A 61804-nucleotide genomic window follows, 5' to 3' on the forward strand; every position below is an offset into this window, starting at 1 on the left:
GAAACCAGAGTCAATAACTGTAACATCAAGATGTCAGACGGTGACACAGCAGTGTCTCGGTGTGTAAAATAAAAAATCTGCCAGAATAAGTTTGTTGTTTTGAAAAACACCACAAAATATAAATTAAAACTATATCCAAAATACATCTCAAAATCTTATTTCATTATTCTTATTACATACATTTTCACTCAAAGACCTGTATTTCAGGTTCCATTGAAATATGTAATAACGGCCCCAAATCTCTTTAAAAAAGCCTGATTCATACTGGATTTTTTGAATCTGATACTGATATCAATATATATATATTTTTAAATCCTACCATCAGCCAAAATGCACGCACATAACATTTTTTACAAGGATTCCTTAAATTTGTGTGTTAAAGAATTGTGATAGTTAGTGAATAGTTTTATATTAACTTAATATAAAATAAATATAGTTGAAAAATAAACTCCTTGTGCACAAAATATGTAATAGCGTCACTGTTTTTATATATTTGCCATCTCTTGTTATTTATTGGTTAGCCTACCAATTACGTTAGTGTCAATACATATCAATATACAATTATACTGACCAATATTAGCTTATTGCAGATATATCAGTCAGGCTGATGGATAAAAGTCAAGCTCTTCAGTTTGAAGGCAGAATTAAAGAAATGCTATTCTAGATGAGAAGATAGAGATAACGCTTTCATGTCTGTATGGTAAATGTAGCTAGTGGCTGGTTAGCATAGCTTAGCACAAATACTGTAAACAGTATTCCCCGTTGTCAGTCTTACTGCTAAGCTAAGCTAACTGGCTGCTGGCTGTAGCTGTATATTTGATGGACTGACAGTGGTTCTTCAACGGTGTCAATCTTCTCATTTAACCAAAACAAATAAATAAGTTTATTTTGAAAAATGTTGAATTATTTAACACAACCCATTCTTTCTCTCTTGCTGCCACTGCCTCTGTCTCCCCCAGTCTCTTTCGGAGGTCCTGCTATCAGGTGGTCTGCAGACTCATGTCCTCAACACCATCTCTGTCCCGCTGACAAGATTGCCCTTTGCCACAGGCATGCCCCACATGCCCTTCAGCTTCAGATCAGTTGGCAGCTATGGTAGAGCTAAGGTAAAGTGGACAGTCAGATTGTTTACATGAGCAAAAGTTTTTGCATTTTCCGTGCAAACACATCATGAGCTCTGGAAGAAACACTGTCCTCATGTCCATGAGCGTGTGCACGTGTTCTTTTGTATGTATATCCAGGAGCGGAGCTTTGGCTGCAAGGTGTGTGGAAAGGTGTTCAAGCGCTCGTCCACCCTGTCGACGCACCTCCTCATCCACTCAGACACAAGACCCTACCCCTGCCAGTACTGCGGCAAAAGGTTCCACCAGAAATCAGACATGAAGAAACACACATTCATACACACAGGTGAGTCAGCACAACAGTGAATAAACTATACTGTTAAATGCTCAAACTCCTTCTCTGAAACACTGAGTACTTTTTTCACGCTGGTCCTCCCTCAGGTGAGAAACCACACATTTGCAAGGTGTGCGGTAAAGGATTCAGCCAAAGCTCCAACCTCATCACCCACAGTCGAAAGCACAGCAGTTACCAGCCCTTCAGCTGCCCCCACTGTCAGCGCACCTTCCAGCGCAGGGTTGACCTACAGCACCACCAAGAGACACAGTGTGGCTATGGAAACATGTACACTCAAAACTGAGGCCACAAAGCAATGAAGTAATGGCAAAACTCAGTGAAATTGGAATTTGTAAATAATTCTAAATAATTCATAATTGTAAAAGGCTGAAAGATATGCATTAAATCATGTCATGCATGCTTAAAAATTTTCAATAAAACTGGACTGGTTTGCTTAAAAAAATGTATCCTCTTTGTGCTTTTTTTCCATTTGAAAAACAATGACACATCCCTCAGGAAACTCATAACCAAAACTCATTCGTCAATGATAATTGGATAATTTTCCCAGTGTGTGCTGGGCAGCAGCGTAACATCATCCAGTGTAATTTTCAGAAACTATTTTCCCGAGAAAGTTGTATGTCATTTGTGTGTGTGTGTGCATGTGTGTCTGAGTGATTCTGCCATTACTGAGCAGAGCAGGCTTCCTTAATAAACTGCAGCTCGGTCCCCAACAGAGATAACTGATGATGATCCATTCACAGGATGTCCTTGTACTGCTGCACAAAACATGAGGCTTATTTTGAAATTACTTTCTAAAAATAAAAGTTGAAAAAGCATCCTTCATCTAGTTCAGTGGTTCCCAACCCGAGGGGCAGGCCCACTGATGGACCGTGAAGGTATTGCAAATGAGCCAGCAAATCATTTGTAAAACAGTACAATTTTGATGAAACAATGTAAAACATACGACATAAAACATAAATGATATTTTTAAAAGTTTTAAAACAAAATAATCTGAAAACTTCCTTTTATTATTATTTTTCTTGTATTAAGGCCTATCAATGTGATAAGCCAATGATAGGGGGTTTTATGTTGTCGTCACCACCACCTGTTTTAAATTCAGTCCTGAATGTTCACTTGTCATCATTAAAATAAAATACACTCTGGGCCTCCATATTGTAATGAGGTTGAATGTGGGCTGCCAACACTTTAAGATTGTCAAGCGGGCCATGAGTAGGGAACAGTTGGGAATGGCTCTTCTAGTTATTTTAATGGACACAACTTTAATGTTTTAGTTTACTCTTACTGTTCTCATTACGTTTGCTTCAAACACGCCCATACAAAAACAACTTACACCACACTAGCTATCCAGCACCAAATGATAGACAGATACAGTGAGCACTTAGCAGGTGAACATGCAGGTGAGCATTTAGCTGCTAAAGAGCATTTTTGTCAGGAGTCAGCAGAGACCAAAACCAGAGCTAAAACAAAACAAGTGAATATTGAGCCTATATCTGCATTCATCAGGTCATGAGCACCATGGCTCCAATTTAATAATACTGTTGCTGCTACATATGTACGCAGGCTTGGATCTGCTGCACTTCAGAGGCCAGAAATAATTTATTACTGCTTTAAACTAATGAATGAATATATTTCACAGCACCATAGATGTTTGACTTATTCATAACAGATCAACTTCCTTTGTTTTATTTGGGTCATGTGATGGACATGGATTTACAGCTCATTGTAAAACATCTTATTTGCCACATAAACACAAGAAAATTTACACACATAGATGTAGTTTTGATATTCAGCTGATTCACAGTTAAAAGACAAATAGTGAAAATGACTCTGTAAAACACAGACTCTTTGAACAGGCGCATGCAGTAACCTCTTAGATCCTGTTTGACCTTGTGTTCCGTCTCTAAAGGCGATGATAATGTGGTTTCTGTCTGAGTCACTCCAAGTTTAGATCCTTTTGAATCCAGATAAACGTCTCTCCATGTGATGATTTGCTGCCACTTTTGAAATGACTTGCTGTACAGTGGCTTTTAGCAACAAACAACAACGTTTCACTTTGACTCACACATCTGACTTGTCACAATGCAGCGATGAGTAGGTGCCACTGTACTCACAGGGTTTCAGCCCTCTTGCATTTCTGCTGCACAGCGATGAACGATAATCGCGAGAACTGCACAAACATGGCTCTGCACACACACACACACAAACACACACACACAGGCAGCTGTGCTTGCTCACACATAAGTTGTTAGAACCTCTGTCCCAGTTCTCCTTTCTCAGATTTGCTGGAGGAAATCCTGAGAGAGAGATAAAAGAAAAAACTGTTATCTGGCATGTCAGAGTTGAAATCAGCAGGTGCTTGCCCAATGCTGATATATTTTCTGGAACTGTCGGCGCTTCTAACCACCAAAGTTTATTTTAATATACAGCTTTAACATTAGGTTGGCTCTGTGCCGCCCAGCTGGAGTATGCTGCACAGTTTTACTTTGTAGGCTTATGGAAATGTGTTTAATTTGGACAAAGGGAACAGTGGCAGGCTTTTTTGACTGGCAATGACACAATTGACAGTAACTTTACATGCATTGCCCGTGTAGTACGCTACAACATACTGCTGACGTTTTGTTGAGTATTCCTTCGTTGGCCAAATGCTCTAATTTTATTTTGGTAGCACATCCAAAATTACTGTCAACCATGTGCTTGTTTGTTTGTATTTTACTGAATTGAATAGACATCATTTTTACTACAAGAACTGGCAGCAATGGACTTATATACAGAAATAAATACTCATGCCAAGAAACGAGGAATACTACATATAGTACATTAAAAAAATACTTTTAAGTAACAATATCATGACAAACAGACAAGTAAGCCACATAAACATAGACATGTCATATGAATTGGTTTAAATTTCACTCAATCACCAGTTTCATACATGAGGTTTTATTGCAACACAAGGTAAACGACAGAATTCAATAGGTCCAAAGGTTGGACCTATTAACAAACATATCTGTGAACAGCCTCAACAAAGACAAAGCTAGTATTTAAGATTGGACTGCAATGTACTGAATGTGTCAGTGGCAAATGTATGCTATGACCTAATGTTTGAGAGGCCCTCTGCAAAGGAGAAAAGTCTGATTAGTCATCATTCACACTCTTTCCCCAAGTCCGGATGAGGAGTCTTAGAGTTTCCATTATCTGTTCTGCAGTCAGCCAACACATATAAGATCATTTTATTTCCATTTTATTTTTATTTCTTCCAGGGTGATAGGTGTAGTTTCAAAACACCACAACTGAATCATAACACTCTCCTTGGCCTCAGCAGGTGCCTGAAATCTACCTGGTACTTTAAGAAATCCTGAAGTGCAATGGACAATGGACTAATGATAAGTTTATAATAATCAGCATTTGAAAATTATTTTACCAAAAATGGAAATGTGAAAAAAATGGCTTCATTTCATTTTTTTAAAGAGGACATATAACACCAGATGTGTTATATGTCCTCTTTAAGTAACCGTCATCATCAGATCTTACCTCTACACCGAGCTGGAGGACTGATCAGACTGTGACAGTGGATTCCAGGTGTCGTGGCCTCCATGGGTCTGGTCAGTTAAATGACCTTCTCCTCCAAGTAATGTTGGATATGCCGCTTCAAGAAATACACAAATTAATAGTTCCTTTATAATGTCTTTACAGAACCTCAGACTACACAGACTAACGGATAATGTTTTAAGTGGTAAATGCAAGATCATGATTTCCTTCATTTTTAAATGTTGGTTTCATCTTTGATACTAACTAGTGGTTGTTGTGATGTTTTAACCTTTTGCAACTGTCTGAACCGCTGTGTTTTTTTTACAATGCATATGACAATAAACCTCTTGAATCATGAATCTTGAATAAAACTTAGGTCAAATGGTGAAGGTTTTACGGTTATGTATTTTCTCTTGGATTTACTTTTCAAACAATATTTAACATTCAAAGGGATGTACCTCACTCACCAGTTATAGGGCTTTATTTGTACCATTTTAACTACTACTAGAAGTGTTTCCTTCCTCAGAGTGAAATGATTCATTTCTGTGCTCACAAGGTGAAAGTGTGCTGTTCCTGTTGTTGGTATATTACTGGATGTCTATGAGACCTGTAGCAGCTCCACTTAAATATAGAAAAAAATACCTTTACGTTCACAGCCTTGCAGGCAGCTCTGTGAGGCTGTACTCAAGCAGGGACCTGCTGTACTAAATGAAATAAAAATTTTGACCTGATGATTTTAATTTATCCAGCAGATAAACTAAAATAGCTGCACATTTCATAGCCATCCATTGACAGGACCACAGCGCTAGCAGGGCTAAAAAGGTGTTGTGTGTTTGTCTGACTCTGGATAAGTGGCCAGAACAATTTCCCAAAACCCAAATGATCCCTCTAGAATTTCAAAAGCTTTTATGAATCAGCTATGTGTTAAATCACTATTGTGTTATATTAATAAGTTATCAACAGCAGCAAAACAGATATTTATAGATGGAATGAGGTGATGTAACTCACACCATAGGAAAGGAAACTAATCTCATTACCAGTATAGTTATAGATGCACCACAGCCCACCCATCAGGCTGACACCCATCATAAAGGCAGCGAAGATAATTCCCAACACTGCTCCTGTCTGCACCACAGAGCCTGGACACAGGAGGAGTGACAGTCGGTTAAACAGTCTGACAGTAAAACCAAATAAAAATGACCAAACAAATGGTACTCACCGCTGTGCTTTGGGTCCGGACTGGCCAGTGGAGAAACGCTCAGTCTCTTGGTTCTTTGTCCAGCAGGGGGCCTCAGCAGTTTGGGTGCCAGTGAGCTGATAGACTGGGTGACCACCATGGGCCTGGACAGGTTTCTGATCTCACACTGAGATGTGAATACAGGAGAGGGGCTAGATGTTAATGAATGCTGTTACCACCTTGCAGGACTATAATAACAACAGACAAACATGAGGGTGTTACAAAGCACAACTTGTGGCGTAAAGACTAACTGGACAGGATCAATTCAAGACTTGTAATTGTGGCTTTTCACAATTTGGGCATTTACCTACAAATCCAATAACTTATATTTGGCTTTCACACATGAGAGTGGTAACAATCTGCTCATCTAAGTGGGCATGTTTCCCTGAATTATTATAAGTATTGCTTTACTGTCCAGGATGCTTTGTCCTACATTTGTTTTGTGCAATGAAACATAGCTCTGCAGTGTAATTTGTTCCTGTACCTGATGCTTGGGTGACTTAGATACAAGTGGTGGAATACGCAGTCTGCCCTGACAGTCCTTCCTTGCTGTTTCCTTCATGAGTTCCCCTCTGGTGGAGTCAGAGACACACATGCGAAGGCTGCAGTGGAGAAACTGCATAGAGTCATTATGAACTGGTCGCAGGATGAAACTAAATCTCAAGGGCTGTATCTCCTCCTCTCCTTCCATGCGTGTGCTATTCTTTTGCAACCGCCTCCTCACAACTTTGTGTCGGAGTGAGACATCTCCATCTCTGTGATAAATTCTGCCGTCTTCCATTCCCTCTATCTCTTCCTCTTCCAGTTCGCCGTCACCTTCAGCCTCTTCCTCTTCTTCATCTTTTGTCCTTGCACTGAGGGTCAGTGAGGGGTCTGATGAGCAGCCCTCACTTATCACGGTCCAGAAAGGAGATTTCTTTGGGTCTGACAGAGGAGAGACCACACATGACTTCACCTCCACCACATCTGTGAGGGGCCCTTTGGCAGATATCTGCAGTGCGACAGATAACGACTGATGAAGACGACAAACTGTGGTACATTTTTGGACAAGAATTCTGAGATGAACAGGATTTAATGATGCATAGTGTCATTTTCTCTCTGCTCTGCTCATACAAATATTTCGCTGTGATTGACATTATTTATTAGAGGTTAGAATAATGTGTAAAAAAAATTAAAAAAAAAAAAAAAAAAAATCAACACAGACCTCAACATAGACACGATGGCCTGCGGTGATGACACAGGGGCCAATCCGCCTCTCCTCATAATTCTCAGTGACAAAAAGTCTTAAAATAAGGACAGGCCCAGATCTGTGTCTGGGTGTCGGGAGGTGGCTCAGTCCTGGATCAAGCCCTGGATCCTCTGGTGCCCAGGGGATGAGCCCCGCCTGAGGAGTGTTTGCCTCGTCAATGTTACCTGCAGCAGGGCCAGAGGGGCTGGGGACTCCAGCCAGACAGCTAAACTGAGAGGAAAACCACAATATTAGATGGTGAATAGTACTGAATCAATAATGGTGAACACATATAGTATTTATGAGACAGACACACAAATGTCTCACATGTATGCCGAGAGGACTTTTGGACTTCCTCTCTGTCTCGTCGAGTGCTAGAATGGTCTGAGGCTTGTCTCTCCATAATAACATCTGGGCAGAAATGAGGGAACGGTCACACTGTATGGGATTATTCATTGCAAATACTGTCCAATTTTCTACATAGGCCCAAGATACACACATAAATGGTCAACAAGAGAGAACAGGTTAAGAAAATAACATGAAATGTTCTCTTTTGATATTGGAAATACTTCCTACTCTACTACTCATCTCATTTGTGGTGTGCCACAAGGCTCTGTTTTAGGTCCTCTAATGTTTTCTTTCTACATCAAAATCAATCACAAATAACATTAAGTTTCATTTTTGCTCTGTTGACACCCAATTGTTTGTACCAATAATACCTGCAGTCACATGACATTAAATCAGAGGTCATATAATTCAGTCCTCCCAACTCCACCCAGCTCATCTGTAACTACCTTGGAAATCTGTTAATGAACCTTCTTAAACCTGCAACCTTGTTATTGTCCTTTTGTAAACATATTTTTGTGCTTTGTAAACGCTTACGTTTCAAAATAAGAGTATTGTACAAATAAAGTTATTATTATTATTGAAATAATCATTATCAGGATAAAACAAGGTTGCTACATTCAACAATACAGAGGAAAGATACATATATTTTAACACTTTATAGATTATCACATACATCTGTTACATACGTCTGTTTATGTGCTTTTCACTCTCTCTGAAATCACCCTGCATCATCCTTTCTCCCAATGTGAAACTGAGGTTTAGGAAACAACAATAATTTGCCGTGTGCAGCATCCCATTTTTAGGCTTTGACTGAGCTGTTCTGGTTATGATGACCTAGGTCACGAGTATTACCGCGGACAATTTCTACTTACCACAATCTCACATATCCATAATGTGCCTTAAGTGTTTTTGTTTTTACCACAGTTTGAACAGACTCTGACCTTATTTTGAATTCATATATTTTCCCCTCTGCTTGCTCTAAAAGCTTCACTCATTCTGCTGTTTTCTCCTTCTCACCCCACCTCTCTCATTTTCTCTGGCTCTGTTTCTTTTGGGTGAGTCTTAATAAATCCCTGATAATAACAAACTTTAGTCCTAGAATTCAATGTCATTTGAATGATAAGTAAAAGGAAGTCTATTCATAAAATCATAAGAAGTAAGGTAAAGACAGAAACATGTAGGGGTTTAAGATATGGATAAATTAAGGGCAGTTTTCTTTTCCTTCTTTTCCCAAATTTCTTATCTCACCATGTTTTTGTACTGCACCCCTCTGGGCTGTCCCAGGAGCAGACCCTCAGTCCCACAGGAAATGACTGGGAACACTAACAGGAAATGGCTCCCATTGGACTGAGCCTGGCATGTCGGGTCCTGCAGAGTCACGACAGCCACTGGGACAGACAAGCTCTGCAGCAGAGAACTAATGTGAGACCACAACACTTCCAAACTGAATCATTTCTCTGTATCACTGGAGCAATGTTGTTAACCAACAGGTACTTGGTCAGTCCACAATTACGAGTGCTAGAGTAGTAAACATTGTCAGATACAGCAAAACAGAGCTACTTCAGCACATTACAGGCGACAGACACACCGAATATTTAGATTCATCATCATCAGTTGATTTTCTGCAGCAAACTGCCAACACAAAATATACATAAGACCAGCTAAAGTTGTTATGGCTAAAGTATTAGATTAGTTAGTTGCCTATACTATATTTTCATCCAGCCACATTAGCATTCATTTGGAGTTTTTTTTTTCTGACGACAGCTGAAGGATTGTAAAAAGCTCTGTTTTCTGTGGGTTTGTCACTGATACAAACACCTTTCTGATTACACATGGACATCTGATTCATTGTTAACTTAAAAATGTTGATTTATGCACTGTATCAACCTGCTGGCTACATATATAAGTAGCTAGCTTTTTTCTTTTTGAACTGTTTATATATATCACTGCATCTAATACTGAGGTATGAAGACCTGCAGGATGTGCTGATCGACGGTCACGCTGAGGCGTCCATCCTCACACTGCACTGTGAAACTCTCTGGGCCTCCTCCCGCTCTGCCTCCACCGTTCAGCCACTGCCTCAGCCTGCGCTCCTCGGCCCAAGGAGGCCTCACAACCAAAGGATTCATCTCTGCAAGCACGTCTGTGGTACAGACAGAGAGGAGACACAGAGACAGCCATGCAGGGACATTAAATACTCACACTTACACTTTAATACCCTTCATTCAACATATACTGGATGCCCCGATGGAAATATCCTGCTTTTATTTTGCATTCAGGGACACAGACGACAAAGCCAAAGTAACTTAAGTGGGTTAAAAAATAAAACAGAAATGATCAGTTCACTCACACTGTGATGGAAACAAGAGACACACAGGGGTCCTGACCTGTCCCGCCCCCAGCCAGCTGGATCACAAAGCGATTGGCCAGGTCAGCCTCAGTGTATGAGGTCACCTTGGTGTAGCCGCTTTCACTTGCCCAGGCGACAAGGTCAGATATGGTGGACAGGTCGGAGTTAAGTGCAGTGGACAGGGTGAGGTCAGGCTCAGGAGGGTAGGGTGCGGACACACTGTTGGAGGACTATGGAGAGACACAGAGGAGAGATACATACACACATTAAGAAGTACAAAAGTACAGTCAGGTAAAAGGCAAAAGATGAGCAACATGTGAAACATTAATATGAAATCTGTGCATGGCTGCATTAACCTGTTCGGAGGTCCCAGGGAAAATATAGGTTCTGGGCCACAAATACCCCCTCAGTTTGTGCTTTGTGTACAGTTTGAAAAGACTAAGACCAATTGTGTGTGAATATGTGTTACGATACTCTTTGACCTCCCGACCCTGTGAGTGGCTCTTAGCCTGAAGCCCATTTATTCCTGTAAATCATTACTGTAATTTCCTAAACAGATGGACACTGTAGTTTTTAGCACAAGTTACACAAGTTACTGGCCCCATCTTACATTTCTATGTTACTATGTCCACTGATTACGGGCAGGTCACTGAGGTCTACTGACCAGCACCTCCCTGCTGTCCCGAGGAGACCACACTTTTGTGGTCGTGGCCCCCACCCTCTGGAATCATCCTCCTCTAGCAGTAAAAAATGCCGACTCAGGCAACTATTTTAAGAAGCTGCTAAAAACTCACCTGTTTCTTATGCACTTTATGTAATGTGTAATTGCCCCCCGTGTAACTTTTATTGTTTTGATTATTTTTCTCTTATTGTTTTTATTTTCTCTCATGTTTTATGTATTTCTTAAATGTTTCTATTGTACAGCACCTTGTAACCCAGGTTTTGAAAGGTGCTCTATAAATAAAGTTTTACTTACTTACTTATACGTTGCTGAAACAGGAGTGCATGGTGTATTTGTTGGGAACTATTTTCAATAGTGTATTAATACAAATTTGGTGTGCTAATGAGTATTTACAGCAGTAGGATGGTGTCTTTGTGATTGAGTCACATAAACTACAGTCCCCATTTGCACTGTGATGAAGGAACATGTCACCAAGCGTGACAGCGTGGCTCATGATGTGTTTGATAATTTTAGACAACAATGGAGCTTATGACACTAAGTTATGAGATACTGTATATCAGGCCTTGGCCTCACAGGTGTGTGACTGACACAAAGAAAAATATGAAATATTTTATGATGGCAGTTGTTAGACATACAGTATAAATCTGATGACACATTCAGATACAAATTCTGGTGTCTAAAAAAGCATGTAAAAGTTGTGGCCCTTACATGTACAGAGATATGACCCCGGACGCCATGAGCAGTAATGGCCCAGTTGACTGGCACCGAGCTGCTGAGAATCAGTACAACTCTCTGTGCCTTTGAGTTGGCAACTGGGGGCACAAGAGAGACAATCACCTCTACCTGCAGAGAGCTAAAGAAGACAGAGAGAAAAAAACAAGATGTAACTTGCATGACTGTACAACAGCCACATATGCCAGGATGCTGCATGTTCTCACCCACAGAGCCCTGATCCTGCTGAATGGAGCTTGATCACATGGACTTCAGGGCTGATACCACCTGCTAGACTGTGGACACAGCCTTGCACTTCCTGTGGCTGCAGGTCAGAGGTCAAGTAGTTGTGAGAGAGGAACATGGACTGTAGCTGGCACACAGGAGGCAGTGTTGGATCTGCAATATGGACACAAAGCAAGAGCTTTTACTTTCACAAGTTTCACAAGATCCTTCTCCACTATCTGTCTGAGCCTAGAGTTGTATCTGCTGAGAGCAGAGAGAGGAGATGAGTGATTAGATAATATGACCTGAATCTTCCCCCACATTGTGCCAATTCAGTGCGCAGATGTTTAGGTTAAGAATTTGTACCCACGAACAAAGATAATATTTCTATTTTCTACTCTATTTGCAGTTATTGCGCTATCAAAGTTCCCACGTTGTAGAGAGAGAGATGTCCCTGTCTTTTTTCACTATAAAGTCATGAATAAAATACACACAGCCCGAGTTCAACTGTATCTTAAACTCAGCTGTCAGGACTTTAGTAACTTTGTGATGTAACAACAAAACAGTTACCACCTTCATCTATGCCCCTGGCATGGCCCACCTGGACCCAGCGTCTGACTTTGCAGGATTTAATTTCACCAAGTCTTACCCTGCAATCTACTATATTTTTATTTGATCATTCAGAAAACAGTCATCCAATCAGAAGGGAGGACCAGAGCCTGTCTTCTGATTGGCTAACCAACCTGTTGTAGCTAGAGCTCCAGGGAGATTTGAAACCATACTGAGATGGTTTTTGGTTCTAAAAACCCACAAGTATATCTGCTTATGAAAACTTGAGATAAAACATCAGAAAAGTGTAAAATATGGGACCTCTGATATACAGTAAACCTGTCTCTTAAAATGATACACATCATCTCTTCACATTATCTTATGTACATGTGTGAATGTTTGTAAAAATATTTAAGGAAAACTACCACTGATCATTGAATACAATTTGACATCACCATGAGGTGCAGTTCCTTGGTGGCTCACCCTCTCCCAGTCGGACGTACACTCGGTTTCCATGTGTTGTGTGTGTTAGAGAGGACAAGTTGCCGTAGTGTTTCAGAGCCCAGCGGTGCAGTGCGCGTGGACGAAAAGGTAACAAATGCACTGTGTGGACATGCAAACGCAGAGTGTGGGATTGTACGCTGGAGTTTGAGGACACCTAGCAGATGACGGCGAACAGGAAAAGAACGGGAGGGGAACTTAAAAATACAGCATGAGGTTTAAATCACATGAGAACTGGTTGAAGATGAGGGTAATCGATGGGCTCTGACGTGCACTCTGACTGACCTGCACCAGCACTGGGAGGTTGGGGGGCAGTCTCTCAGCCTCCAGCCACCAGCTGACTGGGAGCTTGGAGCTGAGCAGCAGGTGGAGAGCTCTGAGAGGTGAAGGGGACAGAGACAAAGGCTTCAGTAACACCATCACCTGTAGACAGAAGAAGAGAAGGGCTGCAATGTGGTGAAACTGCAAAGTGAGTTTTAAATTTCACCCATGTTCAGTCTGTATAACGTTTGTATTGTAGGCAGTTGTACTCTTATATGGAGCCCTGACAATTGACAAAATGTCATCAATGTTTATCAGACAAGTCAACAATATTATGAAATATATTGAAATAAATCAAAATTTTAATCATAGTACTTTTCTATTTGCCGTGCTTTTGGAGTCTTGTCATACATTCACACATTCATGATGATATGATAATGAGAAGGCAGCGTGTTTCTGTTTAACACCAGTGGAACGAATGAGAGCACTGTGAGGCTGATAGATTAAAACACTGGTACCTACACACTTTCAGTTTTACTTGTGCCAGTCTTATCAGCTCTACTAGCATTTTAGTAGCATTTTATCTGAAGCTGCCTTTAGTCATACATCTACACCAGTCAGTGCATGTAATGCTAATCTTCCGTAGCGCTGCAGTATCACTGTATAAACTGTTAAAATGGCTAAAAATGGCTAAAGCATTCTGGCTAGTCGGCAAAAAGTTAGCTGGCTAACGTCACTTAAAATCTGTTTATTTTAACGAGAAAGAATTAAGAGATTCAATAAAGTCTGAGATTCATTTCCATTGTGGCCTTGATGAAGACAGGAGACGTGCACCTAACGATAATATTTCAAGTTCCAAGTAGCAAAAGCTAATTCCCTTTGTTAGCATTAGCTTACCAACTAAAATGTTTGGGAGAAATGGGAAGTAGATGAATGACCTAAAATAACAGGTAAAGATAAAGGTAAATAGAAGGGCAAAAATATTTTTTAATAACTTTTTAATTAATTACTAAATTACTTGATTTGAATCAAGTTGATCAACTTATTGGTGGTTAAAGGACAAGGCTTTCTATTTCTTTTTCATTTTATTTTATGATCTACTTAAATTATTTAACTAACAATATGACCTTGTTCTCAGGGCTGTTTGTCACTCTCCCCACTGCAATGACATGAGTCTCCTTGTTCCCACGTTCTCGAGCAGCGCAGCCTGGACCTGCCTCGAACGTCTCCAGCAGACCCTGAACAGGGTGCAGCGCCCCCACTGCACCGGCCACAGAGCACTGCACCTCCTCACTTTGAGCTGAGGAGGAACAGCAGACGTTTGATTGTAAAGCGTGATAGAACTGAAACCAGAAATGTTGGTACGGAGTCATGACTGTGGTCTTCCTCTGTGTAAGATAACAATAACATGAGTTATGAGTGAGAACAGTGCTGTGCTTCAACATGCAGCCACACTGGTCCAAAACCTACATGACTGCTGTTTGTCGAGCCAAGTGTCATAATTTTCCCTCTGTTTTCTGCCGTCTCTCACCCTCCTCCTCTCTATGATGTGTGAGTTACACAATAGACAGACAGACTGATGAATGCATGCTGAGTTAAAATCCCTGCCAGAGGTCAATGGAAAAATTCCCAGAGGAATCTGTGTAACAATTTTCACTTTCACTCTGACACAATTAAAAACCTTTGGCCGCTTGAGCAGAAGACATGTCCCATTTGATACTTTTCTTCTCTTCACAACACAGTCGTCACTTTTCTTCGACTAAAGATAAACGGATGCAATGTTGAAAAGTGTCACCTGTGCTCTTACCTGCTGTTCTCGTCCAGAGCAAAAGGAGACAGAAAACAGTGCTCCCGATCCCTGACAGTGAAGGCATCATGACCTTTTCACTACTAGACTGACTTTATGTGATGGGCTCCCTTGCAGCAGCCTATGAAACAGAAACACAGTGATACAATTTAAACATTACTCAATCACCGCTTTCAAAATAGGCCCAGTCAAAGTTTTTTGGTGTGAGTCATTACAGCATCACATGTAGGTCTGTAAGCAGCATACAGCAAGATGATATGTGCCACGGCAGTAAATTATTTAGATTTTATCCCGTTATTAGAGCTGCAACAGTCAGTGGAGTAAACAATAAGTTGACTGACAGAAAATGAATCAGCAACTATTCTGATAATAATCATATAACAGTTTCCCAAATGCTTTTCTTTCTCATATATGATTGTGAGTTGAATATCTTTAGGTTTTGGACTGAATCACCTTGGACTATGGGAAACAGACTTTATAAAAAAATTTTATTTTCTTCAGACAAAATGATGACTCAACAAAATAAATAAAGACACTAATCAGCAGAACAATGACAGCGAACGTAGTTATTTAATAAGATAGTTGCAGCCCCACTCATCATTTTTAAAACAAGCTTACTCGCTGATATCCAAGCCTGGAAAAATAAATAAGTACATGTAAACTTAATTTAAAAAAAAAAGTCTTAATAAAAACTGAGTTATGGAGTCAAAAGATGAGATAAGAAGTCAGATTTACTGTCTGCTCTTCAAAATGTTTCCAAAAGTTTGAAATCTGTTCAACAAAAAGAAAATTATCAGCACCTAAGGACAAGCAGCAGATTTAATACAGGCCTAGTCTCATGAACTATGAGCTGATGAATAAAACAGAGGAGAGATCATGCGACAGACTCAGACCTGCAGCCTTTTGAAAACAAGCCTCACAACCTGCTGGAACAAACTGTGCATAAAGGAACAAAAGACAATCTCCCAACAACTTTAACTCCGGAGTGTTTCATGTACTGATCACACATCATGATGTCTGTGTTGTTCCCACGAAGCTTTAAGCACCCGGTCTGTGTGAGCCTGTATTCCCGTGTCAACACTTGAGCGTCTCTGAAAGTTTCTCCCCGGGTAAACACCGTGCAGGCTGGACTCACCTGCGGCGCGACGCAGAGGGACAGGCGGTCTGCTGCTCCAGCTGCTGCTCACAGGCTTCACTGCGAGCCCCGCTTTCACGGCCCGACGCACGCCCCCCTCATTTCCTAAACACACAACCACGCAGTCACACACACCCTCCACATCTTGAACCAGGCGAAATGCTCGTCTCTCAGCTGCGTGTCGCGTCAGGCGTCCTCATCCAGCTGAGGTGCGACCTGTGAGAAATATTTCTCAGGGGAAATTCATTTTACGCACCGAGTGGGACCGAAGGGGAGAGCGGTCGTGAAGGAGACAATTAAAGGGGCCATGGGAGGGACTGTGGGATGGTGTGACAGAGTGGAGAGAGAGATGGCGAGGAGAGGAATAAAAGGCTCTGAAAACGTCTCCATACGTAGATGGCAACAGGAAGGAGGGCTGGAGGGAGGGAAGGAGGGAAGGTGGGAGGGATGGAGGAGGAGAAGGGTGGACCTCAGGGGTTTGACTGGCGGGTGAAATGTCTGGGTAGATGCAAGGAGGGGACACACACACACACACTCTTAAACTTTTTATCTCTTTGGATCATGTTTCCCATATCTCTGCCTTTGACTTTACATGTTCCATGTTTCCACCCAGCTCTAAATGCAGCAGATATTCTCAACCAATAAAGAAAGTAAAAAACAAAAAGCACTGAAGATTGATTATCTGTAACCAGATTCACATCCACAGAGACTGAGAGGCTGTGTTTTTTGTTTTTATATGTGTATGTTTTATATGATGTGCCCCCCCCCTCCCCCCCCCTTTTAAACTTCCTGCCTGGACTCTGTTTTATTTTGAAAGTACTGTCCATATGTGCCAGTTGTGGTTTTACTTGTTTCACTTTTTCTGCTCCACCTGTGTCATTAGTTAACTTTCTCCCTGCTTCTGGCCGGGTGTTGCACCTCTTCAGTTCCTCAGTGTTTGGTGACTTGGTTCCTCGTGTTGCCTGTTTTACCTGTGTACTCACCCTTTTGCCTGTTTCCTGTTTTGGGTTCCTGCTGGATGGGGATTGGGATTGTTTGGACTGCCTTGTTGCCTTTGACCCTGGTTTTTATTAAATAACTTTTTCAATTGAACTTTTCAAAGCTGCAGTGACTTTTTTGGCCATGTGGGGGCAGAGGGAAAATGTGGTGAACACAACACTGACTTATCACCTTTTATGTCTATACAGTGACCCTGTTAGCAAGCAGTCATCCATCTACACGTTCAGCAGTGATGGAGAGACACCATCATTCTTCTGCAGTCATGTTTCTGCCCACCTGGTGAATTTAAATCCACTATTCACTCACTGTTTGCTCTGTTTTTGGTCTCTATCACCTTCTGAGGGAAATGTGTGGATCTCCACCATGTTCACCAGTTCGTCACCAACTGTCTGTTGTCCTTTTGGTGCTGAACAGTTAGTGTTCAGTGGGTTTTTAGAGCTTTTCCACTGAAAACAGCTCCTGAAAAAACACTGAGAGCAGTGGGCTGAAACTCCCAATGAAGCTCAGGTAAACTGAGAGGAGGTGCAGATTCAGGCAATAATTCTCAGTAGTTTCATCACTACGAGCCTCTTCATATTGTCATTTGATACACTGTTATTGTAAAAATATTGATTATAGCTGTTAACCTTGCCAGTTTAATGGGGAGTAATGCTGTGGAAGTTTGTGAAAACAGTTGTTTTCTGATTCTGGAGACGCTTTATAAAAGCTGACAGAGCGGCCCTGATGATGTCATAGTGATATCATCAAGGTTATCTTGGTATGGGCATACATTTTATAACAAAGCCTGCCTTATGGGAATTGTAGGATCCAGCATTTTTGAAGTGAGACTCTTACTAGGGACTAAAAAGTTAGGCTGTCTCAGCCGCTGCTGCTTCAGTTTTGACTGCTTCATTTGTTTTTTCTGGCTATGAAAAAAATCAGATGCACAACATTGGTGTACATTTAATTAAGTAATTGATGTCATTAGTCAATTTCAGTCATTTATCTATTTGCAGCTGGATTTCAGTGAAAAGGATTTTTGGCTGCAAAGCACTGTCATTGAAGCAGACAGTTGAGTGGATGAGTTATTTGGACCATTTGCTAATGGGGAAATAAACATTTAGCAGAATTACAGTTTAGGTTTCTGTTGTTTTCAGAGGTTTTTTTCAGTAATGTCCACAGAACAAAAATGTATTTACACTAAAAATGACCAGTCATATAACTGGTGCGCAGTTTAGCTGTCTTTGCTTTGCTTTATAAAACCTTCTTGTCTACATTTCTTCTAGGTCCAGTTTCCTTCCCACTAATAATTCCAAGAATCTTTTTAATAATGACCATGTCAGGAAATCATTAATAATAACAGCTGGGACCCGGTCTGGCTCGGCATGAGTCTTCATTCAGAGGCACTTCACTGTACACATCTAACCAATTGCCCACTGCTGCAAAGCTAGCTAGAAATTTTAAGCCCTCATATTAAATTTTACCTGTTTGTCTGCAAAATCCATGTGTGCATTTGTGAGTTTGGAGAAACTATGTGGGTGTCAGCTGGTATGGCTTTGGACTGAGGTCACTGACCTGGTGTCAGTGTGACCCTTAGCCAAAATTACATGTACAGCTGTTCTGTGCCAGAACTCTTCAATTAACGTATTCAAAGACACTTTGGAAACATCTGTGCAATCTGTCTTAAGTCAACGCTCTTGTGTTTCTGTGATTGTAATTTTGATGTTCCTGAACAGTTCATGACTAATGATAATGTAGAAATATGATAATGATAATGATAATGATAATACAGAAATATGTACGGAACATGAAGTTTCCAGGTTTTAAACTTTGCTCAAGAAAATCCATTGTAAACCATAATCTGAAAAAAGTGCAAAACAACACCTTTCCAACAGTCTATCTTCACCCTCAACGTCAATATGACTGGCAGCATGGTAACATTATGAACCTGCGTCTTTCTTTTCTCAGCTCATGTGATAAGATGCTGTTCTCACAGTCATCTTCCTCATCACTGATTTACTTTCTTCAGTGGGTCTTTGACATTTTGTGTCTCAAGAAGCTGCTAATTGGCTCCAGGTATACAACATCAGAGAGCTCAATCTACACTTGCTTGCATATGAATCTGCTACTTCTACTCCAATTTTCTCAAATAGGGAATTCTAAACTGTAAAGGTAAGGTAAAGGACATATCTGCTAAATACAGTATCTCACAAAAGTGAGTACACCCCTCACATTTTTGTAAATATTCTATTATATCTTTCCATGGGACAACACTGAAGATATGACACTTTGATACAATGTAAAGTAGTCAGTGTACAGCTTGTATAACAGTGTCAATTTACTGTTCCCTCAAAATAACTCAACACACAGCCATTAATGTCTAAACCGCTGGCAACAAAAGTGAGTACACCCCAAGGTGAAAATTGTGCCCAGTTAGCCATATTCCCTCCCCGGTGTCATGTGACTCGTTAGTGTTACAAGGTCTCAGGTGTGAATGGGGAGCAGATGTGTTAAATTTGGTGTTATCGCTCTCACACTCTCTCATACTGGTCACTGGAAGTTCAACATGGCACCTCATGGCAAAGAAATCTCTGAGGATCTGAAAAAAAGAATTGTTGCTCTACGTAAAGATGGCCTAGGCTATAAGAAGATTGCCAACACCCTGAAACTGAGCTGCAGCACGATGGCCAAGACCATACAGCGGTTTAACAGGACAGGTTCCACTCAGAACAGGCCTCGCCATGGTCGCCAAGTTGAGTGCACGTGCTCAGCGTCATATCCAGAGGTTGTCTTTTGAAAATAGATATATGAGTGCTGCCAGCATTGCTGCAGAGGTTGAAGGGGGGGGTCAGCCTGTCAGTGCTCAGACCATACGCCGCACACTGCATCAAATTGGTCTGCATGGCTGTCGTCCCAGAAGGAAGCCTCTTCTAAAGATGATGCACAAGAAAGCCTGCAAACAGTTTGCTGTCTAAGGACATGGATTACTGGAACCATGTCCTGTGGTCTGATGAGACCAAGAAAAACTTATTTGGTTCAGGTGGTGGCAACCAGGTGAGGAGTACAAAGACAAGTGTGTCTTGCCTACAGTGTCATGGTTTGGGGCTGCATGAGTGCTGCCAGCACTGGGGAGCTACAGTTCATTGAGGGAACCATGAATGCCAACATGTACTGTGGCATACCGAAGCAGAGCATGAGCCCCCTCCCTTCGGAAACTGGGCCACAGGACATGATAATGACCCCAAACACACCTCCAAGACGACCACTGCCTTGCTAAAGAAAAAATTAGGGGAAAAGTGATTGACTGGCCAAGCGTGTCTCCAGACCTAAACCCTATTGAGCATCTGTGGGGCATCCTCAAACGGAAGGTGGAGGAGCGCAAGGTCTCTAACATCCACCAGCTCCGTGATGTCGTCATGGAGGAGTGGAAGGGGATTCAAGTGGCAACCTGTGAAGCTCCAGTGAACTCTATGCCCAAGAGAGTTAAGGCAGTGCTGGAAAATAATGGTGGCCACACAAAATATTGACACTTTGGGCACAATTTGGACATTTTCACTTTGGGGTGTACTCACTTTTGTTGCCAGTGGTTTAGACATTAATGGCTGTGTGTTGAGTTATTTTGAGGGGACAGCAAATTTACACTGTTATACAAGCTGTACACTGACTACTTTTACATTGTATCAAAGTGTCATATCTTCAGTGTTGTCCCATGAAAAGATATAATAGAATATTTACAAGACTCTACAGCCATGCTAGCAGCTCTGTGAGGCTGCACATCAGGATGTCCAGTCTGTGTGTGCTGACAATTTAAATGATTTGTACCTATCATTCTATATTTATAAATAAAGCTTTGTAAAATAAAGAAAAAACCTCAATGGAAAAACAACCAGAAACAATAAATGATATATACGTGTGTGTTGGGTTCACATCTTTACTGAGTCACAGTTCCAACACGTTTCACCAGCAAACGACAGAGGAGGAAACAAACAGGAAAAAAAACTATAAATCACAGAAACAGAACAAAATTTGAAAAAAGCTTTTAGCCATTGAGAAATGATTGTAGTTAAAAATCAGTGTTGTACTGAAAGACAGAAGACAATGAAGAGGTGTCCTATGTGAGACACAGACACACAAACAGCACCTGACCCCCCTCCGTTCAGTCCCCCCACCTCCTACGCCTTTCTTTGACACAGTCCACAGGCAGCTCTGAGTTTCCTCTTTTCTCTGGCTCCCCCTTGTGTTCATGGACAGGTGGTGCATGATTGCGACCGACGCGGATACATTCATGACTGAGGCAGGGACACCGTACACAGCAACACACACACTTAGCAGCAACAAACACCAGAGATAAAGGGACAAGAGATTAGCGCAAGTGCAGGAAAAAGGGAGATAAACTGCTTCCCCTCAAAATAATCACGTCTCACTCCCCCACTCAGTACAATCACTGATTCTTTTTTATGCTTCACTGTGTTGCTGGGCAGGGCAAACAGCAGGATCCATCATCTCATCTTCCATTTGTTACATAATCTGGATTATCTTCTGTCATCATCATGACTTCCTCCTTCTCTAAAAGCCACTCCAGATAGTCTAGAGGTCAGCAGATCCGTGGCACTGCGTATGTGTGCGACACACGACCAGACTCCACTGATCCCCGTTCACACACGCTCGGCCCAGCCAGTCCTTCACCCCGTCACAAACACAGACACACAGAGAGACAGAGAGAGAGAGAGAGAGAAAGAGAGAGAGGACAGAGTAAGAGCGATCCTCGCCTCTCGTCACCATCGAGTTCCTCTCTGCCTTTACAGGACAGAGAGTCAGCCTGTACGTCTCAGTCTCCTTTCAGAGTCTGTGGCTGGCAGTGGGCAGCTAATAACCCTATGACCCCTGACCCCTGACCCTAGCAGAGGTCGGAGACATAGTCAAAATCCTTGAAGTAGTCCTGTTCCTTGCGGGAGAGGGTGCGGCGCTCACGAGGTGGCGTGAGGGCAGGAGCCTCAGCGGTGAACTCCATGTCGAAATTGCTGACATCTTCTTTTCCTGCGATGGTCGGGACAAACGGTGGCAGGACTTTCCTCTGAAGAAGTGCCTCCCAGTCCATACCCTACGTGACACATGTTTAGTTTAGTCTTAACATGAAGTTCCTCCACTGTTAACATTACAAACAGAAATAAAAACGTCAACTCACCCTGAAGAAAGGTTGTTTTTTGACGTCCTCAGCGTCCTTCTCTCCAGAGCCCAGACGTCTCTCAGGATTCCTTCTCAACAACTAGCAACCGAGAAACAACACAAAGTGGAGAGGGTTGAAAAGGTTTAGTCAGATGTAAATCTTAAATTTCCAACATACCTCACAAAAAATGACAAATTAAACAAATTTAAGTCAGCCAGGAGCAGAAAGTGAGTCTGACCCGTCTCATGATGCCGATGGCCTCAGTGGAAAGGAAGCGAGGGTAGCGTACTTCATCGTTCACTATGCTGTCGAAAACCTCCTCCTCATCATCACCGGGGAACGGAGACTGAAAAAAAAAAAAAAAAGACACACATTACTTATAATTCATTACATTACATTTACCATGACATCTTTCCAAAGAGACTCACAAGTGAGGGACATCACAAAAGCTTCAGTAGGAGACCTTGGTCCAAGTACTAAGTGCAACATCTACTTAATAAGTGCAAGGAGAGCAAATGTGCATAGTAAGTGCTAGTAAGGCATGTTAGGGTGTTTAGGAGAGGAGGTGCTCTCAGGAGAGATGAGTTTGAAGAGATTCTTGAAGATATAGAGGGACCTGCTCTGAAAGGTTTTGGTAGCTTGTTCCACCATTGGGGATCGAGACGAGAACAGTCTGGACTGGGATTGTCTTGTGTGCAGGGACGGTGATGCCAGACGACATTCCTTGAAAGAGTGCAGTGGCCAAGAAGGAGCATAAGGCTGAATAATTGTAACTCCAGTCTGTCCAAACTGCCTCAACTCACCAGAGGAGACATATAGAAATATTCTGCTCTGGATAATAATTTGTGTCTGATACGGTTTTTCCTCAGATTTAAGGTGAGCTCAGAGAAATTTCCCTCCTTCAGCAGATGAATGTGAAAACAGCCTTCAAGTGTCAAATTCTGCACATCCATCATTCTGCACAGTGAAGCTCAAACATCCAAGTAAACAAGCAAAACAGATTTTTGAGTGGATGGGGACTTTAATAATATATGTCAAATATTACAACTCTTTCTAATATTTACCCCCCCCCCCTCCCTGACACTCAGGTAGAGGCACACAGCACTGCTTGTCTGGCAGATATCTCACAGGGGATGTTACTGTAAGGCACCACCTGAAACTCTACCTGGACAAGTTTGTGCCTGAACAAAGACCTGTCCATCAAGACCAGGCCACATCCCTCCTCATCAGCTCAAGCAGCTCAAGCTCTATGAAAACTGTTTGTTTTTAATCTGGCCTTAAACTGATTTAAATTAACGTTAGAGGTGAAAAAATAGTGATCATAGTTTTACTTCAGTCTACGCATGAGGTCAGCACAGTCTTAAATTTGTAGGCACTCAGGACTAAGATAAATGTGTATAACAGAGATCACTAATAAGACTGCAGTCAGGATCCGTACTCGGACCTCTGACCTATGAGAGTGTTTCTATTTCAACTGGTACACTTTTCTAGCCTTTATGGCCCTGGTCACATGATGCTACTCATTGTGACGTGAGTCAGTGAGTGGCCCCTGCCCAGTGCATACACAGAGATGGTAGACAACGTCAGAGAAATAAGTGGGGGAATGGGATGTAAGAGGGAAAGTAAAAGAAGAGGATGTGTTAAAGCTGCTCAGTTGAAAAGATGTGCTGAGATTGTTTCTTCTAACATATATATAAATAACAAATAATCATTATTACAGATTTCATGTATAATCCCTCCAGTTCTTGATTTGAATAACTGGTGTATCCTGGTAGAATTACTCTCACCTCTTGTTTTCTTAGTGCCAGTGTTTCTGTAACTAAAACTCCCATCAAGTGTGGAAAACAGTCTTATAGTAAGAGTATTACTTTTAATTAGTCTGGGTGCAGATGTTACCAAGTGTCTTGGTGGTGGACTTGTTTGTTTACAGTAGTTACACTCACGACTGAAGATTTAGCCTTTTAGTTGATATAATGATTGTATTCATATTAATAAATAATTTCTATGTACTCTAAATCTGTATTCTCACCTCTCCGACCAGCATCTCGTAGATGAGTACCCCGAGCCCCCACCAGTCAACTGCTCTGGTGTACGATGTGTCTGTCAGCACCTCTGGGGCCAGAAACTCCGGGGTCCCACAGAAGGTGCTGGTCCTGTCCCCAAAACCCATGCCTTAGTACAAGAGAGAAGTTAAGAGACAAGAAAGAGGGTAGAACTGATTTAAGGGGTGAAGACAGAGAATTATTGACTGTGGGAGTGATGAGAGACGTTTCAATGCTTGATGGATAAATTATGCAAATGTATGGAACTTTTTCTCATCTGGTTTTGTAGGCTGCCAATGTGCCTGATAAATAATGGACACTCACCTTCTTTACAGAGCCCAAAGTCTGCAATCTTCACAAAGCCCTCTGTGTCAAGCAGCAGGTTGTCCAGTTTCAGATCCCTGATAAGGAATAGAATGGGACTTATGCCAAATATTGAGTGTTGAGAAAAGAGAGGGAGTGTATGTTGGAGAAAATCCAACTACTCACCGATACACAATCTTATGGTCATGGAGGAACTGCAGACCCAAGACCACACAGGCTGAGTAGAACCTGTCAGACACAGGATGAACAGAGGTGGAAAACTGAACATACACACTACGACATATTCACATTTAATACTTTAATGGGTTCAAGAAACTGTGGACTTAGACACATAGGACATGGAGCTTTTCAATAAGGCACACACATCATGTCACACACACACAGCAGAACTCACACAGCACGTGGCTCAGAAAAGACGTCAGCATGTATGTGCATCATGAGGTCTCCTCCTGCTGTGTACTCCATGACAAAACACACATGTTCTGGTGTCTGGAAACATGCAAACAGGTTGACCAGGAAGGGGTGGTGGGAGCCGTTGACGGTCTCAAAGATCCGCTTCTCACACATCAGACTGGAGACAGACAGAGGAGGGGTAGGGGTTGTGAATGAGACAGTAATTACTGTACAGTACAAGGTGTATTTATGAGGTGAATGGACTCGTATTGTGCAGCAGAGACTTTGGTTGAGGTCACTATGTGCTGTGTTGTAAAATACAGTTACCTTTCCACTTCATCTCGCGCGACAATGTCTCCCTTCTTTAGGGCTTTGATGGCGTAAAGGCTGCCTGACATTTTGTACTCTGACAGCAGCACCTGAGGAGTCCAGTGAAAGCTTCATTAATCACTTCATGATTTAGAATAATAAAATGCAAATGGATGACAATGAGGAAATGTTTAATGGGTAAGGCTGGAGAAATTATATTTTCTTGTTATTGTCAATAAACCAAATGAAAAGACCAGAACCAACAATGCATTACTCCATCTCTCGCCTGTCTGTGACACATTCCTTTAAAAACAAGTGACAAATATTTAGTTCAATTTTTAATTTTCTAAGTTTTCTAAAACACCTGGGCATTGTAGTTTTTAGCAAACATTACTCAAACAAGAATAAATAGCACATTTTTTCTGTCAGTTCCAGAGTCTAGGATAAAAAAACTTAAGGTGACAGAGCCTTTGCCATCAAGGCCCCGAGACTCTGGAATGAGCTGCCCAAGGAGATAAGACTGTCTGAGTCAGTGTCTTCTTTTAAATCTCTCCTAAGAACATACTTTTATCAGAAAGTATACCCTGATTTTACATAAAGTTCTTGTTTATTTTATTATTAATTTTTGTATCTTATTCTTTTCATTTTATTGTATTTTATTATTTATTGTATTTGTTTATTGTAATTTTGTTGTGAAGCACTATTTTTTTCGAAAGGTGGCTGACAGAACATACAACAGTGTGGCTTGTTGATGTGTTGTTAATAGTTTCTGGACAACAATGGAGCTGGCACAGAGAAATAAGATATATACCAAGACAATACTTGTTAGAATTAGATCAGTTCACTGGTTTTCATGTTTTTATGGAATTAGTTAATAAAATCATAAAATATCATCATGTTTAAATAATAAGGATGAGATGGCATTTCAGTAGCATGTTTCCACCTGGTCTGGTGTCCAAGCAAAAGGAACTGAACTCTGGTCACTGTGGATTGTCACAGTTGGTGTTATACTGTATGATGCAGGCAGGTAATGTTCAACAGTGTGAAATGGTGCAATGATATGTAACTATAACAAAGTCATTTCCAGGAGATTAAATTTAAACTTGCATTAATTAAGTATTTGGCCACTTGCCAGCAGCACATCCAGCAAACAGGGAGCAACATTAAAATTTATTTGCAGGTGTGTTTCTGGCCATCAGGTGAATTTAAGTCCAATGTTCACTGTCTTTTCAGCTCGTTTTTGGTCTCCACCAGTTCCTGAGTGCAACATCTGCCTCTTTAGCTGTCAAACGCTCCACTGTATTCACCAGCTAGTAGCCAACAGCATCTATCTTCTGTTTGGTGCTGAGGAGGTAGTGTACTGTGGGTTTATCAGAGATTTTTCAATAACAACAGCTGCTGCTGGAGGGAATCCTGAAGAGAGCTGAGAGAGTGAATTAAAACAAAATTTGCAGCTGCAAGACACTAAAACCCTGTATTATACTGAAGGGAACTGCACAGTGCAGTGTTAATTCATCACTACGAGCCACTCTATTCACATGATTCATTTGATCTGTTGTTCAAAGAAATATTGATTCTCATTGCATGAAATACATTGAAGACAGTTTTATGACTTTGTGAAGGGGCAGACATGCCGTGTAAATTAGCAGTGTTAGGGTTTTGTTGATCTTGTAAGGAAAAACGAAGGATGTGTACCTTTCCAAAGTGGCCCCTGCCCAGTACTGCTATCAGCTTGAAGTCCTGCAGGCAAAGAGGGCCTCTGCTGGGTCTGAGATAAAGATTATAGGCGGATTACAGACAGTGCATGCAGCAAAACATAACATGATGCCATATTCAAACTCATATACTAAACAGCACAAGAAGAACATGCATCCTTTATACCAAACGTCCATAGCATAAATGCAGTGTTTATTCTGTGTTCCGCCAAATATTTGTTGACATATGCTCTAGTCCATAATAATGATGACTTGGCTTCACTATCTGGTGTTAAAAAAAGATGTTACAACACAGCACCAGATTGTGTGTGGGGGTGTGTTTCTGGTGTCAAGCTGTGTTGGCCATATTGCAAAAAGATATGCTCAGGTGTGGTTTTTATGTGTGTGTGTGTGTGTGTGTGTGTGTGTGTGTGTGTGTGTGTGAGTGAGAGAGAGAGAGAGAGAGAGAGAGAGAGGTCCTTGTGCGTTACTGCACCTGCGTAAAGAGTTGGTAGACAGCGATCTGGTTGGCTGTTCGTGAACAGGGTGAACACCCGCTGTGATCGGGGGCTCAATGACCGGCGTCTGTTCCTGTGAAACACCACAGAGACGAAGAGGAAGGAGAAGGAAAGGAAAGTGAGAACACCAGTGAAATGGACGGAAAATGCCAATAAGGGAGTGACAGAAAAAGAGGGAGAGATGGGGATAGAATAATTGCTAACATCTGTAACGACCTTCAGTAAAAGCAGACAAACAGACAGTTATTGAAGCTCATCATGTCCGGCTGCCAGATCCCCTGCTGGCCAACAGCCTCGCTCCTCCCCTCTTCCTGTTCTCTCCACTCCTTCCTCACTACTAATTAGTTCTCTAAAAAACATCAGAGTAATTAATCCCATAATACTTCAACCCCGTTGAACACACCATCTGCCACAGGCCCTCTCACCCTCCGACCCTCTGTGCTGGTCTAATTCTGTGTCTGTCCGTGTCTCCGGTCTCTAAAATTCAGATTTGCTTTATTGGCATGACTATAATGAAGCACTGCATTGCCAAAGCATGTTGCACAAGGCACAGCATGTAAATGTAATAACTCATAATGTAATTAAAAAAAAAAAAGGGATGTGAGTTTGTCTCAGTTTGTCTTTCTTCCAGTTATTATAAAATATTATATATACACATTTAATTCAAAGTGATCATTATCAAATTATTATAATATAAATTCATAACTTAGACTCGGTGTTGAGCTCATTATTTTGTACATAAAATACATGTGTAAGGTTTCCAAAGTTTTGTGGTGAGAATTTGAAACAGCTTTTGTTATGTGGTGTAAAAGGAAACTAAATATTAACAGACTTTCTCTCAATTTGGTGAGTATGTCACAAATTTACAAAACAAATTTGTAAGTGATGCTGAATTAGGAATAGTGAAATCAAATAAGAACAATAATAGATGATAAATTATACTGGAAATCATCATGTTGAAGTACAGATGTCAAAATCTACTGTAAACTGTAAACTAATAGAGTTAGTGCTGCCCACTTGTTCCTCCTTACTTTACTTACTGTGTGAGTACAGAGGGGTAAAAGAAACCACATATAAAATAAATCCAAATATTTAACTATGCATCAAAAACCAATGAACCCACTTTTTAAATGTTAATATTAAAGACTCTTAAAACTGTACAAATAATGGGTGAGGTCAAAAACTAATTTCTACCTGCATGTACCACAAAGTTGTTTAAAATGAGAATCATTTTGATAGGAGATGTGATTTCAGAGGAGTACGAATGTGCAAGAAACAAACGGTCAATGTATTATGAGAATGGCATGTTGGTAATTAGTATGGTAGGAATATTATAACCCTTTTCTGAAGTTACTTCTGACATCAAACCGGTAGGCACAATGAGCTATGTTTTTTTCCTGTAGAAAAAAAAAATCTTTCTTCCAAGTTGCCTTGTTTTCTACAGAGTGTCTGTTCCTTTTTTCTTTCTTTCTGTTTTTTTCTTTTCCTTTATCCGCCATTTCTCTGTCAGTTTCACCTGTCTCTTGATTTCCTCCCCTCTCTCTCTCTCTCAAAAGTACTTCCTGTTTGATCAGCCCTCCATTCCTCTCTGCCACATTATCGCCTGCTGCAGATTCTGTTCTTCACACTGGGAAACTAACGCGGATTTGGCCTTGATCAAATTAAATCTCCCCTCCATCCAATTACGTCTCATTAAATCTGTCTCCCTGAGTTTTCAGTCCTCTTTTTCTCTAATTATTCATCCTCTCCTTTCTCTCTCCTGTCAGGCCCCTGTCTTAGATTTCACTGCAGCTCACAGAGCAGTGGCCTATGACTAGAGCACTGTTTCCAAGCCAAAGGCTGCAGGTAGGAACTGAGCAAAGTAGTAACATGATAGTGTAAATATTCCCATCTTTGCCCTGTCTGAAAATCCTCTGTCTGCTTCCCTTCCTCTTTGGCCTTCTTCCCTCTCTTCCCGTCACTCACCAAGGGAGCGGGTGCATCCACCACATCTCTCCTGATCTCAGGCTTGGGAGGAGAGCCGCTGTCCAGATTCAACTTCTCCACTGAGATTTCTCTGCAACGCAAACAAACACAAAACTAAGAAAAAATCAGATTTTGTGTTGCAGAGGTACAAATAAAAGCCCTTTGCTGAAAGTGAAAATCAATCAACGCTGTGGAGAAAAAGGATCAATGTGTGAAAAAAGGAAAATAGGGTGCATGAAAACAAATCTTGCTGTGGATCTAAAAGTTCCAGCTATAGGCAACAAATAATATTTTACCAGAAAATGATGCCTGAATATGTGATTTTAATACCAAAATGTGCTTCAAATTAATAAAAAATGTTTGCACTCTGAAGTTATTTTGTGTTAACACATACCCTGTGCTGTGTGTGAGTGTGCTGCTTGTGAAACTGGGTGTGTAGGCAGGTGTGTTGCTTCCACTGGGGATGGCGTTCCTCAGCAGGCGGACCCAGGTAGCAATGTCCACGTTCATCTGACGAGCACGCAGGAAGGCTTTACCTGAAACACACACAGTGGAACATAACTGGATCAATGAAAGGTCATTAATACAGGGACGACTCATTTCTGTCTGTATAGAGAAACTGTCAAAGTGTAGTCAATATGTATCCATTCATGCAAACTCCAGCACCTGATGAAGGCCATCTGTAGCTCTGATGATGTGAGACAACTAAGCTGTTGCATGACCTGGGTTTGCATTTCCTGTGAATGTTTATAATCCCAGTTCCAGAGAGTACCAGAAGCCATTAACACTTTATCTGCAGCAGCGCTTCTCTACCACTTTGGCTAGTACTGCTGTGTTGCAGGCATTAAGCATGGCACGCAGAAAGAGTAAACCACACTGTTTAGGTTGTTCAATTATCAAAGTCAGTAGTTTCTCTCCTATCTTTATTCAGGAGCGTGGTTTTGAGAGCATTATTTCTTCTCCACTTCATGTCCAGATTTTCTAATGCTTTCCCTCAAAACCCTGCACTCTCCGTCTCAAACGGCCAAATTTACTCTGCTCCTGCTCAAACCTGTTTGTCTGCTCTCAGACTGTTGTTGTGATTCAGTTTGTGTCCTTGTCCTCACACTCAGCCGGCTTCTGTGCACTTGTGAAACTTCTGCTCTCAGATTTCTGCTCTCGCTCTCAGAAGTTTGTGAAAAGACCCTGTACGATGTTCACCAATTAAATCGGTGTTCCCTCAATTCGGGTGCGCTTGCTTTACTTCTTACAGTGTCCCATACGGACGGTGACTGTCCAGCAGATCACCATATTATATTTTAAATAACTTTATTTTAATGGTGCTATTACTTCCATAATTGTCAGGTTCGATTCCTGGCTCCATCAAACCCTAGCTGATTTATGAAGGACATCCGGTGTAAAACTTATGCCAAATCAAATCTGTGGATGTTGATCCACTGTGGAAACTCACGGGATCAACGAAAAGACAACAACAACAACATATTTGTTGTTGTTGTTGTTGTTGTTGTTGTTGTTGTTGTATACACACATTCTGAAATGCTTAGCTTTCAAGTGTTAATTACTCTTAATTATGCAAACATTGTTGCTAGGCGACAAACAATAAAATGGATGTTTTTCTCGGTTATCTGCATTTCATTGTTTATCAATGGGAAAAGTACCAACAGCTAAATAAACTACATTAAGTTAAAACATTAAGACAGTGGAAAACAATATAACTCGTATGAGCTATGACAGTTTTATAAAAACACATCTGATGAGGTCAAACATATCTGTATGTGTACAAAAAGGGTCTGTTACTGATAAAGCTACAACTACAACGAAATCCTTAAATTGTGTCACAACTACTATTCCAGTTTATTTTAAACTAAGTTAATGCTACAGCGAGATTACTAGAGATTAAGATCCACATTTAGCTGCTTATAGTTTTTCTGCATTAGTTAAAACAGTGGAAGAAAAATATGTTATATATGCTATATATGAACAGCGCTGTGTATGTATGAGTTAAAACTGAATACTGACCTCACTACTGTTTCAGGAAAATTCACAATAACTTTTTAACATATAAATTATGTAAAATGAAATGTGCTGATATTTATTGCCTATGTTTCTTACAAAGATGCAGGACGTGGTCAGCCGTCCTGACACACACCTCGACTCTCTTTACTTCATGTGGACTCATGAATTAATCCTGATTGATGCACTGACAGAGCCGTTAGAGTTGTCAGTAAATACAGTAAATGTCCTTAGAGAACTGTGCAACCTGGTTAGCTGTCAGGTGCAAAATGAGTAGGCAGTATAATAATAATACATTTATATTAGACTAATATCTTTTTATAGGACATTCATTCTGTAATGGCAGAAGCAATTTGGGTTTCAGTGCCTTGCTAAAGGACACGTTGACAAGTGGACAGAAGGAGGCTGGAACTGAACCACCAACCCTAAGGTTGATGGGTGATCCACACAAGCACCTGAGATACTGCCACACATTTACACACACATTGATCTGAAGTGTTGCTCCTTTCCCACTGAGCACCTACCATTATGTGAAAGCCTAGTGATACCCAACTTGCATTAAATTATCCCACTTTAAAGTTAAAACTCATTAATGTCATTTTATATAAAATGCCACTAATTTTTGAAGGCAGTACATTAACTTTCAATACCTTTCAAAGTTACATTTCTCAAATTTATCATCTGAACTGACTGACTGTAGGACACTTAGAGCCCTGGAAACATTTTCACCAGTGAATTAAAAACAACATCAACTGACTCTCAGAATTTAGTTTTTGACATGTTCAGTCCTTTATGACACAGGCTGTACTTTAGTGGCTGAGTGTGTCCACGTGAACATACCGTGCTGTTTAGAGAACACTTTCTTCTGCCTCTGGAGTCGCCGGCCTCTCTCTATTACTGGATTGAAGAAGGTCACCTGAAACAAAAACAACATGTGAAACTACTGCTACTACCAAACACTGTGTCTTTGTAGAATCTGTGGATGTCAGCACGACTGCTTTCAAATACAGGCGACAAGCTGAGAATATTTCTGATTCTTGTTTCTATCAAACAACACATGATAAGATGATGATGCAGCTTGTGTTGGTTTATATGTCCCGTGTGTGTGTGTGTGTGTGTGTGTTGTTGTGTGTGTCCTGTACCTCAGCCAGCAGCAGCCCCTGTGGCTCCAACTCCAGCTGGACTCGGTGTCTTTGGTTGTCCAGGAACTCTTCCAGCTTCAGGTACTTCAGAGCGCACAGGGAGCGATAATCTCTCCAATACACCGCTATCTCCATCTCTCTGGACTAATCACACCAAACACACCAGGAATGTGACATGAAGATTCACCCATTGGTCCAGCTTCAAATTTTTAGATTTGTAAGTCTGTGGTTCTGTTTCAGGATTACAATTAAAGACACAGAATCCAAGCTAGACACTCTTCTGGCTCTTCTTGTTATTGTCTGCTTTTATCTTTAAAAAGTTAGGAGTAACATTTCTTGTATATTTACTTATTTACATGGACTTGATGCATAATCAGCAGCTCATTTCAATTTTCTCTCCATTTTTCTACTCTCTCACAACAAATCAGCGCTCATTACAAGATCTTTTACTCTAAAGCATGGTGACCAGTGTCTTTTGAATTTGTGGGGACAGAAGTGCTGATAAAAAAAACCTGTCTCCTGCTTTTAAATAATTCAGGCATTTTTCTATGAAAATTGGTGAAAACCCAAAACAATAACAAAGCATCTTTAAATCTCTAAAATAACACAAAAACACTGGAGTTTAGGTTGAATCACACTCTCTCTGTGAGTGACGCATGACATGTAACACACTGCTCGTCTACTGTATCTTACCCTCTCCAGTTCTACAGTGAAGGTCTGGTCCCAGGCCTGCTCTCCAACTGTTCTCCAAACTGTCTGACCCACCACTGTGTTCTCCAGCTTCAGCACTGCGCTCACCTCCGCTGTAAAACACACACAAAGGCAGTAACAACACTGAGCAGGTTAATCTACAGCGACAATACTTTGTTGATGTTGACAGAAATCTGCTTTTTTATAGTTGAAAGTTAATGTTAAGTGAAATAATCTGTTTAAATGAGATAAAAGATAAAACAGATTTGTTGTAACCTGTTAACAGCTGGGTGGTCCACATTATGATACATGTCATAAACTGTGAACAACAAATGTAGTATATCTGATGAAAAGAAACACTCACAGGAGAGCTCATCGGTCTTGCTGGGGATCTTAAGGCTCATGCTGCTGGTGCTGCGGCTGTAGAGGCCGCTCAGTTTGAAGGAAGAGCGTCCATCTCCCAGAGAGTGAGAGGGAAGAACCACTGGGGTCCCTCTGCTCCGTCCTGGGATGATGTCCAGCAGCCCGACGCAGCCCAAAAGACGCACCTGAAGAGTACCTGGAAAGAGAATGCAAGTCAAGTTCAACATCAAAACTGACTAAGGTCAAAATGGAGATGTGTATATGTGGCGTCCGTGTCTACCTGTGAGGGGCGATGGTTTGCTCAGGGTGCTGTACTGGTTGTGAACATAGGGGGTGCTGTGACGGGAGCTAAAAGCCGAGGATGATGCCAGCACCAGCTCCTCCTTGATGAGACAAGCCTTGGGGTGATCTTCGGGGAGCTCCAGCAGCCTCTGCTCCAGAGAGCACCTTAGCAGGTCCAGACGCTGGGACGACTCGCTCAGACCGCACTGAGCCTGCAGAGCACAAAGAGAAGAATAAGAATAGTTTTCCATCTTAGACATAAAAATGCACTGATCTCAGGGAAATTAGGTTGTTGCAGCAGCAGTTCTACTAGTAAAAAGGACAATACAGGCACACAATTCAAATGTGCTTCTATGCAATAAAAACTAGATAGTATAATTACACACACACACACACACACACACACACACACACACACACACACACACACACGTGCAGACTGAGAAGAATTTTTATTTTACCCGCAGAGCTAATCAAAAAATAGCTTGAAGAGTTGACCCAAGATGATTGTTTCTGTATTGATTATTGTTGAAATGTTGATATTGAACATTTCAGCTTAGAGTTAGATGTGAATACTAATACCATTCTCATGTCTGTATAATAAATATAAAGCTACACTCAGCAGTTGTTTAACTTAGCTTAGCATAAAAGGTCAAAAATTGACTTATCTGTACCTACTCGTTACACCTCTGTCAGATCATGTCACCTTTGGAGCCAGACTTGATATTTTACTGTGTCCAGTCTTGTCAAGACAACAGGTTCCTGGCTGTAGCTTCATATTTCCCATACAGATATGACAGTGGTATCCGTCTTGTATCAGTTATGTATAATGTTTATGACGTTACAGTTAAGTGTAAAAGGTTAAGATACACAAAACTGTGAAATCATTATAAAAATGTGTGTCAACATTTTATTAGCATTTTTCAGAGGATAACTGATGCTACATTGGAAGAGCGGGCTGAACCTATTATCAGGATTTCCACACCTTCTCAAACATCAAATTCAAGTACTTTTAAAGACTGTCCAGGCCCAAATCCCTTAAATTCAAGGATCCAACACTGCATAGTACTGCACTGAGAATTTATACAGAAGCTCAGATACAAAGCGGACTCTGTGGTTTCTTGCACACATGCAGACAGCAGCACAAAGACAATTTACTAATGTTAAGGGAAAAAAAATATATAAAAAACTTCACTCTCTGTTTTTGCACAGAATATATAAATTCAAACACTGTCAATGACCAATCTATTTGTGTCTATTTTCAAAAAAATGACAAGGCCTTGAATTTTTTCCTTAAATTCACAAACTTTCAAGGACTTCAAGTACTGGTGGAAACCCTATGTAATCTCCCCTCTGTTCTCTGACCTCAGCCATGGCCTTCTTGTCTTGGACCTTTCCTGCACCCAGCAGTCGCAGCATGTTCTTGGCTCCTTCGGCCATGGCATGCTCCACGCGGTAGTGATGCCACAGCTCCTCCACACGTAGCTCCACCCCACACAGGTCTGGTTTACCTGGTGCAGAGTCTCAGTTTTAGTACATAACACACGAACAACAGCAACACACAGAAGATACAGTGGGGTTTGTACTCCAGTGTACAGGTGAAAAATATGATATAAATTAATTATTAGGTATTCATAACTTTAATTTCTGCCACCACTTTGATATCACATTGTTTTTATTAGGAAAACAAATTATTGGGTAGAATACAAAGAAGCTGTTGTTGCTCCACTGACACATAGTGATCTACATTGAAGTTAACTTTTTGGTGTTTGTATAGGAGAATGTTTTACAAGAACAGCCATTGGCTCAAATATTAATTCTTAGACCCGTTATAACTGTTTTTTGGCCACTTGGAGGCAGCAGAATAAGCTGAAAACAACAAAATACCAACATTTTATCTTCACTCTTTGAAATCGTTGTGGTGAACACCTGTCTATTTACACATCCAGCAGTTAGGAAGCAACATTAGCATCCATTAGAAGACATGTTGCTGGCCACCTGACAGATGATGTAAGTCCAGCATTCACTCTCTTTCAGCTCTGTTTTTGGTCTCCACCAGCTCCTGAGGGAAAGGTCTGGCTGTTTGACTGCAAAATGCTCCACTATGTTCATCAGGTAGTCCCTGACTTTGTCTGACATTTGGTGCAAAGCAGGTAGTGTACAGAGGGCGTTTAGAGCTATTTTTCTGTTAGAGCAGCTACCTGCTGTTCATATAAAAACACTCATTGTAGCAGCTTTAATGCACAGAGCTGAAGAGAGAGCTTGTGGAGAAAAATTAAGGAGGATGGAGAAAAAACAGACTCTTATTAAATCAGTCAGCTTGTTGTGCTTTCCAGGATCTCTGCTGCTCTTTCTGCTGGTCTGAGCTTTATTTTCCCTGCCTGCTTATTCTGCCTTTCATCTCTGACTCCTTCCTTCCCTCCACTTCACTCTGTCGTCATCTCTGACTCAGTCCTTTCAGTCTCACTCCCTTCCTGACTCCCCGCATCTGACCTGCTCCCTCTCTAAGCTCTGTTAAATGAGGCATGGCTTTTAGTTGTTGGGCAACATCAAGGGGATGCAGGAACATCAATAAGGCTCTAACCTGGGAGAGTGAGAGGGCTGTAATGGACAATGTGTGTGTGACTGGAAGACTGTTACGTTCTAAAGCAAGAATTGATCCACCCGCATCATAAAATATGCAGTGTTTATAAGCTGAAAGAGTGGCAGGTGGGATGAAAGAGGTATTGAGAGGAAGAGCCTAAACACAAAGGGATGATGGGTACTTTGGTTCTCCTCAGACTGCTCCGTGGCCTGCATGGCCTTTCGGATCTGCATGCGGATGATGTCGATCTTCGTCTTGCTGTCCTGCAGCATCTGCTGAGCTGACTGGAGGAGCTTCTTGTCCTGTGTAGAGATATAAAAACAGAAGGAGATCAGGGAGAGAGCAAAGGAGCATTGCCAGTGCAGTAAATACGAGTTACAGCTAACGCTTGAGTACCTTGCTACCTCCATTGACATAGATTGGAATCATGTTTTCTGCTCCCTGTTTGACCTTCAGCTCAATGTTTAGCTGCCGCTCCAAAGCTGCGATGCGATGCTGATTGGCAGACGTCCGACTAACCGACCCTGGAGAGCTTGGGGTATCTGGGCAAGAGGAGTCATGGGAGTCATGGGAACACTATTGTTACTGTTGTTGTAGTTTTTAACAAATCATTCTTGTCCTCTGGTAGAACACAAAGCTAAAGACCAGTGATTTTACATGTTTTGTTACTCACTGCTATTTTTTCTACTGATATATACACAATAGGCTTTGAAGTTTGACTACCTGTCCTTAAGGAATGTGTAGGTTTCAATCAGACAGTATGGTGAAAAAATCCCTTGCTTGAGATCGGCAACATCTCAGCAAACAGCATCTGTTTTTAGTTTTGCTCTCTGCATTTTGGTGATTATTTGACTTAAGGGTGGCATTTGTGGTTTCACATGAAACAACTTTATGATCCCCTGACTTTTCATCTAGCGTCATCATCAGGTTAAAATTTTAATTTGATTGCATTTGTGGTCAGTACTTTGGTTTATGACTGAATTCCTGCAAATCACCCTAAGCTTGACCTTATATTTTGTACCAATTAGCAAATGATAGCAGGCTAACAAGCTAAGCCAAGATGGTGAACAGGGTAAACAACAGAATTTCAAGACAGTCCTTGCTGGTAACTGCATTGCCAAAATATGTTAATGTGACTGTAGGTTCACTGGGATTTATTACTCATCTAAAGCACGTTTTCAGCCTACAGGCGTCTTTCCAAAGAACTTAAAACCAATGTCTGTCATGCATACTCTGGAAATTGGTCATCACTGATGTAAAAAGTGCGTGTGATGTGTATTGATGAGATAAAACATGCAAAACCACTGGTTTGATCTTTTGGTGTAAACTATGAATAGATGATGGTGTTATAAATATGTCCTTACTGCTTCAAAGAGAACAACTGCTACATCACACAGTGGCACAGTAGCTTGTAAACCACTTCTCCATGGATACTCTACCTTTGTTGTCATCAGGGCCTTTGACCACAATGTGTGCATCCAGCTCCTGCAGCTGAGCATGGAGAGACTCCAGCTTGCGCTTGGAGCTGCGGAGCTGTGAGTCCACCTGCTGGGCATTCCTCTTGTCGGTGGTGGCCCTGCGCAGGTTCTCTGCACCCTCCTTGATCTTCAGCTCCTTGCGGATCTCCCTGCGGATTCTCTCACGATGTTCATCCAGGCGCTGCTGCACGCTGGAGTCTGAGAAGTCAGAGTTTTGGTCCAGACCGAGCTGCTGGAGCACCGACAGCCCACCTGGATCACTCTGAAGAAGGGGAAAAGGAGGGGGGTGAGATGGTTAAGGAGAGGCCACAAAAGGAAGAGATGGTGGAAATATATGAGAAGACGTCAAAGGAGATGTTGTGTATGAAAAAAAATAGTGCAAATATGAAAAAGAAAGTTAAACTACATTTAGCCCAGTGTGTATAAGGGGGATTTTTCAATTTGAGTTGAAGGGAAACTGATTCAAAGGGAGACGTCTCCAGCTGAGAGCTGCTGGGCTTATGTTACGACAGACAAAACTGGTAACAGTTAACCTGCACAGGTCTGACAAGTAAAGCACTGTGGGATGAGAGGAGAGGAAAACAGTAACTCTGAGAGCGAACCGACAACATGTGAAACCTGCCAAGCTCAGACTGTGAGGCAGCATCACAGCAGAGGCAGCGCTTAAGTGTGTAAAGAGCTGAGTGCTCACATCAGCTCTCCTACTGATCAACACTAATCAGATTACAGCAGATTAGAACAGCATTAATACAGACTAAAATCAATCAGGGTCTCGTCTGCTTCTGGATGGGTCACAAGGAAACGTACACATGAAGACTGTATATGTAACATCTGTGATACAAAAATGTAACACCGATGTGCAAAAATAATCCTGCAAACTTGTTTAACTGGTGTTGCATGCAGTGTAATTTTCATCCTAAAAAAAACCCTCTTTTTATCTATAAATTGTGTAGTGATTTCTGTCTTAAAAGACCAACTACAGTTTAAAGTGAACAGCAAATACAGCTAAGAAATGCTTCCATTAACAGAGGTGAAGATGAAAGAATATGAAGAGAGTATTCAAACAATCTACTCTTTTATTTTATATTGTAATTACAAAAAAGTAAAAAATTTTATTTGTAACACCCCGCTTATTTTTCTTTTCCAAGGTTACATTGTTAGTTTTGTAGGCTGTTGTTTCAGCTGTAAGCTCCATCTGTGATTTCAGCACGCCCTGCCTTTCTCTGTGATTCAATACATTACCCCGGGTGGTGATTTTAATCACACAGTAACGTACAAATGGCTGAGGTCAGAGAATTAGTCAATGCTGTGAGTTTTGGCAGTTTTGTCCTTTGTCATCATCACAACTGGTGCCATAAAACTGACACAGCTAACGCTAGCTAGACCCCCTCCTTTATATAATGTGGGGGGAAAAGCAACACTGTGTGGGAGATGCCTATGACTCAGCAGGTGTTGATATATTATAAACAAAGGTAAATCTAAAGGGAATCAGCGCTAACTTTAGTGAGTTAAGCTAACTAGCTTCCACTTTACAAGTGTAATACATCTGTAACGGCAAAACCAGCGTTATGTCAGCAATCCAGTTTGTTGGCTATGAAGACCTATGACATGCTCCAGTCACTAGTCCACCATTTAAGTTGACAGCTCGTCTCTCAGCAACCTCTGACCCCCACCCAAAAGCTTGAAGGTAGACGCCTGCTTACACAAATAGATCCTAAAATGGTTTTATTCTGCTGTGAAATAATATACACAATACTTGCAGTGTGGCTATCTTTTATATTTTCTTACACAGAAAGTGGGGAGGATTTTAGTTTCAATTTGTATTTAAAATGCAACTTTCTGGGCATTTGCAACCTAGTGGTTAAGGCACATATCACATAACTTCAACACCCACAGCTTGATTCCTTGTTGTTTATCATGCCTTTGTTTCTTGCCTCTTTCTACTTTATACTGTGAATCATTAATTATATCTTATATCTTATCATATAATTACATCTGATATAATAAATAATATTAAAAATAGCTCTTAGCAGTGACAGTTTCCTGATGTCAATGCTCAACCAGACAGGGGACAAAATGATGTGAACACCAGCAGCACCACCACAGGTCTCTACAGTCAATACCTCTCAACGGAACGTTACAAGGTTTACAAAAGAATATCCTGTATCTCGCAGAGCAGCTGCATTTAACAGCTGTTCATGTTAATGTGTCCACGGCCTGTATATTTTTCCATATACAGAGAACCACATATGTTTTTCATGAACTTATTGAAAAGGGCTTGGAAGCCTGGTGTCACTCATTCATTTAATTTTAGGACATTAGCTTTCATCAGATGAGACACACACACACACACACACACACACACACACACACACACTCGGACAGTGAGGACTGTTCCCTTCCCTCTGACAGAGTATAATGACGGGGTGCTCAGGGCCTTTCACTGCACCATGCAGCCAGCCATCCAGCTTAGCAGATCTGATTACAACTTCTTAGGTCTCTGTGTCCATCCAGCTACATGCAGGCTGGGGCTACAGCTCTGCTCTCATTAAAGCCATAATCCATCTGCAGCACAATACAGTACAACAGTCAGGCACGGCCTGAGCAGCCAACCAAACCACATGGAAAAAGGCCCAGTGCTTGCAGGATTGCAACTGCTGCTTTAGTGCAATGTTATGTCATTGCACAACTCTGAAGCAATGTAATTGAACATGTTTGTCAAACTGGTGCTAGAACAAGGTCATAAAGAGGAATAACACTGCAGATAAGTTATTTTTATGTGAAAACTCAACACAACATCTATCATCTTTTTAAAGATGTAAACAGATACTGACACTGCTGACAGCGACATGAACATGTACACACACACACACACACACACACACACACACACACACACACACATATAAATATATATAGACACATGTATACATATAGACACATGTGATTGATGATTGAGGTTTCTCAGTGTGAGCAGCAGCAGAGGCCACAGCCATTCAAGGCAGAAGAGAGAGCAGAGGCAGTAGCATACCACGAACGACAGGAAGGGAGAGTTTGTACCGTGACGCACTCCTGTTCAACACAATACAACTTAATCCCTGGTGTTTTGCAACAAAGAACCTCTGGAGCGAGGTATAAGACAGCTCACACAGTGGGGCAAAATCACAACAGCACACAGGAATGAAAATTCACAAGTGATTCGTTGTCGGTTAGGAGATGTTTTTACAGGAAGCGAACGAGGAAGCCGACAGAAAAGAGAAGGGCCATAGTAAATGATGGAAAGAAAAAAGGCGGCCATATTGAGGCCTGCTCTGACTACAGTTGCCTACCAAAGACTCTGTGTCATTCGGCTCAGTGGATACCGGGGAATCAAGTGGTTGATCCCCTGGCAGGTCCTCCAGTACGTCCTCACTGGCCATGTTTGGCCTCCCTCTGGCTTCACTCCCGGACCCCCTCCCTCCACTCTGTCCCCTGTCACACACACACACTATCACACACACCCAGCACTGACAGCAGTACCAATCAGGCAACACCAAGTGCTATTCCTGCCTCCTCAAAATCCAGGATGTCCTTCCCGCCAGGAATCAAAAGCCAGTCTAAATCCGGAGCGAGTGAACGAGGCGGAGGAGAGGAAGAGAGAACGGCATACACTGAGCCCCACCTCGCTGCTTCCTGTTCTGCTCTTTGCCAGATAGAGACTGAGGCGTCATGCACTTTGTACAGACACACATACACACATTTGGGTGGTTTTGTAAGTGAGAGAGCTCACAGCCACTCTGCTTCCTGCAACTGGGTTTCCAATGCTGAGAGACAGGCTGTTGTGATAGATTGTGGTCATATTCAGTGGACTATCTGACCACGTATATATGCATATGTGTGTACGTGTGACGTGCAGAACTATTTCTGTTTTTTTATCTGCAGGTCTGGGTTTGCATGTAAATGAGAAGTGGTGAATTAAAAAAATACACCACACTGAGAAAAGAGGTCAAAGGGCAAAACATTCCCACTATGAAGCACTAGACAGATGCTCTACTGTGGGGGATTTGACATCCAGTAAGGTATATTATGAGCCATATGAACCTTTCTTACATAAACATCACTTTACAAGTGACAAAAAAATTAAAAATGACAAATATTATGATTTTCACAAGAAAATGCAACACATGCAGTATCTGTGCATTGAGTTCAGGGGCGTCCCCTTGATGCAACACTGTGCCATATGGTCATGAACTGCACACAGAGAGGAAGAGATGGACGCTCGCCTACTGTGTGTGAGTCGACTGGAAGATGAACTGAATTTTTACAAGCTGGCATAAAATCTAAATTTGCACAAAAAAAGCAGGACAACAAGCTGAGTCGTCACCTCCGAGACACAAACAAGCAGAGATCACACACAGGCAGCACCGACTTATCCAAGCCCAGACCCTCCGCCTTGTTCTGATGGCTACAGACAGTCTCTGACTTCTGTCCTTTTCCTGTCAGTAAGACCAGGGCCATGGCTTTATCTGACTCTTAGCAGTGCGGGGTCACTGACCCTCCGAGCCCTCACTGTGTGGCAGATGGCCCTCTCTGGCTTCCTATCTGTATCTGTCGTAACACACACGCTTACACAAAAGGATACATGCTCATAGAAAGAGAAGGTGAGGGACAAACACACACACACACACACACACACACACACACACACACACACACACACACACACACACACACACACACACACACACACACACACACACACACACACACACACACACACACACACACACACACACACACACACACACACAGCATGGAATTCAAAGAGGCACCAAAGCATGTCTAGTTCTTCTTATTCTCTCACTCTACAATAGGGGAATAGGAAGTAAAGTAACATGAAGTTAACCCAATAAATACAAAATACAGGCAGTTGCTCTTGCTTGCATCATTTTGATAGAGCACATAAACGCTCTGTGTCCCATATCTATGAGCAGGCAGTAAAATATTTCCTTACCGAGCAGCTGTGACCCTGAACGCTTCCCGTGTAATGTGGAGCGGTGGCTGCAGAGCTAGCAGCCCCCATGCATCCATACTGTCCCTCACCTTTACAAATACGGTTCAGCTCTCATTATTAGCTGAAATCTTAAAAGTTCAAAGCTAAACAGAGGCTTCAGTGATGCCTTTGGTAGCAAACTGTCTAGTTCATCGTGTCTGTGAAGTAGATGCAGTTAGTAAAACTGTGCTGACCACAGTAGCAGGAACTAAGATCACATCGGTTTATAGATACCAGCTCTTAAAGTTACAGCCTCAACCTGTTCACCAGGTTAGGACTGACCCACAACATATGTATGCTGTGTGATTAACCTTTTAATATCCAAATTTCTCCCAAATTTTCCCTTAATCACTGTCTGACAGTGTCATTAATATCATATATTAGCTTCTTCCAACACTTCACTGAAGCTGTATCATGTTTACACTGAGTAAAATAACATTATGATTCATGTCATTTGTCATGTTTCTGCCGACCTGTTTAATGTCAGTGCAAAATTCAACAAGATGCTAAAAAAACTCTGCAGAGATGATTGGTGATAATCATTTGTGGGTTCATCACGACAAGCGACTCCTCTCACATACAAGTAGTATATGATCCACCGTCAGTACAAAAATATTGATTTACCATCCATCCATTTTCTATACTGCATATCCAAATCGGGTCACGGGGGGGCTGGAGCTAATCCCAGCTGACATTGGGCGCGGGTACACCCTGTCCAGTCCAGTACACCCTGGACAGGATGCCGGTTTAACACAGGGCTGACATACAGTATAGAGACAAGCCACCATTCACACTCCCAACTCCCAATGCCCAACTACGGGCAATTCAGAGTCACCAATTAAATATTGATCATAGCAGCTTAAATATAAAAATTAAGTAAGAAGTATATTTTGCCTAATTTTTTAATGTGGTAAAGCGTATTCAACTGAATTGACAAGAATACAAAATCAACAACAAGAATAAAAAATCAATTACTCACTTTAACCCTCAGGAGACACTGATCACGCCAGCAAGATCAACTCACGTGGCTGCATCACCACATTGCAACATAAAAACAAATGCACATTGAGCGCTGCGTCAACTTCCATCAACAGTTCTGGCTTGAAACAATTTGCTAGTTTTTGTTTGATGTTGACAAATCAAGTAAAAATGGAGATGAGACAAACTTAATTTGATCTAAATATCATTTGTATGTGTGCTTAAAAGAATGCAAAAGGGATGGGGCAAATGTCGCAATTATATTTTTGTCATTTCTTGTCATATGAAGAAATGGGGAAAAAAATTGTTGGAATCTGCTGACTCTGCTCTACAGGCTGAACATGTAGTGAGGTGGGGGAGGGGCAAACTGAGAGAGAGAAACAGGAGAGAGACAGACAGGGACAGAGTGAGATAGTTTTTGGAAGATTTGGTTTGGAGTTGAAGATACAGTTTTTGTGGGAGAAAATGAACCACTAAACATAGTCTGATTTTTTACCTGTAGTACTTTTTTTTTTTTGCACTATTTAGGAAGCCGTCACACTCTGTGAGGCCTGTAAGATGACTGAATAGTGGCATAGCTTAAAAGAAAAAACTATGGCAACAGCTACCTTTTCTGGTAAATATATAGCTTGAGTTTATCTCTATTTTACCATTATATGTTCACATTTTCCAAATCAGATTTTAGGTGTTCTGTGTGCTTTTTGGGTCCAGTATGTTGATACAGTATGTTAATGTGAAACAACACTTGCCAAGGCATATAGATGATGTTGTGCGGAAAAAGAGATACCAAACACTGGCGTGGTAAACATTATTTAATGAGGTGTATAAAGGCAAAACCATAAGTATTGAAAAAGGGTAAAAAAAATAGGTTATAAAGCGTTAAGGTGTCTGTAGAGTCAGGAGTGCTTGTCAGATGACTGAACACTTGCACACTTTTCTGAATCACGGGTGTCACCTTTTTTTTTGACAGTGCAACACAAATCTTTCCAGAAGCTGTTTGAAAATGTGCGCCATTATCACCACACCCTCCCTCTCCAATAGCACGCTTTCCCCACACCCTGTGAATGTGGCCATTTGGTGCAACTGTAACACTTTTGCCTTTGGACGTGGTCGGACATGTTCTTTTCTTGCATTACCCAGCCCTTAAAATTCATGGCACATTCAGTCATGCTGAAAACAACAAGTCATAGCTCTTGCTTTTGTCAAATCAAGTCCATTTTTATTTATATAGCACCAGATCACAACAGAAGTTATCTCAAGGCACTTTCCAAATAGAGGAGGTCTAAACCTTCTCGTTATAGTATTTTTACAGAGACCCAATAATTCCCACCAAGAACAAGCACTTGGCGACAGTGGCAAGGAAAACTTCCTTTAAGAGGCAGAAACCTCAGGCAGAATCGGGCTCAGGGTGGGCGACCATCTGCCTCGACCGGTTGGGTTGTGAGAGACAGAGAGAGAGAGAGAAAGAGCAAGTGAGAGGAAAGATAGATGGAAAGAAAGAGCAATTCTATGATTGCCTGAACCCATCCAGCCCTAATGTGCAGCCTTACTGTCTTTAACACAGGGTTGTGTTCTGCTGTTTGCAGGTCTTAAGACTATAATCAACATGTGAACAGTAATAAAGTAAATTTAAGTTGCATTTTTATCAGTTTCTTAAATTAGCCTTTGATTATGCTCTGACCACCATGTAATGGGTTAGGAAGAAATTGGCTCAAAGCCAAACTTTCTTGCCGACCCCTGCCTTAGACAGTATTCATCTTAACTCAAACAACAATCGTTCCCCACCTCACCAAGCAGAGTTTGTGCCTAAACCTGACAAAACCTTAAAGCAGTGGCAACAGTGGTGACAGTGATGTGTGACTGATCTGGAGAGACTGTTCTCCTGTATAAAATGAGCCCATTGGTCATCTGTGCAGCAGAACCCATAGTTAGTTAGGCTGGTTTCAGGTGAAAACATGCCGCTGAGGAAAATAAAAACAAAACAATTTCTGTCATGTTGACTGATTACTATTCTCACATTGCTCTTACACTCTTACACCCTCCATCTCCCCCTGCCTATATTTTCCCCTCTTTACACCTCTACCCTTTGTCCCTCGCTCCTGTTTTTCTTCATTTTATTGCCACCAATCTGTCATGCATTATCCTGTCACACACTCTGGTTAGCAGACTTCTGCCCGGTGCTGCCGGTGGGTGACAGAAAGCCATGCCTCTGATTAAGTTTTAATGACCCGTCAGCTCGTCTTGCCGTGCTTGTGTCTATAAATAGAGATTAAGTCCATTTTGTTGTAGTAGAGACAGTGGGGGAACGCTCCAGTTGCCAGCCCTAACTCTGTCATATTGTTACTCATTCATTCACTTACTCACCAACAACTGTGGTTCACATGAAGCGATAATAATGATGGGGCTCAGGAGTGGACTTTTAACCTAATTGTTAATGTAGCGTTGCCAAAAATAATCATCATTTAATAAATTTACCCTGAGCCAGATATTGCATGGAGGGGTGTTTTTAGACTGGGACAGGGGATTGGGATTTCCAGGAAGTTACTGTTGATGAAAATATGTTTATAAACAGGAAGATGTGGATTACACAAGTTCATGGCAGGACCTTTAGCGTGTATGTGGCCCTTTTTCGTAATGTGTCACCTTGAAGATGCTGCAGTTGCACATATTGTTGAAAGCTGCAGGGATAAATGTGACCCTTTGAACTAGTTGTTCAAGGAAGTAACAACCACTGTAGAGCAGAAAAAGACTGAGGTTTATTAGGTGAGGCAGAGGAAAGGAAAACATGACATTTATGGACCAAACTAGATGCTCGCTACAACATGAAGAGATAAGAAAAGACAGAGAGGGAGAAAGGAAAAGAGAAAGAGTAAAGTTTAAGAGGTCAGACTTCTCTTAATAGTGCCATTCATTACTATAATGGTGTGTGTGCGTGTGCATGCTTGTGTGTTACAGACTGAAACACAGCTTGTGTAAGAGAGAGTGAGTCAGAATCTGGGAGAAGAAACGCAAGTTTAAATTCTCCTCACATCTTGATGTCTGCACACAGCCTCCTTCAGCACGCAGCACATGGGATTTAGGTTAAGGGGGGTGATGGGGGGGATTGTTTGGAGTTTGGGGGTGTATGGGGGGGTTTGAATTCCAATTAATCTCTCTAAACACACACACACACACACACACACACACACACACACACACATTGAATGGATATCAAATGAAAAACAAATAATACAAACAAGACACACACAGGTAAAGCTTGAAATGCAGATACATTAACAACCACAACCACACACGCACACACAGGGCGAATATACTGTAACTGCTTGTAATAAATGAAACAGCAGTGTAAGACAATGCCATCTGGATATTGTGAGTGCTAACAGGAAGAAACATTGCTCCTCTTTATGCCAACACAGCAGGTCAGAGGGAAGTCTATGTACTATAGACGGAGTTAACTTCAGGACATGGTCACGCTCAGTGAGAAGACTCTAATGTGGGTAATTGGGCCAGTTCGACTGCAGAGCAGCAGGGTTAAATATTGCAAAGTTGCAATAATTTGGTGATTTATGGGTGTTTTGTATATTGCACTGATTGAGAAAAGTCAAATGTCACTGTATTTAGACTAAACACCAGATGAGACAATTGATACCATCAAATCTATACGGTACATACAGTTGTGTGAAAAAGTGTTTGCCCCCTTCCTGATTTATTTTTTTTTTTGCATGTTTGTCACACTTAAGATCATCAAACAAATTTAAATATTAGACAAAGATAACACAAGTAAACACAAAATGCAGTTTTTAAATGAAGGTTTTTATTATTAAGGGGAAAAAAAATCCAAACCTATATGGCCCTGTATGAAAAAGTGATTGCCCCCCCTGTTAAAACATAAACTGTGATTTATCACATCTTTGGAAAGCTGAGTTCAATTTCTCTAGCCACACCCAGGCCTGATTACTGCCACACCTGTTCTCAATCAATAAATCACTTAAATAGGACCTGCCTGACAAAGTGAAGTAGACCAAAAGATCCTCAAAAGCTAGATATCGTGCTGCAATCCAAAGAAATTCAGGAACAAATGAGAAACAAAGCAATTGAGATCTATCAGTCTGGAAAAGGTTACAAAGCCATTTCTAAAGCTTTTGGACTCCAGCGAACCACAGTGAGAGCCATTATCCACAAATGGCGAAAACATGGAACAGTGGTGAACCTTCCCAGGAGTGGCCAGCTGACCAAAATTACCCCAAGAGCGCAGCGACGACTCATCCAAGAGAATCCATCCATCAAGAACTGCAGGCCTCACTTGCCTCAATTAAGGTCAGTGTTCATGACTCCACCAGAAGAAAGAGACTGGGCAAAAATGGCAGAGTTCCAAGACGAAAACCACTGCTGAGCAAAAAGAACATAAAGGCTCGTCTCAGTTTTGCCAGAAAACATCTTGATGATCCCCAAGACTTTTGGGAAAATACTCTGTGGACTGATGAGACAAAAGTTGAACTTTTTGGAAGGTGTATGTCCCATTACATCTGGCGTAAAAGTAACACGGCATTTCAGAAAAGGAACATCATACCAACAGTAAAATATGGTGGTGGTAGTGTGATGGTCTGGGGCTGTTTTGCTGCTTCAGGACCTGGAAGACTTGCTGTGGTAAATGGAACCATGAATTCTGCTGTCTACCATAAAATCCTGAAGGAGAATGTCTGGCCATCTGTCGTGACCTCAAGCTGAAGCGCACTTGCGTTCTGCAGCAGGACAATGATCCAAAACACACCAGCAAGTCCACCTCTGAATAGCTTAAGAAAACAAAATGAAGACTTTAGTCAAAGTCCCGACCTGAATCCGATTGAGATGCTGTGGCATGACCTTAAAAAGGCGGTTCATGCTCAAACCCTCCAATGTGGCTGAATTACAACAATTCTGCAAAGATGAGTGGGCCAAAATTCCTCCACAGTGCTGTAAAAGACTCATTGCTAGTTATCGCAAACGCTTGATTGCAGTTGTTGCTGCTAAGGGTGGCCCAACCAGTTATTAGGTTTAGGGGGCAATCACTTTTTCACACAGGGCCATGTAGGTTTGGATTTTTTATTTTTTTTCCCCCCTTAATAAAAACCTTCATTTAAAAACTGCATTTTGTGTTTACTTGTGTTATCTTTGTCTAATATTTAAATTTGTTTGATCTGAAACATTTAAGTGTGACAAACATGCAAAAAAAAATAAATCAGGAAGGGGGCAAACACTTTTTCACACAACTGAATATGGCCAGTTATCTTATTTTAGCATAAAGCCTGGAAACAGTTAGCCTTGCTGAGGCTGAAGGTAACCAAATCTACATACCAGTACTGCTACAGATCACTAATTAACCACATTATGTTTCCTTTGTTTAATTCTTACAAAAAACAATGTGTGGAAGCAACTAGCAACACATTTAATACCAAATCTGAATTCCCAGTTGATATCTAGTCTTGTGTTGCAGATTCAGCTCTAGCCCTCTATGAATGAGTTAACAGCTTACAGAATGTACTTTGGACTGTGTGCGTTCCCTGTTAATCCCTAAAATCCTTCATATTTCAGGGGAAATTCTGTTGCCAAATCTCCTTTTGCTGTTCTACAGTGCATCATGGCTGTATGTATGTATATCCCCTGAACAACCAGAGCTTGATGAAGGCATCACGTGCATGAGAGCAGACGATTCTGCCGGTCTGAGTAAACAGGAGAAAGACTGTTGAAGGTTAGGTGAGAGAGTGTTCTCTGTGTGTGTGTCAGAGCACATCTGTCTGCCTGTGTGCGTCTGAAGCTGTGTGTGTGTGTGTGTGTGTGTGTGTGTTCCAGCAGTGTCCGCTCCACAGCTGGGGAGGAGTAGACAGCATGAATGGCATCTTTGTGAAAGGGTCGATCTTCTCAAGAGACTTCAGTAAACGCTTATGTGTTTGTGTTCCCAGCTTTGTCCATTGTGAACTCTGTCGGCAACAAACAGTTGCTCTGTGCAGGCTCCTGAGGAATAAGGCAGCATAAACCCCCAAAGAGAAAAGCTCTGCAGTCCACATACTTAATCTGCTTCTGTCATGCATGTAACAGAAGCTTGAGCAAATGGGACAGGTGAAGGACACTGAAACAAAATGAAAAATAAACACAATCTTGTTCACTGAGAAAAACAAAAAAATCAGAATAGTTATCTTCTCAAGCAAGCAATGACACAGGTGTATTCTGATGTGTTTCAAAAACAAACAATTGACCAGCTCACAGGTAAAAGGTACCTTGGACTTGAATCCAACAGACATAGCCCACTTTTCTCTTAATGCTCCAGTGGGCACCACCTGCATATAAAAAAGGCAGCAAACAAAGTTGTTGACCTACAACAGTCAACCTGGATAAGGGTGTTACTCAGAGGGGAACTAATGAGGCACTTCATGGCTCTACACTCACAGCTACTTTAGCCACTGTCATGCTCTGGAAGTTTCAGACTGGGAAGGTGAGTGTTGGGAAGGAAGATCCACCCGTTTTCTGCTGTGTATCCAGAGTTGGATCACAGTGGTAGCAGGTAGTGGAGCTATCCCTTTGCTCGCCAACACTTTCTAGCTCCTACTGGGGGATCCCCAGGCTTTCCCAGCCCAGATATAATCTCTTCAGGATGTTTGGGGTCTACCCAAGAGTCTCCTACCACTTGGACATGGCCAGAAAAACCTCTAATGGAAGGCCTGTCAAAGTGAAGGAACAGCGACTATACACTGAGCTGCCTCTGGCCTTTCAGTTCAGCTCTCTCTTCATCACAACAGTCCACTATAATGCCTGCGTTACTGCTGATGGTCAGCACCCTGGGACCCTGTGGGCACACCACCTGCAGAGACAGGGATCAGGGTCGGCCGTAATGGATGTCGGGCAGCAGGCATGCAAACCCTGGCAATGTGGACTGGTTCTAGGAATGTAGTCACGTCTCTGGTGAAAAGGAAGATACATACAAAAACAGACATCTGTGTAGGACAGCAGGGGCTGTATAGAAAGATGAAAGATTGACTGAAAGTGTAAGATGACAAATAGGGAAATTGAATGAAAGGCAAACATTATCTTTTGCACTGTGGTTGTTTAAGGGACTTTTGACTAGAAACTGAACTAATCAGAATGCAATCCTTGTATTGTGACCTGCATTGAGACACAGACCTGAATGGAGAAGACTGCAGTCTGAAAAAGTGGTTTAATGTTTGATGCAGAATGTTTTCACATTTGGTTGTTACCAGCTTAAGTGTGAGGCAGAGAGCGCAGTGCTGTGTGGGGGGGCCATGATGTCTGCTGAGAGCCCCGCTATGTAATGGAATGGCTGAGCAGGCACGATGGTAATGGACATGGAAAGCAGATTAAAAATGATTATGGCAGAAGGGCTGAGGGGGATAAGAGGTCCATTCCATAATGCAGATGATTATCCCTCTTTACTGATGCCGTTGATTACGATAGTGTGGCACTCATAAACACAGCACAAGAGGAGGAAAAACACACAAGTGGCACAAATGTTTACAGATTTGCGTTATTTTAATTACAGTATAATGGCTAATGAAAACAAGACTCCATTAGTAAAGGCAATGTGCTTTAAGGTCACAGCAGTCCACAGACAGCAGTGGCTCATCTGCAAATACCCAGTCCTTTGCGGGTTTTTGATTTGTACCCAGACCTGGCTACATTGCAGTATTTGAGAGAAAAGGCTTGAATTATTTTTCTTATTGTCAATAAATGCAGTAAAAAAAGGAAAAAAAAAAAACAACCCAAAACCAACAATGTGTTAAGGCATCCTAGAATTCAGTCTAAATACTTTGTACCTCTCCTGCCCTATTTGGTCCCACTGAATATACAGATCTTTAAAGGTCACAAATATAGTTTTATTTTTTCCGGAAACAATCTTTGGCTGCCCAGACAACTTGACAACAATCAATTCACTATTAGTTTTGGTCTTTTCATGGGATTTATTGTCATTAATAAAACACAGAAGCATTCTCCATTAATAAAAATGGATTTGAAAATTTAGGAAGCAGAAATAAGAAGCCTCGTTTCGTAATGAGCTCAATATTAAAGTCATGTGAAAGAAGACGATCAAGACAGTGTTCATGAAACTGCTACAAAGATGACATAATGTCAATTGCTCTTTTCAGGCTCTTCTCTGGACTTTCCCTCTGTAGACACTGCATCTTTTTCATCTGACTATTTATACTCCTCCAGTTACAACTTTCATAATCTCTCATGCATTGTTGACAGCGGGTTAAAAAAAAAGCCAGACTCACAATGGAACCTGGCCGCTATTTGTGTCTCAGTATCTCTCAGTTCCAGCAATTCAGCCTCTGAGACTTTAATAACAACAATGACAGCAGTTTGGGTTACATTCTGAGGGGCAGGCTTGTTGTTGGGCTACCCTGCTACTACCTGTGTCTCTCCCTCTCAAGCAGGTAATAATAGCTGTGTTTTTTTCCCTGTCTGTCTCACTTATATGGCCTCTGGGCTGACAGAACAGAAAGTCCACTGTTGAGGGCAGCAACACGGCCAAACGCACCACTTCTCCCATGAAGCCTTGGGTCTGTGCTCCCCTTAAACCCAACACCACTCCCGCAGCACAACACACAAGCTATCACATGACCTCTGTGCAGTGGCGGGATAACTCATCTCAAATGCCTCAGGTGTAACCACAATCAGGTCACACAGCCCAGGTTCCTCTGTGTCTCTCTACTTCAGTTTCTACTCTAACAGCTGGTGTCTCCCTCACCCTTTCTACTTTGTACATAATTCTGCTGCAGAAGATTAAAATGCTTGACAACCAACTACCAAGTGCTACCATCTCTCTCAAAATTAAAAATGAAAAATCTGCACATGGTGAACAACTGTATCTCGTGAGCTAACCACAACATGCTAACCAGTCACCGCAGCTCACCTAGCTTCTTTCAGTTTTCTTTTACTGTGCCGATCACTTTTTCCGCCTGGCCTGTACGTGCTGTTAACAAGCTTGCTAGTTCCTAGTGGTAATGGTACAGTTGGTTCACATTTTACTCCTGTCTGCTAAATCCCTTCAAGCTCTTTTGCGGAACAGTTGAAATACTCTGAGAGGAGGTTAAATAAAACTGGATGGTGAAACACTAAGACCTGGTTGTGATAATTTACTAATTTTTGAACTGTCCAGCTTTTCCCTGCACCAACAAAGATCACCAGTGTCGATATTACAATACAATCTTGTAAAAGGATTATTTATTTGTCTTTATTCATCCATTCACTCTTTCATTTGTTAACTGAAATGTAATCCATTCACTTCTAATAAATTATTACTATTTTTTCCCTGCCGTTAAACTTACAAATAGCCCCTTTAAACACTGGTTGAACTGTGAATCACATTTGACAAGAGCTTCAGCCATTGTTGTGTTTGCAAGACAAGACGTTATAATACACCCTCTAAGCAGTGCTACAGCTTCAGGACAGACTGGAGGCCGCAGTGAATCGCTATCGGGAAGTACTTTGGCTACCTGGTTAGCATGCTAACTCCAGTACAAGAAATGATAGAGATAGATAGAGACGAGAGTTAACATAGATGTTGCTTTCCAGCACTGCAGACAGCTCCTGGTGAGTAAAGGAATGAAGTTTGATGCTGAACTCGCAACATCTCTTCTAGACTGTTACGTTAATAGCAGTTAATGCTAATGTTTGCTATGTAGCAACTGCAAAACAAATACAAAATACAGTAGCTCCTTTAACCCAGGTGAAAAACCATATAAAATACAGTTTTACCTCCTTACTATTATAAAAAATTTAAATAAGATCAGGTTTTCACTCTAAGGCTCTAAAATAAAAATATCACATCTGATTTTGTTAGTATTGATCATCTCTACTTCTGTTCTGCTGATTCAATACACAGCTGCTTCTTGTTTGTCCCTTTCAGTGACTAAACCCCAGGCTAAAAATCACGGTGTAAGCTATTTCACAAGCACCGCTGAGCCTCAGTGCCCACAAGCATTACAAAACTACTTTAGCAACCAATCAATGTTCGTTTCTCAGGCCAACACATGGCTCCTAAATGGCTCCTTTCCTCTGTGACCTTCCTATCCCCGACCCATACTGACAGAATTATCATCTTCAGATTGAATTTACGATATTTTGCTCCCTCAACGTAACACCATTTCCCTAACTTGTCCTTCTCAGCAACACATTCTTTAATCCTGTAATACCAACAATCCCTTAAAGCCCTAAAACACTCACACAACCAGCTTAGAAAAAGACAAAACGTAGTTGGACACAAGTAACCAGTAGTTTGTCTATTCTTCACCTGTTTCCCTGTAGTATTTTGCTTTATTTTTTCCATTTTCTGGGTTGGTATCATAGATAACTAATCCTCTGAAAGCCTGGTGGGTGAGGGGCATACAGCAACAACAGCTGGTGTTCAGACTAGCCGAATGGAAATTGGCCTTTAGACTGGCATAGAAACACAGGGAGTCATGGATCCTCACTTGAAGGGATACTTGAAATTTTTGGGATTTTTTTTTTCTGCATCGGTATTCAAGATACCAGCTTTCCTCTCTGGCATTAACTGGGAATGTCTGACTGCAGCCTAATGAGTGATCTTAGGGTTAGACACACCCACTGGTTTTATTAATGAATGCCATTAAGATGTCCCATCAGTGCGCTGAAGCTGTAATGCTGCAGTTATATGTTTGTCTACTGGTATCTGGGGGAGAGACAGATTTCAGCAGACACAGTGTAATCCTGGATTCCAGCAGGAGGGATGGATGTTGGGGGGGTTGCATTTGTGCGTGTGAGCCTGTGTGGGTGACCGAGGTCACTAATGCTACCCTCGTAGGAGGTCAGAGACGCAGTCAAGTCCACAGTCTCCTAATCCTATTATCCATAGCAGTGGCAGCTGGAGACACATTATTTTGAGGGTGATGCAAGACATCACTGTGTATTGTAACATGTGTGAGCGCATCAACAGACCTCAGCCAGTAACGCTTCCATATGAGCATGCTCAGAAGTCCTCAGATGCCATTAAAGAAATGGACCAAATTACTCCCACTCTCTTGGATGATCGATAAAAAAGTAATCTGGAGTTGCCACCGAAGCAAGAAGCAGCAGCTCCTCTGACTTGCAGAAGTCTTTGAGATGATAACGACAGGAAACTAATAGAAATAAAGAATTCATGAGAGGGCGGCCGCAGAGTGTACAGCTACCTCAAAGTGTAGGTTATATTATCAGCTGAGCACAGAGCTTACATCCTCAGCAGGAGGCTTAATTTACATTCCTTGAAGCCATCTGAGGGAGAGGAAGGGCCAACAAATAAACAGGCTGCAAATTGATGAATGCAGGAGTGTCAGCAGGAGGAACGGCACAGAAAAGTGCAGAAAAGCACAAACAGTTAAGCTACATTTACACAGATAGCCTCTTTCTGTGCATATAGGGATAATGTGGTTTTAACAGAGGGGAGGGGGGTTGGAGGAAGAGAGAAAGAAGAGAGGGTCATTTCAGTTGTTTTCCTCAGTGAGTCTGGCAGTCGTGACCTCCAATGGGATGAGTGTCGGCAGCAGCACAGCCTTAATGAGCTACTCAGGAGGAATAAAGGGAAGAGCTCAATCAGCACACTGTGCCTCGGTCCACTTTGACAGGTTCAGCCTATCATCATTACCAACGTGGCCCCTTGATCTCAATCAGCCGTCGCTCACTGCCTGTCTGCAGTAATGATAACTGAACCCTCGCCATCGCCACAAAAGGAAGCTGAATTCGTCACGCCAGGCAGAAACTGCTCAAGTGCAGCTCAGGCAATCATCGAGGAGTTATAAATTGAGTCATGAGGCCATAAATGTGTTTTAATGTATCATCAACATAGCAGGGCAAGAGAAATCAGCAGTTAATTGTGTTGTATAGGATTCATGGTCGACTGTATGTAGCTCAGTGTATAAGTGTGGTGTTCAGTCTGGGAGAACATTTTGTCTTCTGATGGGAACAAATCTGAGTAAATAACCCTGATGATGTCATCTCCACAAATTTATAACAGAAAGTCTGCATTACAAGCTGGCACAAGGTTTTTGCATCTGGAGACTTAGGCATTATGGGAAATGCAGTGTCCACTATTTCTTCAAGCACGACTAGAGATTCAAAATCAGGATGACGTCTCCTGTGTTGCTTTTATATTGATCATTTTTTCATTAGTGTGTAACTTCTAAGTCTCCCAAGTTCCTCATGTGCTGCTCGTTTTTACAGGAAACTTCTCAAAGATCAACCTGCTGTTAAAATGATGCAAAAGCAAAGATGTCTGAAAACATAATGGCAAAATAAATGTTGCGTGTTTTCTAGGTATAAACTGAAGTAATCTGTCCTCACGTGTGAGAACCCTTGGAAACATAAACAACAAAATGTCGTTTAATGATCCATGTAGACAGGTTTAGTATAATAATAGCTACACTCCTCTGATGGAGGATGGACACGTGGTGGAAATGAATGTGTCAGAGCCATTTGTAATTGAGTCTTTGTAAAACAATTGTTCTATAATAGTATATTTGTTCAAAGAATAAGCAATCCATAGCTCAATGCAGCATCCTTGATTGGTATCAATTGTGACCGCGCTTAATATTATGTCAATCTGTAATAACACATTAACACATAGCTTAAGTGGGCACAGACAGACAAAACAGACAGAGCCACACATGCAGAATGAAATTATAACAGTGTCAGTGTGAAATGGTCATGTTAGACCAGCAAACATTCCACAGCACTACAATGAAACAAGTTAAATATTTTCTTTTTATGAAAATGCAACATGTCAACACACAGAAAATACCTATTTTTGTAGATATTAGCAACCAGCCAGAATGTATTATTATTCAAAATTTCTAAGACAACAGGGATGAACATTATTGACTAAATCAAGGTGTCAAGTTACCTAAAATATTTTTTAATAGAATTTTGTTTTTGTACTATTGAAGGGGACACTTTCTGAAACAGATTTTTTAAAAGCCAAAACTGTGTTTCTGTGACAGAAACACTGGTGCAATGCAGGATGTGATGGTGCACTATGACACATATTAGCTGTTACTGTTGATCCCCATGCCTGCACAGACAATGTAGCTTTCCAAGAAACACTGCAGGCACCTTCCCTGTTCAGGGAAACTGCTAAATGTCAAGGAAGAAGCCAGTTTTCACTCACAACAAATGAATTAGCAGTGTTACAGCGACAAACTGTTTGGAGAAATGTTGGAGTGTGAGTGGGCTGATTTATGGGGAAAACATTTGGCATGGCCACACTTTTTTAAAATATCTTAACACATGTTGCTTACTGGCTGCAGGAATTACTTATGTGAGCCTGGACCCACACAGCTTGTAGATAGGAACAGGAAATATAGGTGGTTGTAATTACACGCTGTCAAACGTTCATCACAAATCTGTTTTGTAACCATTTCAGCTGTGTAAACCTTTATCAAGTTGAAGTGACTAAAATTTACAAAATAAACAGCAATATCTAGTGCACACTCTCTTTGCAGCAGTTTAACCTTGTGACAGGGGTAACTAACCACCGAGTGATGTGCTGGCTGCTGGCATGAGCTGAGCTGAGCTGAGGCGGCACTCTGCCTTTAATTTTTAACATTTTCCTCTGCTGTGTCCTGGACTGGACTGACACCAGGGTAACTGTAACCCAACCCCTCTAAATTAGACCGAAGCTCGGACACCACAACACCCTCCATGACTCACCCCTGACTACCTGAGGGCAACCACTGTGTCACAAGTGGGAAATCATTTCATGTAATCTGGGAAATCTAATCTGTATCAAGGGTATAGCGGAAGCAGTAACTGTAGTAGTGATCTTACTCGTGAAATCGTTTACCTACTTGTGTCCTTTGACTTTTGTGACATAGAAATGTTATTAAGTCAAATTAATAATGAGTCTTCTGTCCTGAAAACACCACTGACTTTTGTCCATTGGCTAATCACTGACGTGAGGTCACAGAAGGGGCACCAGCGATCAGCTAGGAAGCAGCAGAGAATACAGTTCTAGTTTTATCCACTTACTTTACTTTCTTCCTTTGATGTGTCATATAGAGTCTAATTCACTACTGTCTTTCTATTAGTTCCTAAAGTGGATGGTCACCAAAGGGGCACTCCACCCATTTACACATGAAGAACAGTTTACTCACCCCAGGAGAAAGAGCAAATTAATCTGCAATATTTTGATAATCTATAACTCTGGTTCCAGCTTCTCCAGAGTGAAGATTTGCTGTTCTGTATCAATGTAAACTGAATATTATTTGTGTTTTAAACTTTCTTTTGGACAAAACAAGAGGACTTCACCTTGGACTCGGGGAACTTCTGTTGAGAACTTCTATACTGAGCTCTACTCCCCAGCCTGTGAAAACAGTAGAATACTGTCTTCTGTGACGTTTGTGACCTGGCCTAAGCCTGAGCTGTGTTCATAGTGTTTGGGAATTTCAGTAATTACCATTCTCTGACTTTTAAATGCTGTTCATGTCAAAAAGCCATTTGAAAATTAAGATTAAAAAAAAGTAAGATCGTAACAGTTAGATCGTAGATCGTAAAATTGTTAAATGATGCTAACGTCCACAATTCACAAACATGGGAATCAGTGCGGCTTTGGATACTACGAATTGAACATAACTGTGTGAAGATTTTCGTGTGTGGAGCTCTAAAGACCTGAGAACTTACCAGGTATGGACGGTTTAATAACAACATGCTTCTAAGTTATATCGTGGGAACTGTAGTATCTAGCATTTTTGGAACTTAACCCATACTAGAGACCAAAGGTCAGGATATCTTGGCCTATGACGCTTCAATTTGCACCATATTTTAAATCTGTCTTTTGCAAACTCTAACCACATTACAGGGCAACACTAAGTTGCTGGAGTAAGGAACAATATCCCCCATCAGACTCAAAAACAAGGATTTCTAAGAGTATTTCCATCACAGACATCCTCCCATGACTGTGGATATCAACAATGAAAAATCTCCAGATGTTTTACCTCATGGCATCTTTAAATGCAGATGTTGAGCTCTGATAAGCACATTAACACAGCAGCTTTAACAGTAATGAAAAAGTTGGGAGACTCACTTGTAGCTCGTTATTAGCCATCATGTGCCTTGCAGACAGCCAATTGGATGGTGACTCCAGGTGACTTCTGGTGATATATGTCTCACTTTACAGCCGTCGGATCATTGTAGACATTTCTGCTGAAGTCCTCCAGTGGTTAAACACAAGCATGGATGTCCTAAAAAATACAAAAAGGCGCAGTTTGATGTGCCGAGTTGCAAAATGTTAACATGGTGACGTTTGGAGAGGAGCAGGTGAGCAGAGGAGAGAGGAGGAGACCATCACCTCCTGAAAGCAGGATGTCAACTCTTGGACTCTGATCTGCATCACGCAGTGCAGTGTGTCCTGTAGTTGTGAGAGACCGACCGCTGCTGCAGGCTGTCTTCTCATCCTCAGAGAGGAAAGCACTGTGCGGAAACCCGAAACCCGCCAGGATTCAACACCAGACTCTGTCCTGTTTACTGCGAGAAACTAAAGCCATCTTCCCCGCGGCGGTGCACTCCTGCTCGGCTCTGCGGAAAGCTGAGAGCCGGTGAGTGATGCTGCTGGGGAGGGGGGAACAAGTGTGAAGTCAGCTTAAGAACAAAGAATGCGACTTCCTGTTCTGACCTTCAACGTAAAACTTGCATTGATAAACTGGGATACAAAAACTCTCCACCTTAGGCCTATACATAATTTAGAATGAATAAAGAGTTGTTTTTGTTCTCTGGTGTAGGCCACAGTTTTGTTTTTTACCCGACGCTTATTCAGTTAACATGAAATTAACGCATTAAGCTCCTAACTCTAAGCTAACCGTTAGCTAATTGCTAGTTAGCAATCCACCGCACAAAGCTCCTTTGAAACTAACATTGGATACTTACCAAATAACAATATAGCTACTTCCTGAAACGTGTTTGTGGTAATTAGAACATACAGCACATACATGACATACACGTAAACCTTCAAACACAACGCTGTGACCAGATTGTGACACAGACGGTTACAGCTCAGCCTCCCGCAGCTACACTACACTACACTACACTACACCACCCAAGTCTGCAGGGGCTCTGCTGGTGGCGGTGGTGCTGGGCCCTGCAGGCCGGCCAGAGTGGAGACTGGTCTATCATACTCTCAGCACAATGTAGGGCCTCCCCCGGCTCCCCCGGCTCCCCCGGCTCCTGCAGTCCAGTGTCTGCATGTTATTAATGTTGAAAGTGTTTTGCGCTGTCAGTGTCGCTGATGTGTCTGAGTTATTCAAGCAGCGATGCACGTTAAAAAGTATTAAAAGTTGTTGTTTTTTTTTTCTTGGTGTATTTGATCTATCTGGATATTTTTATGGAAATATGGCCACCATTTGTGCTCTAAGTGTTGTTGCGTTCGGCGGGTGGGGTTTCTGCTTTTATTTTGACACCGGTATACTTCTTCCTGTGCTGCTATCGCTGCTTCCGTTTGGCAGCTTGACGCATCTGTTGATGGGCGCAGATCTCTGCGGCAGCCGAGCGCCCTCCTGCTTCAACCCGAGACCTGTTGATCACATTTGAACATGTCAGTGCACTGGCCTACTGAGAGAGCTAGCAAATGTGTTAGCTTCACTCATGCTAATTTGTGCGGGGCATACATTGTATTGTGCAGCTTACTCATGTACATTTTAAGAGGCCTTGGGCTTTTGAATCGCACGATTTAAGGTCAAACTAAACACGGAGGATACAATTTCTGTCGTTTTAATGAATATGCAGGCACTAAAACACATGTCCAAATGAAGCCACACAGGGGCCCCTGAGTTAAAATAAGCTTGGTATCCACTCCACATCTAAAATTGATGGAGTGCCCCCATAAGTTGTCATAAGGTACAACAGCACTCCAGCAGGGTGAACACTAATGGCAGATAAACCTCTGCCATAACATTTATCATACTCCTGCATCTGTTTTCTTCTGCAGTGCCATCAGCTGTCAGCGAGTCAGAGAGGAAACCAGCCAGCGCTGCACATCACTACAGCAGGCAGATGAATGAAAGCCTTTTTGCCACAAGAGGAATTTGCCATGCATAAGACGGCTGCAGCAACAATGTGACCACTGTGTCCCCAGATTCTCTCACAGACGTGAGGGAGGCATGTCCCCCGAAACATATGCCGGGAGAGGAAATGTGCTTACTCACCCACTGACATCCATTCATTACACCGTCAGGAGCAAAAAAAGGCTTTCGCCAAGAAAGCCTAATTGGGACATAGTCAGTCATTTAGGAGCAACCTGAAGATGCCCCAACTTAACTCTTTAACACTATTAACAAAATCAATTTGATTAAGTTTGATGTGATTTGTCTGTGTTGTTTGTGTCTCCGCTGTTGTGTGTTGTGTTTTTTTTTTTCAGTCCTTGGTTTTGCCATCTGCAAACCAAAGTTCCCTTATCCAGCAACAAAGTATTCAACTGAACTGAGCTGAGACATGTGGGTTCCTGCATTTTGTTGACCTTTGACCCCATAAGGTAGATACTACTGGATGCTGTCCAATCTACCATTTTAAGTTTAGTGTGCGTTGGAGGCAGATGATGTGTCAGAGGGTCAGAAATGTACAATGAAGTAATAGTTTACTTAGTACAGAAAATAAAATGTTGCCCTCTTACAGTATCAAATGTAAAACTGCTGCAGAGGAATTGACCCTGTGACTATAGATTATTATATATTACATTATTAATACTGATTCATCAGTGTGTGAACAGTATTTTACTGTTGTAGCTGCTCAAGGTGGAGCTGCTTAAAACCGTTTATAAACTGTTAGGTTATTTACTCCAATGGTTTCCATTCTATTGCTCCTCTGATGGATCATAAGAAGAATCTGAGGGATTGTGAAGTGGAG

The 61804-nt window shown here is 41.6% G+C and overlaps 3 protein-coding genes across 7 annotated transcripts in view; 1 reads left to right on the top strand and 2 right to left on the bottom strand.

Moving 5' to 3' along the window:
• Positions 1-1835, top strand: part of LOC139608925 (zinc finger protein Gfi-1b) — a 5724-nt gene extending 3889 nt beyond the window's left edge. The window contains exons 4-6 of the mRNA XM_071463074.1: positions 960-1106; positions 1242-1407; positions 1503-1835. Coding sequence (XP_071319175.1) covers positions 960-1106; positions 1242-1407; positions 1503-1699 — 510 coding nt within the window. The 3' untranslated portion in view covers positions 1700-1835. The remainder of the gene's footprint in view (positions 1-959; positions 1107-1241; positions 1408-1502) is intronic.
• Positions 1836-2655: 820 nt separating this feature from the next.
• engl (endoglin, like) lies at positions 2656-16615 on the bottom strand. Of its 2 annotated transcripts, XM_071474538.1 has the most exons (17): positions 15976-16615; positions 14841-14961; positions 14161-14333; positions 13058-13195; positions 12755-12929; positions 11725-11896; positions 11495-11639; positions 10142-10334; positions 9728-9897; positions 9003-9158; positions 7734-7817; positions 7383-7637; positions 6663-7169; positions 6161-6305; positions 5979-6080; positions 4945-5059; positions 2656-3710 (listed from the first exon to the last, which is right to left on the bottom strand). In XM_071474538.1, the coding sequence occupies exons 2-16, from the start codon at positions 14908-14910 to the stop codon at positions 4947-4949; spliced, it is 2598 nt and encodes an 865-aa protein (XP_071330639.1). In that variant the 5' UTR covers positions 14911-14961; positions 15976-16615; the 3' UTR covers positions 2656-3710; positions 4945-4946. The 2 variants fall into 2 exon arrangements, with proteins under 2 accessions (XP_071330639.1, XP_071330640.1); XM_071474539.1 differs by lacking the exons at positions 13058-13195; positions 14161-14333; positions 14841-14961; positions 15976-16615 and having other exon boundaries at positions 12727-12923.
• A 4255-nt stretch (positions 16616-20870) lies between these two features.
• Positions 20871-59507, bottom strand: pkn1b (protein kinase N1b). Of its 4 annotated transcripts, XM_071474545.1 has the most exons (23): positions 59259-59507; positions 58995-59151; positions 37879-38179; positions 36836-36981; positions 36621-36741; positions 35221-35366; positions 33854-34067; positions 33575-33769; positions 33214-33323; positions 32521-32664; positions 32219-32294; positions 29760-29901; positions 29366-29456; positions 27379-27473; positions 26884-26956; positions 25207-25298; positions 24881-25057; positions 24652-24714; positions 24487-24563; positions 24150-24292; positions 22359-22466; positions 22139-22219; positions 20871-22054 (listed from the first exon to the last, which is right to left on the bottom strand). In XM_071474545.1, the coding sequence occupies exons 2-23, from the start codon at positions 59016-59018 to the stop codon at positions 21851-21853; spliced, it is 2823 nt and encodes a 940-aa protein (XP_071330646.1). In that variant the 5' UTR covers positions 59019-59151; positions 59259-59507; the 3' UTR covers positions 20871-21850. The 4 variants fall into 4 exon arrangements, with proteins under 4 accessions (XP_071330646.1, XP_071330644.1, XP_071330643.1 ...); XM_071474543.1 differs by lacking the exon at positions 59259-59507 and having other exon boundaries at positions 58995-59162; XM_071474542.1 differs by lacking the exons at positions 58995-59151; positions 59259-59507 and adding an exon at positions 42911-43099.
• Between the last annotated feature and the right edge of the window lie 2297 nt (positions 59508-61804).

This window comes from Trachinotus anak, unplaced genomic scaffold (assembly GCF_046630095.1).
Source record: "Trachinotus anak isolate AG129_WGS33_773 ecotype Australia unplaced genomic scaffold, CSIRO_AGI_Tana_v1 ptg000003l, whole genome shotgun sequence".
Taxonomy (NCBI): domain Eukaryota; kingdom Metazoa; phylum Chordata; class Actinopteri; order Carangiformes; family Carangidae; genus Trachinotus; species Trachinotus anak.

Coding starts and splice junctions, on each gene's coding strand:
- engl (XM_071474538.1), bottom strand. CDS start 14,910: ATGATGCCTTCACTGTCAGGGATCGGGAGCACTGTTTTCTGTCTCCTT. Junction 11,640..11,724: donor GCAGGATCAGGGCTCTGTGG/GTGAGAACATGC, acceptor TGTCTTCTTTAG/CTCTCTGCAGGTAGAGGTGA. Junction 7,638..7,733: donor AAAGTCCTCTCGGCATACAT/GTGAGACATTTG, acceptor TTTTCCTCTCAG/TTTAGCTGTCTGGCTGGAGT.
- pkn1b (XM_071474541.1), bottom strand. CDS start 41,336: ATGGCCAGTGAGGACGTACTGGAGGACCTGCCAGGGGATCAACCACTT. Junction 36,742..36,835: donor ATGTCAATGGAGGTAGCAAG/GTACTCAAGCGT, acceptor ATCTCTACACAG/GACAAGAAGCTCCTCCAGTC. Junction 22,055..22,138: donor AAAAACAACCTTTCTTCAGG/GTGAGTTGACGT, acceptor TGTGTCACGTAG/GGTATGGACTGGGAGGCACT.